The following is a 72,089-nucleotide window of genomic DNA, read 5'->3' as shown; positions in this document are numbered from 1 at the left end:
TTAAACCACTTCACAACACCACTCTGTCATCTTCACTGTAGTTTGAGCGTGTGAAAAGTTGAGGATTGCAGCTTAAAGTTCATTGGCAGAATATAATTTAAAATAATTGCCCCAGAAATGTACCTAAATACCAGTTTAGTCCACCCAAATGGGATCCTTTTACCACCAACACCTGCCCCACAATATGGACAGGTATTTCCTAAAGGTATGACTTTAATAGATCCACACATACTGTAATAAGACGTAGGCCTTTATCACATCAGTTCCCATATCTCAACAATTTAGGGATTAAAGGTTATCCCTGTCATACTGTATTTAACCACCCCCCCATGGCTGACACACAGTGGCACAATCATTGTGTAATTAACTGTGAATGAAAGCCAGAATAACATGATAACTTTGGATAAACCCCAGAGATCTGATCCAGCTCCTGTTAAAGTTACAGACAGCTGCATCATTTCTGGAATCAAGTGGGACAAGCCCATTCTAAATATAACCTGACAGGCAGATGAGACAACAGATATTTTCAGTTAGCCCTGGGGTTATCTGCAGATAGATTTGATTTTTTTTTTATGCTTTGAGCACCACAAACAAAATTCCATTTACCTCCGTATTAGGATGGTGACAGAAATCTCAGATATCTCAAGGCCACTGCAAATAAAGACAAAATGATCTGCACGGCTAGATACCACGAGGGGGAAAATAGGTTTTTGTGAACTGACCATTTAAAGCAGCATTCATTTTTTGGCCATCTTGGGTAAGTGGAACAAGCTGTAAACACAACACTGACCTGTGACATGTTAGTAAATAGTAGACACAGAGCAACATTAGCATTCAATTGGAGTCATGTTTATGACAACCTGGGGAATATAAGCCCAATATTCACTCTCCTTTTAGCTCCTTTGGTCTTCACCAACTCCTGAGGGAAATATGTGGCTCTTTAGCTGCTCAATGCCCCTTTATGTTCACCAGCTAGTCATTAATTTTGTCTGTCTGCTGTTTGGTGCTGAGCTTGTAGTGTACAGTGGGTTTATGAAAGCTTTTCTGCTGAAAACAGCTGCCTGCTGATACTGGAAATGCACCTCTTACAATGTCTCTTGACATTACACATTGTCATTTGGTCCTTTGTTAATTGTAACAATTCTACAGCCAAGCTATGTGCCGTGTGAGGTTGTACTTAGGCGGTGCTTAAGCTAAATGCTAACATCAGCATGCCAACAATGCCAACATGCTGATGTTAAGCAGGTACAATGTTAGTTTAGTAATCTTAGTTTATTGTGTTGGCATGCTAATATTTGCTAATTAACACTAAACACAAAGTACAGCCGAGGCTGATGGAAATGTCATTACTTTTGCAGGTATTTGGTCAGGTATTGGACAAACTCAGTTTTTGACCTGGTGGTTACACTAAGTCGAGGATGAGGTCGGGCTGGATGTACGGGTCAACAAAATCTTGGAATTTAACACGGGAGACAGCTGTTCGTTTCCTGTTTCCAACCGACAGGACAGTCAATATTGTTTTTTTTTAAAGCATGACCACAGTCGTTCCCTAACTGTTTATTATTTTAACCATAACAATGAAGGCCCCTGAAAATTAACGTAGTAGTTATTTTAACCCAAACCATAATCTTTCCCTTTTGTGCCTAAACCTTACCAAGCCTTGACCACACAGACAAATCGTTTGTCCTGCCCATAAGGGTGTCAAATCAGTTGTTGTTACAAGACAAGTAAGTGGTAAATAGTGTCTAAATGCATAGAAAGTAAAACATAGAGAGGAACAGAAGAACTGTTCAAAGTGCCTGCATTGCTACCATTTCTGTGCACCATATATTTGTATAGTATGCCTGTATTCAAATAATCTTCAGAGCTGGTTGATGCTTTTCTCTTTCTATCAAATGGATGACACCTACAACCTCATAAACATGTACATCTGTCAGGCCTGCTTTGAATGGTTACCATGGAGGTGTAGTGAGTCACTCTGATGTCTCACCTCCGTGTGGTGGAGGGAGAGTGACAAGTGAATTTCCTCCATAAAGTATTTTACTATGGAGGAGGTTTCCACAAGATAAAACAACAAATAAGGTTCACCCTAGTTAAATAACATTCCAGTTCTGCTTTGACAACACAAACTGTGCCCCCTGCAAATGAAGAAAATAACATCATTTCAATTCTAAATGAGTTTGCTGGTACCAGTGTAAAAATAAATTATGATAATATACAGGTGTTGGGATGACATGATACTAAAAATTTCAGATTCTGCATTTATTCTGTACTGTGGCTGCACAATGCTTTTAAATATTTAGGCTGGGTCTAAAGCAGATGACACATTTCCTTCCAGAGATTAAAAAAGTATACAATAACTTAATATTAGAAAACTTAAATAACTTTAACTAGATATACCAAAAAAGTCTGTAAAATATTAAGATACACAATAATAATAATAATAATACAATAATTAAGGTAATAACTTTCCCTTTTTTTGTTGAAACAAACTGTTTTAGAGAGGTGTTGATTCATATTTAGAGTTAATATTGAAATATTGCGGTATTACTTTCATATTTTATTTTTTACTTTATCAGTATTTATTTTAAAGCTACACTAATAAATATGTTTATATTAACAATGAATCAAATGACTGCGATTAATGTGAAAGGAGTCGCTCAAAATGACGAACCTGCAGAGAATTATCACTCACTGTGTTTTAGTGTCTTTCAGCTCATTGTTTTGGTTTATGGGCTTGCGGGACTTTACTGTTTTAGTTCACTCTCACCGCTCTCATAAACTTTGTTTCCAGCCCAGCAGGGACCTGTTTTCAGTAAAAAAAGCTCTGATAAACCCACTGTACACTGCCTGCTCAGCACCAAATGCAGTATCTCATAGCGTCCAATGTAAACCCAACACACTTCAGAACTTGTTAGATAAATCCTTTTGACACACAGTGGCACAATCATTGTGTAATTAACTGTGAATGAAAGCCAGAATAACATGATAACTTTGGATAAACCCCAGAGATCTGATCCAGCTCCTGTTAAAGTTACAGACAGCTGCATCATTTCTGGAATCAAGTGGGACAAGCCCATTCTAAATATAACCTGACAGGCAGATGAGACAACAGATATTTTCAGTTAGCCCTGGGGTTATCTGCAGATAGATTTGATTTTTTTTTTTTTATGCTTTGAGCACCACAAACAAAATTCCATTTACCTCCATTGTATTAGGATGGTGACAGAAATCTCAGATATCTCAAGGCCACTGCAAATAAAGACAAAATGATCTGCACGGCTAGATACCACGAGGGGGAAAATAGGTTTTTGTGAACTGACCATTTAAAGCAGCATTCATTTTTTGGCCATCTTGGGTAAGTGGAACAAGCTGTAAACACAACACTGACCTGTGACATGTTAGTAAATAGTAGACACATTAGAGCAACATTAGCATTCAATTGGAGTCATGTTTATGACAACCTGGGGAATATAAGCCCAATATTCACTCTCCTTTTAGCTCCTTTGGTCTTCACCAACTCCTGAGGGAAATATGTGGCTCTTTAGCTGCTCAATGCCCCTTTATGTTCACCAGCTAGTCATTAATTTTGTCTGTCTGCTGTTTGGTGCTGAGCTTGTAGTGTACAGTGGGTTTATGAAAGCTTTTCTGCTGAAAACAGCTGCCTGCTGATACTGGAAATGCACCTCTTACAATGTCTCTTGACATTACACATTGTCATTTGGTCCTTTGTTAATTGTAACAATTCTACAGCCAAGCTATGTGCCGTGTGAGGTTGTACTTAGGCGGTGCTTAAGCTAAATGCTAACATCAGCATGCTAACATGCTCACAATGACAATGCCAACATGCTGATGTTAAGCAGGTACAATGTTAGTTTAGTAATCTTAGTTTATTGTGTTGGCATGCTAATATTTGCTAATTAACACTAAACACAAAAAGTACAGCCGAGGCTGATGGAAATGTCATTACTTTTGCAGGTATTTGGTCAGGTATTGGACAAACTCAGTTTTGACCTGGTGGTTACACTAAGTCGAGGATGAGGTCGGGCTGGATGTACGGGTCAACAAAATCTTGGAATTTAACACGGGAGACAGCTGTTCGTTTCCTGTTTCCAACCGACAGGACAGTCAATATTGTTTTTTTTTAAAGCATGACCACAGTCGTTCCCTAACTGTTTATTATTTTAACCATAACAATGAAGGCCCCTGAAAATTAACGTAGTAGTTATTTTAACCCAAACCATAATCTTTCCCTTTTGTGCCTAAACCTTACCAAGCCTTGACCACACAGACAAATCGTTTGTCCTGCCCATAAGGGTGTCAAATCAGTTGTTGTTACAAGACAAGTAAGTGGTAAATAGTGTCTAAATGCATAGAAAGTAAAACATAGAGAGGAACAGAAGAACTGTTCAAAGTGCCTGCATTGCTACCATTTCTGTGCACCATATATTTGTATAGCATGCCTGTATTCAAATAATCTTCAGAGCTGGTTGATGCTTTTCTCTTTCTATCAAATGGATGACACCTACAACCTCATAAACATGTAAATCTGTCAGGCCTGCTTTGAATGGTTACCATGGAGGTGTAGTGAGTCACTCTGATGTCTCACCTCCGTGTGGTGGAGGGAGAGTGACAAGTGAATTTCCTCCATAAAGTATTTTACTATGGAGGAGGTTTCCACAAGATAAAACAACAAATAAGGTTCACCCTAGTTAAATAACATTCCAGTTCTGCTTTGACAACACAAACTGTGCCCCCTGCAAATGGAGAAAATAACATCATTTCAATTCTAAATGAGTTTGCTGGTACCAGTGTAAAAATAAATTATGATAATATACAGGTGTTGGGATGACATGATACTAAAAATTTCAGATTCTGCATTTATTCTGTACTGTGGCTGCACAATGCTTTTAAATATTTAGGCTGGGTCTAAAGCAGATGACACATTTCCTTCCAGAGATTAAAAAAGTATACAATAACTTAATATTAGAAAACTTAAATAACTTTAACTAGATATACCAAAAATGTCTGTAAAATATTAAGATACACAATAATAATGCTAATAATAATAATAATAATAATAATAATAATAATAATAATACAATAATTAAGGTAATAACTTTCCCTTTTTTTGTTGAAACAAACTGTTTTAGAGAGGTGTTGATTCATATTTAGAGTTAATATTGAAATATTGCGGTATTACTTTCATATTTTATTTTTTACTTTATCAGTATTTATTTTAAAGCTACACTAATAAATATGTTTATATTAACAATGAATCAAATGACTGCGATTCATGTGAAAGGAGTCGCTCAAAATGACAAACCTGCAGAGAATTATCACTCACTGTGTTTTAGTGTCTTTCAGCTCATTGTTTTGGTTTATGGGCTTGCGGGACTTTACTGTTTTAGTTCACTCTCACCGCTCTCATAAACTTTGTTTCCAGCCCAGCAGGGACCTGTTTTCAGTAAAAAAAAAAAGCTCTGATAAACCCACTGTACACTGCCTGCTCAGCACCAAATGCAGTATCTGATAGCGTCCAATGTAAACCCAACACATTTCAGAACTTGTTAGATAAATCCTTTTGTTGCAAATATTATCTTTGTACGTCCAGTGTACAGTTGGTGGGGTGACCTCATAGTCTTAAGCAATGAAAGTATACTTTTGTTCCTTTTTCAGAAAAAAGTATTGATATATGGTCACAGTGCATTCTGGTCTCTAAAGGCAATATGGTTCAGGCATATTTAGTTAGTTTGAACAAACGTAAATGACTGATGATGTTCTTACGTATGTATATTTCCAACAGGTTACTGCTCTAAAAACTCTTTTCTTTCTTATTACTCACTCCACAACATTGTTAAAAAACCACAAATTATAAGCCTGTCGGACCCAGGTCAGCAGGTGTCACTGATTGTTACCATGGAAACATGGGTCTGAGTTAGCCTGTAAAACTGTCTAACTTCCATGAGAGCAAAATAAAGAGTGGCGTAACACTACAGACTAGTCTAAAATGTATGTGTGAAACCGGCCTCAAAAATGCTCTGTTGTACTCTTGATGTCACCTTGACCGTGATATCAGTGTCTGCCAATCACACCCTGTAGCATCGACTACACCATAAGTACATTTCATTCTGCGTCTCTGCAGCAACATGTAAACTTTTTTTTTGCATGCATGTACGCTAGTCAAAAAAAACAACAATTTTCCAGCAGCTGTTAAGTACCTCCTTGAGGTTTGGAAGAGGTTCAAGTTTGCATGGTTCTATGATGTTGGTCCAAGTATTTGCTCTGCCTATTACTGTTCACTCACTCCCTCAGTCCTTGAATCTTGCAAAAGGGCACTTGAGTTTTTCAAGAGTAAAAGCACGTCACAGTGATTTCCTGAGGGGAAGTGCTGATGAGAAGTCATGTAGGCCATTCCCAGCCCTTTTATTTAGGTGTTACTGTTTAAATGCAATTTTTCTAAATGATAAAAGTCTAGAATCAATCAGTGATTAAGGGCAACACAGCAAACATTTACTTATATGATAAAGTTGCAGATTAACACCCTACACCAGGGCTATTCAATTATAAATTGGGCCAGATTTTAAAACCAGGAAACATACATGTGCCAGATATTTCAGCAGCCTATTTAAAACTTTTTTAAAAGTTTTTGGTAATGACAAATTTTAAACAAATGCAAATTAATGTAATAAAAAACAGAAGGCATTTGGAGATGGCGGTAAAATAAACAAATACTTGCAGGTCCAGGCAGGGTTAAACTGATGGTTTTCATTGTCACATTTACTTTTCAGGATTGAGAGACATATTTTCAGTAGGGCACTTCCCTACTTGTGACTGTCAGTAGCCAGATGTTTTGAAAAGCTACTAAGCGTGGTCAGAACATGAGAAAACATTGATCTGGGGAGTAGTGACACACACTGGAGACCGGAGAATCACAGGACAGGAATCGGGAACTCAGGAGAAGGGAAGATACTTGCAGATGCGAGGTAGGCGCCTAAGACGTGATGATGGCTAGAAGCAAAGCTCTGTCCTACTACAAACGAGACCAGACCCTGACTAAGGTGAGGGATGGTGTTTTATAGGGGAGTGGAGTGCTGATTCACTGCAGGTGTGTGATTAATGACAGGTGTGAGTGATTATCGGCTGGTGAGGACATGACAGGCTGTGACACAATTATCTGTATGACAACCCACATTTCCCATCATGCCTAGTGCTGGACTGAGTTTGTTAAATTAGCTGTTTTATGTTCCAAAATGCAAATGTTACTTTTTGTTAGTGTTTGTAATTATGACCATAATTGTGATTTTTGTAATTGTGACTAGATGGCTGCTCTACCAGGTACCCAGGATTTGTTCAGAACTTGGTAGACCACTTCCTGGTCATGGAATAACCTTCAGAACACACTACAGCTTAATACATTTTGTCTCCCTGGGAGAGGTCAAAGCTCTGATAAAAAAAACTGTGTAACCGAAGAGTGCAATTGCTATTCCTAAACTGGATTTTGTATTATTTGTCTGTTGTCCCTTGTCTGTTTTTGACATGTTCTTTTTTATAATTTTTGTAACTTTGTATTGTTGTGCTATCTTGGCAGGTCTCCCTCGAAAAAAGAGATTTTAATCTCAAGGGACTTCCTGGTTAAATAAAAGTTAAATAAAAATATAAGTAATGTGTCTGTTCAGAACATGGTGGTTTATGTTGATACTGGCATTTTTGTGCTGGTTTATAGTTTTAACCATCAGTGAGGTGGCTGTTACATTTCTTGACTCTAGCTATATTTTACCAATGTGTTTTAAAGTTTCTGTTTCCTGATTAGAATGTTATTAAATGGTTGATGTTGCAGAGAGCTGTTTTCTGTTACTTGAAAATAAATGCCCCACCTCCAATACAAGCCTTTTTCAAAAAAAGGACAGTTACCTTCTGCAGCTGAAGTAAAAAAAAGTCCTGGTCACTTTTTGAGGAAATACAGTATGAATTTCATCTAGATGAAACCCTTGGAATATGAAAGGGTTCTTGTTAGCACCCTTAGAAGGTGGAAAGGTTCTGGATAGAACCCCCCAGAGAGGGTTCTGGGTGGAACCATTACACCATAGAAGTCTTCTCTGTAGAACCTCTGATAGGGTGTTCTGGGTGGAACTTTTCACAGATGGTTCTCGGTAGAACCCTCTGAAAGGGATCCAGGTGGAACCTTTATAAATGGGTTCTACCAGGAACCAAAATGGGTTATCCTATGGGAACAAGCTGAAGAATCCTATATGGTTCTAGTTAGCACATTTATTGTTTTTTCGAGAGTGTAGTTTACGGTGCACCTGGGGAAAAAATCTAGTGTTGATTCCTGTAAGAAACATAAACTTGTGGGACCCAACCCTTCAGTAGAACTGATGAGGCCTTACGCAGTACTACATCCTATGTAGTGGAAAGTCAAGTTGCTCTTGTTCTGCTGCCATGTGATATCTTCTTGGTAAACACTTCTGTGTATCTCTGTGTAACAAAACTTCTGAAAAAAGAGAAGCTGATGAATGGCATAATCTGTGAGAAGGTGGAGCAAACCTTAGTTTGTGGTTTTTTAGCTAAACTGTATATTTGGTGTGGAGCATTATTATTACCCATATCATGAAAGCAGAATAATAAGACACATTTAAGTTACCATATACAAAATGTTAACAGTTAAACATATTTTTAAACCACTAGCATGCAGTATCAGTGGAAGAATCAGTATCTGGCTTCAAAGCAACTGTGGTGCATCTTGTGCAATAGACATTTAAACTGAAGAACACAACACTATTGGCATTTCTGTCACTTTTGCGATTTTCCTCCGAAAGAGCTCAACAACAGCCTCTGACACTATAAAAATCTATAACAGCTGATGGTGTTATAGAGGCCCCTGAATCATTCAGAGTCCTCACCCTCAGCTTCCCCCACTACAGGTGAGATGCAAGCTGCCGGTTAGCACCGCAGTCACTTGATCTCTGCTGCTGACGTGTGGCTTTGATGTGGTATTGCCACTCTGGCTAATGTTTGATGGACATCACATGTGAGTTAATGCTGCAGGGAAACTAGCAACCCTGCCAGTAATTTCAGGAGGTGCAAATCAAAAAAGGAGGTTACCTACTGGAGTTTTGCAATTAATTACCAATTATTTCAGAGTATATACTTTAAAATAGGAACACAATGTGAAGGAGATGCTGAAAAATTAGGCAGAATTTGTTCGAAATGAAAATGAGTGGCCTCTAATATGTCAGCTTTCAACTCTTTTCTTTTTGCGTTTTTTGATAGTAGATGCCAGTATCGTTTTCCTTTTCCTTTTTAAAAGAGAATTTTGCATAGGAAGGACAATCTATCTATCCACAAATAAACACCAAAGAAAACTCCCCCCCAAAAATAATAGGAACATATATTTTTATACTTAAAATCATATCATCAAAACAACTATAGCTGTCGGGGGGCCTAAGGAGTAAAGTCTGCCCCTGATCACCTTTGCAGCTTTAAGTTATGAACTTTAATGCCAATTAAACACACAAATGAAGAAACAAAGAAAAAAAAGAAATGGAAAATAGAAATAGAGACGACCTTGGTTTGGCAAAATGACTTGTTTTCAGCTGTCATGCCAGAAAAGCACAAAGGATTGAATTGACATTGAGAGTGAGAAAGAGATGGAGGAAGAAATGTTCAGATACAGAGAGAAGAAGACAAGAGATACAGACAAAGAAAGAGGTGACAAAGATACTGAGGAGAAAGTGTGTGGTTTTTGTGACTGTGTGTGTGGGTGAGTGTTCATCTCTCAGCAATTCAGTTCTGTGGAATTGACCTGATAATTTCCTCCATTCATGCATGGGATTAGGATGACGATGTGTCATGCACGTAGAAATTGTAGTTTGCGTAAGCGCTCAGCAGAGATCATTCCTCACACATGGCAACACAGGCTAATGTAGTTATGCAGTTATGTGTAGCTTATTAAGATTATAATGAGACGGAGGATATTGCACAGCAGTAATAGAGGTATGAGTAATATCAATATCAATAAATAGGGAATTTTAAACTAAAAACTAAAATATTGCACAGGAATATTACACAGAATATTGCACAATTATGTCAAGTATTGCAGAGATGTAATGATCAATGTCCAGTTTAATGACTTAGGGTCATATAGACTAACACTTAGAGGGAGGAGTTAAAGAGTTTGATGGCCACAGGCAGGAATGACATCCTGTGGCGCTCTGTGGTGCATTTTGGGGGGATGAGTCTTCCGCTGAAGGTACTCCTTTGTTTGACCAGCACGTTATGGAGTGGGTGGGAGACACTGTCCAAGATGGCATGTAGTTTGGCCAGCATCCTCCTCTCTGACACCACTGACAGAGAGTTCAGCTCCACCCCCACAATAGTTGGAAAAAGTAAGACGACGAGACGGAGCTACGGCAACAGGCAGCATGAACGTTGGCACATGCGCACATTTGCAGATTTTATCAGGCAGGCTAAGCAGAAAGTCACTATTCTCACTCCCTCATATGCTTTACACTTTCTACATAAACATGTGGCAGTGCTTCCCATTTCATTGAATCACTAAGTGCATCCCAGAAAGGTTTATTTAGCTCTTTTCTTTATAAACACTACTCATGTATTCCATCATTTTGTGCTGAATCTTCCTAAATTTGGTTTTCTAACATGACATTCTGATGAATAGAGATTCTGCTGATTTGTCCATATTAGTTAAGCACCAGATCATAGATGCATCTTGGGTGTGTTTGACTGAATGTGTGAATGATCACAATAGATTAATGCCATGTTCGTGTCATATGAGATGGATGAGATGGGAAAGATTCTCATGTTTACGACTTGTGAGAGTTTACGTTACCGCCTATGTGTGTATATATTCTTCCTTTTTTCATGCTAAAGGTTTTTTCCTTATCCGAATCCACGGTCTAAGCATAGAGACTGTCATATGCTATACAGAATGTAAAACCTTTGAGGCAAATTTGTGATTTTGGGCTGTATAAATAAAATTGACTTGACTTGAAATGTCAGTGCTATTAATCTTCTCATCTAACTCTCGGCAAGACAGCGAATAAGCGTCTTTCCCAAAATGTCAAACTAATCCTTTAAACAAGGCATTTCACAGCTGACATTTTTAACCATTCCAGCTGGCGCTTTCAAGTTTGCGCTCATTGTCAAAATGACGTTTCCTACCTCTGATTGGTTTGGAAGAGCTGGTCCTTTTGTATTGTCTTACTGCGACAGGATGCAACAGTCCCCATTTGAAATGTTTTATTTCTGAGAGATATGAAGTGCTACATGTGAGATGTCACACCTTAAGTTGAATGAACCTTCCCTCTTATACAGTTCAGTGAATGCTGGGTTATGAAACTATCAGCAAAGGATGTAACAAGTTCCAAATCAGCATTTGTGTTGGTTGTGTTTCATATCGCTCCCTTACTTAGCAATGAATTGCTGTACAGTGAAACCGATTTCAATCCCTGAAATGAATCTAATCATTTGTTGTCTTATGAGTCCAAGCAACTTCACAATACATCTCCCAGAATTTGGTAGTCTATAGCGTAAAATGTCTGGAATAATCAAGAATAAACTGTAGTGTGCAAATGTGCTCACATTTGTTAATTAAGTATTGTCTCTGTTGTCCTCCACATTTGTGCTGTGCTTGTGTTTCTCAATGGACCCTTTCCATAGATGGTTAACAAGGCTGCTGCTAATAGATTAATAATGAGTAACTTTGATTTAGGTAGACCAATGCTGAGTTCAATTCATATGGGATGGATGGTAGAGATGGAAAACATTCCCATGTTTATAACTCAAGAGCGCTCACATCATTGGTTGTATGATTGCAGAGTTGGTCATGTCAGGGTTAAAACTACTGTGAACTGATGTGGGACGTCCATATTTGTTTGCTTTTTCAGGTAGGTTACTTCCATATTATTTAGCGCCGGGTCTCACATATCAGAGATTTCAGAAAAATCTGACTTCTGACTCGTAATTACAAGTTGCAATTTATTGTAACTTATATGACATGAACACAGAAACCTGTGCTTTTTCTACTAAGATCACTCAAATGTCTGCTGTGCTGTCAGTAATGTTGCCTTCAAGATGGCTTGTTTTTACTGTTTATGAGAAAAGTCCATTTGAATAACACACAAGTTTGAATGCTGTGTGTGTGTGTGTGTGTGTGTGTGTGTGTGTGTGTTTGTTCCACATTTACAAATTGTGACGTAAGCTGATGTTTTTAAAAATCGAATTCCCATATGGGAAATATGAACTCACAACAATCTGGAGGGAGAACCAGCTAAAGCGTGTTTTACTGGGCAGAAGTGAAGTGTAGTGAGCACTGCTTCCTGAACTATCAAAACATGACGTCATTTACTGCAAAGTGTGACGATCAATGTTTTTTTGTAGTGGGAAACATTAGGAAACAGACTTTTGGATGCATGTAAGAATGGGTTCAGCAAAACAATCACAAACTGCAAACAATGAGCCTTAACATATTTCCTTTGCATTTAGGGGAGTGTGTGGGGTTGTGGGAGGCAGGACGTTGGGCACCAGGTGTATTCATCACCCCACCACTTCACAGAAATCCAATCGTATCTCTGGAGCAGGCCATCAGGACACCAGGGCCGTGTGAAATAATCCTCTCTCTCACTGGCACCCAGCTCAACATGGTATTACGTGCCTTTGAGCTGTCCTCTCTCTCATCCACATACATTAGTCAGTGATCAGCCAGCGCTCAGAGAGGTCACGGCGGTTGTGTGTAATACATGGGGGAGGGGGCGGTGCTCGTTTGTGTGAATGAAAACGTTTGTGCTTGCATGTGCACAAAAGGGGAAATGGACAGCGTTTGTATAGGTGATCACAAGGCTAAGTGGAGTGCGCAACAGAGCATTTAGCATCATGCTTACGGGGTTGTTCATTAGTTTCTTTTCTTCTGTTGTTGCAATGTTAAAGCTTCGACAAAGGCCTTATTGACAGCACAGCTGCACTTACATGGCAAAAAGCATTTTTTCATTCTACATAAGATTGTGAAACTGTCGAGACTTATGAGGCATCAGCTCACTAGTCAGTTTCCACGCAGCTCTGCCGTCATGTTGGCCATGATCCTTCCTGAGAGGGTCACTTTGCCTACGCAGGTTTCATGACAAATACTGATGTTTTGAAACTAATTCAGATATTGCAGCAGAGGCCTTGCTTTGCATGTTAACGCAAGGTCACCTCATGATGACTTCTTCTTTTCCTTTCGGCTGTTCCCTTTCAGGGGTCGCCACAGCGAATCATGTGACTCCATCTAACCCTGTCCTCTGCATCCTCTTCACTAACACCAATTAACTTCATGTCCTCTCTCACTACATCCATAAATCTCCTCTTTGGTCTTCCTCTAGACCTCCTGCCTGGCAGCTCCAATCCTCAGCATCCTTCTACCAATATATTCAGAGTCTCTCCTCTGAACATGTCCAAACCACCTCAATCTGGCCTCTCTGACTTTATCTCTGAAACATCTAACATGAGCTGTCCCTCTGATGTCCTCATTCCTGATCCTGTCCGTCCTCGTCACTCCCAAAGAGAACCTCAACATCTTAAGCTCTGCTACCTCCAGCTCTGCCTCTTGTCTTTTCTTCAGTGCCACTGTCTCTAAACTGTACAACATCGCTGGTCTCACCACCGTCTTGAACACCTTTCCTTTCATTCTTGCTGATACTCTTTTATCACACAACACACCTGACACTTTTCTCCACCCGTTCCAACCTGCTTGCACTCGCCTCTTCACCTCTTTTCCACAGTCTCCATCGCTCTGAACCATTGACCCTAAGTACTTAAAGTCCTGCACCTTCTTCACCTCTGCTCCCTGTAACCTCACCGTTCCACCTGGGTCCCTCTCATTGACACACATGTATTCTGTCTTACTGCGGCTAAGCTTCATTCCTCTGTTTTCCAGAGCAGACCTCCATCTCTCTAGATTTTCCTCCACCTGCTCCCTGCTCTCACTACAAATCACAATGTCATTCGCAAACATCATAGTCCATGGAGATGCCTGTCTAACCTCATCTGTCAGCCTGTCCATCACCAGAGCAAAAAAGAAGGGGCTCAGAGCCGATCCTTGATGCAGACCCACCTCCACCTTGAACTCCTCTGTCACACCTACAGCACACCTCACTACGGTCTTACAGCTCTCATACATGTCCTGCACCACTCTAACATACTTCTCTGCCACTCCAGACTTCCTCATACAATACCACAGCTCCTCTCTCTGCACCCTGTCATACGCTTTCTCTAAATCTACGAAGACATTTTCCTCATTCATCAACTCTTCAAAGTACTCCTTCCATCTTCCCATCAGACTCTTTCTGGCACCTGTCAATACCTTTCCATCCACATATCTTTTCTTAAATCACCACTTCTCCTCCATTCCTGCTGCATCCTCCTTCCCATCTCTATCTCTTTGTCCACCTGGCCAACCTGTACAAATCCACCACTCTCTCCCTCTTTAATGTCCAACCTAGCATACAAGTCCACATATGCTCTTTACTCTTTGTTCCCTTTTTTCCACCTTCAAAGTACCTTCACCTTCCCATCAGACGCTGCATCTCCATCCTGTCTTTAATCTAACCTGTCTACTCTCTCTTTGTCAGTCCCTCTCAGTGTCCTCACTTCTTCTTAGCTAACCTCTTTCTCTGTATACACTCCTGCACTCCCTGTCCTCCTGTCTACGTCTCTTCACCACTCAAGTCCCACTTCTTTTAGTCCACTTTCTCTTTCCAGATGACACATTCCACCACCAAGTACCCCACCTCTTTCTGACTGTCTCCTACCTGACTGAGGTGTTATTCAAACTTATGTATTATTCTAAAGCAAGTTGCTCTGACAAGCAGCGCACTTCCAGAAGCCGCAAAATTGCTCTAAGTGTCTATAAAAGCTCCATTAAATGCTATATTTGATGATATCACTAAATGACACATATTAGCCAATTCCTCACCTCACAATTTACGTCTAGTGCCAAGGTTTGGCATCAGTGCAGGAAGGACAGTAAGCGTCAGGTTATGCTCATTCAGAACTAGTTCGAAAGATGTGTTTATAGTTGTTCTGAACAGCCACACTTGAAGGTGGAGTGAAAAACTGGCCATCATAGAGAGAGGGGAGATGTGATGTCATTAAATATGGAGATAACAGCGCACATTTTCGGACAGTCTCTCCTGGAAGACATGCAGCGTTGATTTATATCCATCAGGTGGCCAGAAACACAACTCCAATGGGAGAGATTGGCAGATGTGGCCCAAGTTTTAATAACATGTTAGCAGTGGCTTAAAAATCAAAACAACTTGAAAAACCAACAGGTTTTGAAAACTGTGTTGCTGTGAGTTTGTTCTGGCCCCTAGTGGCCAAATAGTTTAAATTCTTTAAGGGAACAGAATTTAAAAAGCATCTACAATTTAATTCACATTAAACTTAATTTTTACTCAACTCCACTGCTCTAAATATGTAAAACATATATGTCGATCAGTTTATAAAATATGCAGCATTATTATAGATTAAACTACCCAACAGTGTATGAAGTGGTTAAAATTAGCTCCACCTCAACAACATTAAAATGCTGCTTATATGTTAGTGAATCAGTAATGATATTCCAATAATATACAGTATATATGATGAATATAGCACTGAGAATGGGGCCATTTAGCATTATGAGTACTTTTACTTTTGCTACTTCAAGTACATTTTGCAGATAATGCTTATGCACTTGTACTTTAGTAAAGTTTTGAATACAGGACTTTACTTGTAATGGGGTATTTTAACATTGTGGTATTACTTCAGTAAAATATCTCAACTAATTCTACTACTACTGTATTTTTCACTGATTGCCATTTTCATACCTCACAGTAGGTAATATTTATAAACTAAAAGTATCCCTCAGTACCTGAAATATAAACCAACATGTATTTGTCTCTGCTGAGTACTAAGAAACTGTATCAGGGCCAAAATGAATGTTGCAGATAATACTGGAGCAACTCTACATTTGACCTTATCAGTAAGGTGTCTTTCTCACCACAAAATTGTCTTACATGAAGTCTTGAACAGGTGACAATGTGCAACAGAGGGCCAAAAAAAAAAGATTACAGCAAGTCTTTTGACTGACACACCTTCCACCAGAGAGGAGACTCTGATCTGTATAATCACAAGCTGGAATGAGACCAATGTTAGGTTTACATGCTGACTAAACCTCTTTGCTCTCAGTGATGTGATGTGTTGTTGATACACACTCTGATGGAGATACACTTTGTCATTCTTTCCCTTTCAAACTCAATGGCATGAAAAGCACTGAAAAAACTGCCCTTGTGTAAACTGTCTTTGCAAAAAATGATGTCCAAGTCTGAGAAAAAAAATATGATCTACTTTTAACTATTAACAATCAACTATTGTCCTTGGAAACAGTAGTTTGACAAAAAAAAACTTAACTTGTATGGTTGAAAGCTCTGGAAAAAGCAAGTACTGTAAGTGGACCCTGTTTTTTTTTTTTGTTTTTTTTTATCAAACAACTTTGACAATGTTTACTTGCCAGTGGTGGAAAATAACTAAGTACATTTACTCCAGCGCTGTACTTAGCTAGGAGGTGCAGGTACTTTACTTTAGTATTTCCATTTTATGTTACTTTCTACTTCTACTCCACTACATTTCAGAGGGAAATATTGTACTTTAAGATTAAGATTTTACATTTACATAAACACAAGATTATAAAATAGGAGATAATAATACATTACACTTCATAAAATGATCATATGTAAAATGATCATCTTCAAAGTAGTAACTATATCAGTGTAGTGTAGTTGTTAAAGATTAAACCAGTGATTCAGTTGAAGCCCCTTGTTACATTTCAGATGTCTATAAGTTGTTAGAAGTTTCACCAAAGAGACATTTCCCCTCTAAACTTCTAAGATGGTATCATTTAAATAATAGTTTGCGACCAAATAAGGTAAAAGTATGCAATATTTCACAAAAATTTGAGAAAAGTCAAAAACATGAAAACAGATTTGTGTATCAGAACTTTGTTTTTTCTTTCCTCTCCTCATCTCACAACCCCTCATTTTTATCTTGTGACCCTTTGGAGGGGTCATCACCCCTAGATTGGGAACCTCTAAACTATATAAAAAAAAATAGATAAGATATACTTTTAACGTATATACTTTTTTCTTTGTTCTGGACCCCGTCCTGCAGTTCCACAGTAGATGAAATCATACATACTGCATAGTAAAAAAACATCAACATCTCAACAACACAAGGCTTCCATGTAACAGTTTGCACATACACACCTTCTGACTATGGCGATATATTGCACAACCCCCATGGCCTACATTACCTGTTTTGGTTGAGAATCTTAATGGACATGGGCAGGAATTAATGTTTAGAATGGCTCAGCCTGCTCTGGGGAACCCTGAATCTTCTACCAGAGGGTGAGACCTCGAACTCTGGGTGGGTGGAGAATGTGAGTTGGATCAGACACTATTTTGTTTGCCTGTCTGATAATAGACTGCTCATAGATTGTTTGGGGGGACAAGTATTTTTTAACCCCCATCATTTTCATAGCAGTCTGTACCAGACGAGCAATTCGTGATTTCAACTGACAAGTTACCAGACCAGGCTGTTATCCCATATCTCATAATACTCTCTAAGACTGCATGGTAAAAGAGTAACATGAACTTCTGCTCAACTCCACAGATCCTAAGTCTACGTAAAAAAATACATCCGCTGTTGCAGTCTAGAGAAGAGACTATCAACATGGGCCCTCCAGCTAAGTGTATTATCAACATGAACCCCGAGGTACTTATATGAGCAGACCCGAGTGATGGATTCATTGTGGATAACCACCGGCCTAAGATCGCCCACTACCCTAGGGTCAAACACCATCTCCTCAGTCTTCTTCACATTCAACACAAGATGGTTGGTGTCACACCATTTTACAAATCTCTTTATTTCAGAGTGGTAAACTGAACTGCTGTCTCTGTGCATTAGGCCAGGATGGCTGTATCATCTGAGAACTCAATGATATAGGTCTCAGAGTGGTTTCTCGTGCACTCATTTGTGTACAGTGTGAGGAGAGCTGAAACAACCCAGTGCTGGTTGGTCTGGGCTCTGAGAGGGCATTGTTGACCCTAACATGCTGGGTATGATTGGTTAGAAGACAAAAATACCATCTTAAAAAAAAGCACTAACACCCATCTGTTTCAATTTTCTGAATCAACACGTGAGGCTGCAGCGTATTAAAAGCTGAGCTAAAAAACTACCTGTGTAATTTAAGATGTAATAATATGTAGTAATACGTTACTTACAGGGGGCATTTTCATGCATGAAGCTTTTTTTATTTTTATGATATTGAAGTACATTTTGCTGATAATACTTCTGTGCTTTGACTGCAGGACTTTTACTTCTAATGGAGTATTTTTACCTTTTTGTACTTTTATTTAAGTCAAAGATAACGATACTTCTTCCACCAGTTTTAGTTGCAGGGAATCAAGAGTTAGTATATAATACAATTGAAGTCAGCTGCTTACGAAATAATGTGGAAATACAAATTATCTTGAAGCTAACCTTTTTGCTTACTGTATTTTAATAACTTTAAACAAATGTGAAGAATTGCAGAAATGGGAAAGGTCTGGTCAATAAATTGTCTCCTGTTGTTCTGAAGAGGCACCTGTTGCGACATAAAGCTACTAAAGCACAGTTATTTCACATCAGACAGATAATTAACTGATACAGAGCTGAAATCATTAGTCGAATATCTTACTAGTCAATCGACAGTAACATATTTGATGATCGGTTTGCCACAGTGCTTCCAGCTACTTAAAGGTGAATATTTGCTGGTTTTCTTACTGTTCTATGATTGTAAATTGAATATATTTGGGTTTTGGGTGTTGCTCAGACATATCAAGCAACTGAAAGATGTCTACTTGAACTCTGGAAAATTGTGATGAGCATTCTTCACTATTTTTTGACATTTTATGGACTAAATTGTTTATCAATCAATTGAGAAAATGACCTGCTGGTTAATCAGTGATGAAAATAATCAGTTACCTAAAAAATAACAAGAAAAATCACTACACCTTTGTGGGGCTGATCCTGTAAAGATAAGACAGACATCCACCCTGAAGTGGGTGGATAAAAAGATCACACCTCTCCTGAGCAAAAACCTTTTTTATTTCTCGTTGAAAGGAACTTGGTAGAATATTACAGCAGAACACACGACTGAAACAGCTGCCATTTCACGTAACACAGTACAGGAAGAAGGATGTAGTTCAATCTCATGTGTAATATTATATATAGTATATTTATAACAATAGAAAAGAAAAAAACTATTGCTCCCAGGTGATTTTTTTTCATATGGCATTTCTGCATTTGTTGTGTTGAAGTGGGTAAAGTAAAATTCAACGAGAGGTTTACACACCAAAGGAAGTGGGACAATGAAAGTGACATTCCCCAAAGCACGGGAACTTTGTGGCTTTTTTATTAGGCTGAGAAGTAAACTTTAACCTTTTTTTTCCCATTGCAACACAAATAAAACTTGAAACCGTTCTCAAAAATGGATAAATACCATCATACAGCAATCAGAGTATGCAAAATAAACGAACACAAGGCAGCTCCGCATTAGAGCAGGCATGCAAAAATTATCATATTTTTAAAAGGAGCACTAAAGTCAAAATGTTGATGATTGCAGGTGTTTGCGTCCTATGGCAACTGATGGAACGCCAATTTATGACAAAACATGGTTAAACGGGTGGACTGAAATGAGGGGACAACTCGATGCTATGTAAAGTGAACTGGAGTGCTGAGTGTTTGCTGACAAACTACTTCAATGAAGTTGTTTCTAGAAACTGCTATAACATACTGTGTTATCAATTTGTTGTACTCGTCTTAATTTCCTCTAAGGAATAAAAGAAATGTTAGGAAAAAAGCAGGTATGAAATATCACCCTGGACAATTGCATCCAAGTTTAGTGTTTTAAATAAGCCACTTTAGGCAGCCTTATCTAATAAATGTCTCATATTTCTAAAGACATATTTCAATATATCTCTTTTGAAAAATAATTCTATCTATACTTGATCTTTTTAGTAAGTAAATCTCTTCCAGTATATATTTTTTCTTTCTTTAGGTACAGCACCCCACTGTGGGTTTTGTTTTCCAAAAGCACCTAATTTTTCTTACAATCAGACTGAACATTGCTTCAGTCATCAATGGTCTGAGTTCAAGATTAAAGGATCCCAATGGCGCATCCTACATAAGTCAACAAGGTCAATTCCCTTGAGACCATAGCTCAAGCCCGGCAATATTAAGCTTAAACTCGAAAAATCGTGACCAGTGCTAGAGGCCTGAGCTTAATGTGTCCCCTTTGACAAAAAGGTCACAGGGGTCAAACGTGGGCCTGCAGCATGTGAGACATCATCAGTTGCCACAGACGTCTCAACTGCAGAAACTGGCTGACCAGATCTGCACCCAGAAACTCTTGAGGGTGATGCACAGGCAGAGGTAATGCTGATATACCCCCAAAATACGGATTGGACTTGCCAGCCCTGAGACAAAACAAGCCACGCGTGAGCAGGCCTCACCACTTTTCAGCTATCGGAGCAGGAGGTTAGCACCTGAGGGATGCCCAGGAGGCAGAGAGGGAGGGAAGGAAGGAAGAGCAGGGGGAGGGTATTTGGACTCATTTGGATTGTCAAGAGAATCCAAATGAGTCATGTGCTTGTAACAGATCACCTTATGGGACCTCGCTGGGCTGAGTGGATGTCCTGCGATGCCAAGGATGCCCCCTATAGCTGAGACTGTGGAGTTGTGTGGGTGTTGTGGGACTGTCTGGGCAAGCCATCCGTTCCAGGTCATTGTAGACAAAAACACACACACACAGCCATGGTGAGTGATGCAGGCGCTCTGTCTCACCCCCACTCTGCTGGTATGTTTCACACTTACTTATTAAGATCACACAGACTATAGGTCAGCGCCAGGTGATCTCTTACCATTGGATGTCAACCAGGAAGTGAGACTGGTAACCTACTGCTGTGTCTTGATCACTGTCAAACTTAATTTGCTGGGCTACATGTGTGAGTTTATCAAATAGACATATATATCTATACATCGATATAGATATATATGTATAGATTGTTTTTATCAATGGGGAATCTCATACAGGAGTTGACTTCTGCAGTCCGCACTCATTTAGCTATAACATCCACCTAAACTTTAGAACATGATTCTCTTATATAGATAGTAATTTCTCAGTCAAATATACTTTTTTATTTTACTCCGTTGTTTTAGCTTTTTAAAAGTTCGATTCGTCATGCACAGAATAGTCGTTCCTCTCTCTCCGTTTCTCTGCTTATCGCCAGGCTTTGCATCATGTTGTCAGCTTCAAGTAGCCACCTCTCCATCAATCGTCGTCCACGTCGTCGCCCTCCGACTCCTCTCCGGCTCTCCTCTCGTACATCTTATCCCGGTGCCGCTCCTGGATCTCTTTCATTTCCTCTGCGTAGCGGCTGAACGCTCCCCCGAACTTGCCCCACGCCTTGAATGGGATTGTTATAGAGTTTCTGTAACTGGGCTTCACTTCGCTCACCCGCAAGAAAACTCCGTACTTGTTGGATCCCACGTCAAAGAAGAACCGCTTGGAGTCCACCATGATCGAGGTGCCCTCCGGAAGCTCGCTGTAGCCCCCGGCCCCTCCGCCACCGGCCAGCTCATCCTCATCTCCCCCGTAGTCGTCTATCAACTTGGCCAAGGCGTCACGGAACTCTATTAAGCCCTGGGCCGGGAGTGCGATGGTTTGTCCGGCCTGCATGCCAGCCCCGGGCATGCCACCCCCCCCGACTCCAAAACCGGGGCCTCGGTTAACGGTCTGCCGGATCCGGAGAAACCGACCCCGTTGGTTCTCCTTCAGGTCGAGGTAGTATTTTCGGTTCTCACGCACCAGAAACTCGCTCTTCAAGGCCCGTCTAGGCCCGGTGTCATCCCCACCGGAAGATTGAGCGATCTGCTCCGGGGTGCTAGGCCCAAGCTGGGCGTAGTGCTCTATGAAATCCCCCAGGTAGTCGCGGAACTCTGCCGCAACTGACATGGAGAGGGTCAGACGACTTTTCGAGCCCCCAGCGCCGACCTCGGCGATTTTGATGAACCGGCCTTTAGCGTTCTGCTTCACATCAAGGTAGAAGCGTTTATTCTGTATATCCAGCCGCTTCGAGGCCAGCTCCTGGGTCTCCGAATCCCGCTGGTAGTGCTGAAATCCGCCGCCTCCTCCTCCCCCTCCGCCGCCGCTGCTGCCACCGCGCTCACTGCCACTGTCCCCATCCGCCATCTTCGCCACCAGCAGCCCGTTTCTCTGCGTATCTTTGACCCCCACCCCCCCACTTGCTTCCCGAGCTCGCAGAGGAAACCGGACGCTCGCTGCTGGGCTCTGATTGGCCACTGCGGCTGCCAATTACAACATCAGGTAGCGGGCTTGCGTTTTCATTCGCCAATTATCCTGCCTGTCATCAAAACATGACCGCCTTGTGGATGACATTCGATTACATATTATATTTACAATCCATAACAGCCCTCCATGTCAGTATTAAACTCATGTTTAACGTATATCTACAACAGCGAATTTGTCCTTTGGTCAATGCACTGTTGCCATAAGCAGTTTCCTAATGCAGTCAGTACAAAACAATTTGCATTTGAAGAAGTTATGAGTGCCCTTGTACTGCAATACAGAAATGAATTACAACTACGGCCTCCCGATTATGTATTTTGTACATTTTTGGGATGAATGCCCCTGGAAGGACACTCCACACATACAGTCCCGCCTACTTGTTGGTTTCGTGCGCAAAGGCAGGCACGATGATCTTACGGTGGGGGATGGGTGATTATTCTGCAAGCCGATTGGCGATTGGTCGAAACAGAGATTCGAAGTAACAACACACACTCTGATTGGCTTTCTAGACTCCCACGAGGGGTCGCATGCAAAAGATTTGCGAAAGGGTTTATTGTTTCTTTGCTTTCAGCAGTCGAACTTGTTTGCTATCTGCTCAGTTCTACAATCAAATAACGAGACGGAAAAATGGTATGTACGCATCGGCTAATGCTAAATGCATAACCGGGGAGCTCGGTACATTTGTTCTGTAATTAATGTGCAACTGTGGAAAGTGCTGTTTTGAATTTGAACAGGAGAAATTCGACCAGAATGTGTGTGGTTAGAAAGCTTGCTAAAGAGCTAACGGTCAGCTAACACGTTAGCATTAACATTGGCGTGAGAAGTCCGAGTTTTGTTTCTTTTCCGTTAAAGGTAAAATATATTAGCTCATCGTTTGCAGAAGTGGAGTAGTTTGAAGTACAAACTTGGATTTATAGCTATGTGTTTTTTTTTTTACTCTGTGTACCCTCTCTGAAAGATGGATTAGCAACCATTAGCAAGCTAAGTGTAGCTTTTTCATTAGCTCAACGGTTGGCTAACTGTTAATAGTTGACCATAAGTCTTTCATAATAAGTCTGTAAACAAGGAGAATTGAGTAAACTCGACTGTGTGATTTCTATGCCCCTGGACTACAACGCGAGGCAAACTTTTCTGTTGAAATCCGTGAATGAAAACTAACATTAATACTCTGACCGTCTTAAAGCGGCGCGTCTGTTTAGTGTTTGTCGCGGGGTGACTGGCTGCAGCCCGCTGACAGCTTCTCATGTTTTTGTCAGAATGGCTCTGTGTTAGTTGTCTCAACTTAATCGGCTTATTTTTTTAGGTGTTATACATTTAATTTCCTGTAACTTTTAATCGTTAACGTTACCGCCTTTGATTTATGTTTTATTTTTGAATGGCGGGAAAGCGATAACAATTTGACCGGGCATCAGTAACGTTAACTTGCCCATTGAAATGTTAATACGGTGTGTTTAGTGCTCACTTTCTCATTTGAGTCTTCTATTTGTAATTTAACCACTTCGTGCTCTAATATTTGGCTTACAAAGCTCCCTTTTCCGCTAATTTGAAAATATGATGTGCAGTTGTAAATTGTTAGGCAGGGCTTATTGCACAAAATAGAAACACCACAGCCTCACACACTTCTGCCTCATTTTGTGTCTCTGATTTCATGCTCTCTATTGTTTCCTGTTAAACATCTCCTGAAATCACCCCATGCAGGCTGGTGGCAAGGCAGGAAAAGACAGTGGCAAAGCCAAGGCAAAAGCAGTGTCACGCTCCCAGAGGGCTGGGTTGCAGGTAAATCTCTTTCAATCTTCATATGGCAGTTTGTGGCTTAACTGCATATGTCATGCGGCACCCTTCTTGATCGCAGAGACGTTGCCCCTTTTTGTTTTACCCAAACCACTGTCTCGTCTGTTTCCTGCCAGTTCCCAGTGGGTCGTATCCACAGACATTTGAAGACTCGCACAACCAGCCACGGGCGTGTAGGAGCCACAGCAGCTGTGTACAGTGCTGCGATCCTTGAGTACCTCACTGCTGAAGTAAGCTTCCCCATTTTGTGTGTGTTTGTGACTAACAGTGTTACTGGATGTCATATCATGCAGTGTTTCTGTGAGATGGTGCCATCTGCATTAATGCCTGTCTGTGATAATTTTTGTTCTCAGGTACTAGAGTTGGCGGGCAACGCCTCCAAAGACTTGAAGGTGAAGCGTATCACTCCCCGTCACTTGCAGCTGGCCATCCGTGGTGACGAGGAGTTGGACTCCCTTATCAAGGCAACAATTGCTGGAGGAGGTGAGCCGACAGTTTCGCAAACAGATTCATAACTTTTATTAAATTATTTTTTAGGTTTTATCAAGTTTTTGTCTTTGCATGTGCATCCTACATGCTTCCTAGTGTCATGGTGGCAGTGCGCTCTGTTAATTCTTTACACATTCTGTTGGAATATTTTTCTGCAGATCACTGCTACCTTTGCATGCTACATTTAATCTCACCAATGTTTTTTTGTTTTGGTTTTCAGGTGTCATTCCCCACATCCACAAATCCCTCATTGGGAAGAAGGGCCAGCAGAAGACTGCATAGATGCCATGTTGACCAGAAATTTTGGGGCTTGGGCTTTGATTGGACCAGGAGTTCACATTTGTTCTTTTTATTATTAATATTATAGCAAAAGAAGAGTGATTGTTAGGCTTTGTGTTGTAATATTTTCCCATAACTAGAAAAAATACAGAAAACCCTTAATGACAAAAAAACTCTTTGTATGTTATTGTAGAACGTTTGACTGGGGGAGTTCATGATTATTTCAAATGGTGACAGTGAATTTGTTTGATTGGCCTAGAACTCTGTAATGTTTTGTACTGAAAAAAGAAATTGTTAAAACCATTTTTTATATAAAAAGAAACTTGTTTTGTGGTTATTTTTCTTGAAGTTACAATATTTACTATAATACAAGTTTTTAAGGAGATATTTTTTTGGACAGAAAACTGGGTAACGACAGCTAAATGTGAGATTGTGCTTTTTTTCCTTTTAACTTACTGTAACATTTTGAACTGCACAAGGATAGTGATGTATTAAAAGTTGAAATTTTTGCATCAAAATGAAAAATCGTTGAAAACAACTTATTACAGACTTCTGCTACAGTGTTTTGTGTTTAATAGCAGTTAAAAAAATGTATTAAATATAAGTGTGATTCTCTGCTGCTGTGATCAGGTGACACTGATCCTGCAGTTTTTGCCTCACTGTGGAGCCATCTGTCAACTACATATCACTACTATATAGTTGGTACCCTGATATTTGGAGAAAGATGAGTTGAAGATTGAACATCTGGTACATGTGAACCATATCAGTGCTTTAAAAATGTACCTACAATTTCTAAATGTATGAACAAACTGAAATGTCCCGACCATAAGTCATTACATTTTTCAAGTGAAGTAGTCAGAGCCTTTTTTCAAAAGGTATGTGTTCAGGGAAATGGCTTTGCATATTTTATCTTTGAATAAATATCCATTGCATGTTATCCTTTACTTGGTTTGAAACCACTACCTGAAATTATTTTTGGAGTTACCAAGTTTATAAGTTTTATATGTAAGATGCTATGACTGTCTAACAATTACATGAACAAAACTGCAATATGTTTTCAAGTTTGGTTTTTTGATAAATACTTAGGTTTTAGATATTAGGGGAAAAAATAAGCAAGAGAAGTTTGTGATTTAATAATTTAGAACAGTTGCGCAAAGCGAGTTTCTTCATTTTACAGTATTGTTGAAAAGTGAATTCATGCTAACTTAAATTTAACTGGTTTAGTGTAAGAGTATCATATTTATTTTTACTAAGGTTTAATCAGCCTAATTTGGTCACCTGACCATAAATCATGAATTTGGCATTTCCAACAGTCACCACAGGATTTGTCCTGCAGGTTTACAGCCTGCCAGCAGGGGGAGCCACTGACATTTCCAATATATTTCTTCCTAAATGATCACTAAGTACTTTGAGCAATGAGTTTAACAGCATATAATATTCTTCTCTCAGCCAACCAGATCTTCACCATAAATGCATCAAACTATGCAATCAGGATAAAAGTAGTTTTTTTTTTTAATATTCAGGGAATATTGGAGATTTGAAGAGGAAGGCAAACCTTCCACAGAGTGTAATACTAAGGGATGTATGTAGACAATATTGTAGTAACTGCAATTTTCTAAAACATTCTAGTGAGTAGTAAATAAAAAATACATTACAGGAATAAGATGGATATAAAATATAAATATATACTTGTGGGAAAAAAAAGTACCAAATGAAGCCAGGGCCAACCTTTATTTCTATATAATCACTTGTTTACAATATTCCACTGAGACGGCCTAAGATATATAAAAACATCACATCTCATACACATTTGTATTCTGTATGTGCTACTTACAACACTCCAGTGAAGCTAGAGGACACTTATATTTAGTTAATGACTTATATTAACTTACATTAAGTTACAATCCAAGATTCCAACATTTAATGGCTGCACTATTTGCAAATTATACACATTTATGCATCACATAAATGCATTTTTCTCTGCTATTCAGCATGACTGTATAATTTAAAAACTTATGGGTCATGATTAGGATTTAAAATGAAGTTCTGTAGGTTTGTACCACGCTTGTGTTTGTGATGGGAAGTTGGTTGTGAAAATAATAATAAAAAAAAAGAAATATTATTAAAATAAATAATGTGAAAATAATATGGAAACAGCAGTACTCATTGAAAACTGGATTTGGTGTTTCTTCAATAGTCGACAGCCTGTCTGTCCTACCACTATTTCAATACACAAAATTGAGTATTATATTAATATTTCAAGATGTGTGAGAAAAACATCATTTGTCCGTGTCAAATGAATGTACGATCTCATACCTCTCTACAGTGGTGTGCAAAAGTGTTTGCCCCCTTCCTGATTTCTTATTTTTTTGCATGTTTGTCACACTTAAATGTTTCAGATCATCAAACTAATTTAAATATTTGTCAAAGATAATACAAGTAAACACAAAATGCAAAATGCAGTTTTTAAATGAAGGTTGTTATTATTAAGGGAAAACAAAATCCAAACCTACATGGCCCTGTGTGAAAAAGTGATTGCCCCCTAAACGTAATAACTGGTTGGGCCACCCTTAGCAGCAACAACTGCAATCAAGCGTTTGCAATAACTTTCATGAGTCTTTTACAGCGCTGTGGAGGAATTTTTGCCCACTCATCTCTGCAGAATTGTTGTAATTCAGCCCCATTGGAGGGTTTTTGAGCATGAACTGCCTTTTTAAGGTCATGCCACAGCATCTCAATAAGATTCAGGTCAGGACTTTGACTGGGCCACTCCAAAGTCTTCATTTTGTTCTTCTTCAGCCATTCAGAGGTGGACTTGCTGGTGTGTTTTGGATCATTGTCCTACTGCAGAACCCAAGTTCGCTTCAGCTTGAGGTCACAAACAGATGGCCGGACATTCTCCTTCAGGAGTTTTTGGTAAACAGCAGAATTCATGGTTCCATTTATCACAGCAAGTCTTTCAGGTCCTGAAGCAGCAAAACAGCCCCAGACCATCACACTCCCACCACTATATTTTACTGTTGGTATGATGTTCTTTTTCTGAAATGCGGTGTTACTTTTACGCCAGATGTAATGGTTAACACGCCTTCCAAAAAGTTCAACTTTTGTCTCATCTCATCTCAGAGTATTTTCCCAAAAGTCTTGGGGATCATCAAGATGTTTTCTGGCAAAAATGAGACGAGCCTTAATGTTCTTGCTCAGCAGTGGTTTTCATCTTTGAACTCGCCATTTTTGCCCTTATGGTGGAGTCATGAACACTGACCTTAACTGAGGCAAATGAGGCCTGCAGTTCTTTGGATGTTGTTGTGGGGTCTCTGAATGGCTGAAGAAGAACAAAATGAAGACTTTGGAGTGGCCTAGTGGAGATAAGTTGAGCAAACTGTTTGCGAATGTTTATTCAACATCTGTTGAATAATAGCCGAACCTTATATGGATTCAGATGTGAATTTGATACAGCATTCTAGTGAGGCTGACAGACTTCAATCACGGCAATCAAGGCAATCACTTTTTCACACAGGGCCATGTAGGTTTGGATTTTGTTTTCCCTTAATAATAACAACCTTCATTTAAAAACTGCATTTTGTGTTTACTTGTGTTATCTTTGAAAAATATTTCAATTTGTTTGATGATCTGAAACATTTAAGTGTGACAAACATAAGAAAAATAAAGAAATCAGGAAGGAGGCAAACACTTTTGCATACCACTGTATATAAATCCCACTATCAAGATGCAAGGCTCTTTAATGGATCGCACACACCAGACTGCTGTAAACTCAAAAGCCAATACAAAAAGCAAAAACCTTGAGGTAATCAAACGGGAAGATGGAGATCTATGTCAATATATTCATTAAAATGTATCACTTCATATGAGTTGCACACACATACACACACTCACACAAGTTAATTGTGATTGTCTGAATTTGACACAGGCTGTGACGAACTGTGCTGTGGAGACTGTAAGTGGGCGCTGTTGTGTGGGCAGCTGTTGATTTTCAAGTGTACAAAGCATCTCATCTTTCCTTTCTTAAGATGATGAATAGAGTTTACATAGAGTGATCTACAGCTCCATTGGGGTTTAACACTAAACCGTACAGAAAATGCCTCACAAAATATGGATTGTACAACAATCTGAACAACTTGCACATTCCCATGATGTCCTGTAGCAGTTTTACCAACGTGAACAAGGACAGTTCAGCCGCTTGTTGTGAGCATCTTGTTATATACTTTATATATTTTCCCAATGTCTGCTATTTAAGGTAGAACATGATGACATATGGCATGATTTTTCTGAAGGGCATTGGTGCTCTTGATGATGCTTTCTGCTGTTTGTGGAAACACTTCAACCTTGAAAGACTTCACTTTGGCTACCATTACAGCCTTTTCAAATGGCAGGAGTACAGCTTCAGAACAAGGACAACATTCATGCTTCAGTCAATATTTGTGGAGGGAACAGTGGTGGAAGAATAATTTACTTTGTAATTGAAAATTACTCCATTACAAGTTTTTTGAAAGACGATCTCTTTTCACCAGACATTCTATACTCAGAGTGTAGTTAAGAGTGAAGTATTTTTGCAAAATAAAAGTACCGACAGTAGAAGCCATGGTAGTTTCAAAACGTGTCCTGTTGTGGAGTTCAATTACAATCGTGACTCATGCAGTCACAGTGAGGGGCAAACATTTACTGTTTCTCAAATTTTGCGTATTTTCCTGCTTTCCGATCTGTTGAGAACTCATATACCCCTCTGCTGGCTGAAAAATTCTCTAAAACTAGATAGAGAATATCTAAAATATATTGTGACATGAGGAAAACCAAAGCCTAATTAAATTTTGTTCCCTGACAGAAAGTTGGTTTTCTCCTTTGAATCCCAACAACACCTCAGCGTCATGCTCATCTCATTATTTCCTTTGCAGTTCCCGCTGGCTGAAGTGTCAGAGAATCTCTTTATTATATGAGCTGCAACTGATGTGGAAGAGATGAGTGATGAGACTGCAGAAGAACAAGCAGATCTGAGGGTGACAGGAACAGAAAACTGCAGTTTTTTAAATTATTTTAAAAAAGACAAAGAAATTCACAACCACTACTGAAGTTCAGTTTACTCATGTCTGACTCAGAGGTGTAATGATTCTGAAATGATAAAACATGCTATTACGGCTGCATGGTGGCTCACAGCCCAACACTGACAGCGAGGATTTTATTACGACACACAGGCGTGACCTTTGCAGGAGCAGCACTAACCCCATTAATATCCTGTGGCACACAGCTGAACTTTTCTTTACATGAGAAAACCTCAGATCTAAGTCACTCTGATTTAATATTAAAGTTCTGTCTAATTACCAGCCACAAATGGACATATTTTATAGATTTAACTGGAGGAACACACTGCTGCTTTGCTATATTTGTGGATCTGCATTTGCTGAAAGGTAGATCTTTTCTCAGAAAAAGTGATGGGTTTTACATTTGCGTTAGCAACTGTTTGTTCTACAGCGATGCTAGTGGCTCTGTGAGGCACAGTGGTGCTTTGAGCTGAATGCCAACATGCTAATGCATGCTAACAAGCTCACACAGACAGTGCTAATATGCTGATGTTCAGCAGAATGTTTACCATCTTAGTTAAATGTGTTAACATGCTACAGTAACATTGGCTAATTAGCACTAAACATAAAGTACAGCTGAGGCTGATGGGAATGTCATTAGTTTTGCAGGTATTTGGTTATAAACCACAATTGGACAAATTAAAATTTTGACCTGATGACTGTGCTAGATTCAAAGTTAGGGATCACCAAAGTTATTACAGTTCATACCGAGGTGGATGTGAATGCTGTCTATGGTCTGCACCAAATTTCTTGACAATCCATCCAAAAGTTGATGTTACATTTCACTCAAAACCACAAATGTTAGTCTCTTGGTGGCACAAGAGGAAATGTCAGGGGATCACCAAAGTCAGTAGGATTCACCGTCTGGGAATCATGAATGTCTGTACAAAATTTCATGGCAATCCATCCAGTAGTTGCTGAGATATTTCAGTCACAACCAAATGGTGGACCTACCAGCTGACCGACATTACCATCCCTAGAGACGCTCATACTGCTAAAAACACAAGAACAGCTATTATTGTCACGACATGAGCAGTGATAGCCATCTTGGCTGATCAGAGAAAGAAAACAACACCAAAAACTCAGATTTCATCACAAGAAAATTCAAAATAAAAATATTTCCTGCCCACCCTGTTTGGTGATTTGTGCGAAGCGCAGCAGAAACACCAGGACGAGTGCTGGATTCAAATATGTCACCAAGCTAGACCATTTAATCCAGAAGATAACTACAGATCATCACATCTTTCAAAATAAAGCTGATGGTGAGAATAACTCCAAGAAAAAGTTGGTTATGAGACTGCTGCAAACTCAGGAACCCCAACGCATGGAGCAAAGATTTATCTGATCAAATGTGACATCAGATGTATTGTCCACAAGAGTGCGAGGCTCTATGGGAACACATGAAAGACGAAGCTGCCTCACATCTTCAAAGAGCGAGAATCATTTGTTTATTCTTACATCTCTCTATCCCTCTGTCTTTACAGTTTTCCCTTAAGGATGGTGGGAGGGTGACAGCCAGAGGTCAGCCTTCAGCTCCCATTCTCTTCTGTAGCGAACAGGAGATGCCTGAAATGCACCAACAAAACAGTGACAACGTTTAAGGTAATAATCCAGAAATATTTGTTTAACTAGTTTCTCTTGCTAGCTGGTGTTACAAGAGTTATGATTCAACCTGCAATCAATTCCTGAAAGCATTTGCTTTGCTTTATGTCTGCTACTGTAGATATATTTTTTTCTTGTGTTGCACAAAGAATGATGTTTTCTACATTACTGATTTTTTTTTTTTTTAAACATATGGAATAAGAAATGGGTAGTTAGCATCTGCAGCTACAGACATTTTGGGTGAAAACAGATAAATGCTCATTGTTTTGGTTTAACAGCCCGTAAGCTAAATGTTTTGGTTCAACCCCGTCATCAACCCCACTTCCAGCTACAGGAGGCAGCCATTTATAGTGAAAAAGCTCAGCTAAACCCACTGCCCGCTACCTGCCCAACACCTAGTTAGTTAACTAGCTGGTAAACATAGTGGAGCATTTAGCAGCCAGAGATCCAGGTATTTATCTCAGGAGTTGGTGGAGACCAAAACAGAGCTAAAAGTAACGACTGGACTTCAGGTGGCCAGAATAATGATCATAAATAATAATGCCTAACGGTGCTCCATGTCTGATGTGTAAATAGGCAACTGTTTGCTAAGTGCTGTGTTTATTGCTTATTGCATGTTCATGTCTTTATAATTTATAATTACAAAGGACAATCTTACCGGACAAACTAAACACACAGCTGCTGGTACTTAAACACAATATAATGGGGGCAATTAAGTCTCCATAAAACCTGTTAAATCTTGTTTTTGAAAACAGAAAAATGTTGTAGTCTTACTGTTTAATGAAAAGATCAGGTTTTATCAAAACATACAAACATCATCAGTAAAGCCTGAAAGAAATCATCATTTTGGGCGCTTGTTTAGGTAACTCATGTAAAAACTAGTTTGACCATGCTGTGCAATTTCAAAAACTAGGTTTATCCTTGCAATCAATAACAGAGTCAGAAGTCCCTCACACAGCAGTATAATACAGTTGGGTTGCAGCCCTTGCTACATTTATACATGTTTTTGAAGGCTTAAACAACTGCCCCATTCAGCTGTGTTTAACCTTACACCTTGTCTGGTGGATTGTGGGACAGTGAGTCTCACATAAATCTAAAGCAATATCTGCGTTAAAAACAGCCCACCTTTCCCTTTTTTCCTGTGGTTCAGACTATCTACACTAATGTCATGACATGACATTCTCATCTAGTACTTCCAGATGAACTGAATTAAGTTAAGAAATGCATTCTGGCTTTGAATGAAGTCAGTTATCAAACACATACAGCGCTTTAGGTGACCTACAGGTGGGATTTGTCACCGTGGGGGCGGTAGAGCGGATCTTCCACTAATCGGAAGGTCGGTTGTTCGATCCCGGCTTGCACCAGCCTACACGCCCGAGTGTGCCTTTGGTGTGTGAGTGTGTGTGAATTAGTTAGTTTGTTTGGACTGATGACCAGTATGAATGTGTGTGAATGGCGTGAAGCACTTTGAGTGGTCGGAAGACTATAAGCCTATACGAGTACTGTCCATTTACCAGTGTGGTGGTGAAACTGGAGGTAATTTCTGGACTTCATGAAAAGAGAGAGAGAGGAGCTTTCCGAGAAACCTGTCAGTGATGTTTGATGTTTTTAAACACTTAAACCTTATAGCTGGGTTCAATGCAGTCTGGCACCAGGCAGGAGACTGTAGGACTGAACACATTTATTAGAAGGACGTCTTAAAAAAAAACACAAACTAGCAATAATACTACATTGGCCTTCAAAGTAAAGAGAACCAAACAACAAGTTTTCAATGTGGCTACTTTCAAAAGAGCTTTAAAAAAAAGATATTTTCACTGAACATTAAAATAACAAAGAATGAAGAACAGGACGACTCAACTAAAACATTTTTACTAACACACAAACATGTTACAACTGTTGAGAAAAATTGGTTTCTGTTTGAAATTATCTACATTGAACCTCGATTGACTTTTTATATAATTACAGTTCATAGTGCAGCAATGAATTAATTCAACCATCTTTTCACCACTTGTCTATTTCTACATCACTTCAAAGTCTGCACATGTTCTTTTAACATCCAAAAAATAAGCACTAACGAGCAGTTAGTTGTGTTTTCAGTTTCAAACTTGTGTATGGCACGGTTGTCATAACATCATCAAGTGAGTTTATCCAAGGAGGCACCAGTATGGTCATGGTAAAGGTTTGTGTTGGCCACATGTTCAACACAAGCAGTTTGAATTCTCCACATATCCTCACACACATATGTGCTGCTCTTGTTGGCCACATCTATACCTGAGTAGGTATCAACAACAAGAGATGTTTATGACTTTAACTGAACTTACATCTTTCGCACTCATCTACCTACAAAAACACACAAACAACAGTTTTCTTTCTCCCTCTGTGTCCCTGAATGTGTTAACATTGTTCAGGAGGTGTTTTACCTCCACAGTTGCTATTCATCACTGGATCAGCACCAGGAAAATGACCTCCCCACCATTTCAAAGAACAACTTGTTGGGCTTCCTGAAGTAGCGACAAAGCTTCTTAAAGGCCTGGGTGCCCAGCGGTGCATGCGGCCTGCCTTTAGACTCATCCAGGCACTTGTCATGTCCGGCAGACAGGAGGCAGTAGAAGCCCTTGGTGGTGTTGTAGTAGAAGTTGTTAGGGCTTATCCTGGGTGGCAGGTCCAGAAACCTCTCAGTCTTTCTCAGCTCAGGGAAGGGATCCCGAATTAGTGCGTCGCCGTCCACCACGTGGATTTGCTCCCTGGGGAAGACCTGCAGCCAGCGGGCCAGATGCTGGTGGTACAGGCTCCTCTGCAGCGCCTTGTACCCAGGGTCAATGTGGCCCTTGTGGAGCAGGAGCTCCTCCAGCGGCTGGTAGGGCTTGTGGCGGGTCAGGCGGTTGTGGAGGACCTGAGTGTAATCTGAGACCAGCCTCTCAGCCGGGTCCCGAACGATGAGTAACAGGCGGACGGCAGGGTTCATGTCCCAGACACGTGCAGGAACCTGAGGGGCCGCAAAGTAGCCGGGGGTCTTCTCCACTGTCAGCTGACCAGGGAGGGTGAAGGGCATCTGGGCTCGGTACCAGGCCAGGCCTCGGCGGTAGTGCTCCTCCACGTTGAAGTAGTGCACCTGACAGAGGGACAGATGGTGGTGTAAATGAAGACAAGAAAAGCAGCACATGTCCATAAAATTTCACTTCTTGATGCAGTGTTGTTGTACTGAAAGAATGTGTAGGGATGAGAAATGTATAAAATGACAGTGAGTTCTTTTCATTTTGTCCCCATCTTGTCCAAACCAATCTATTCCTTCGTGCCAGCTTTCCAACTTTGCAGTCCTCACCTCAAACTACCCCTGTTAGGATTTCTCTCTGTGCAGCTTCGTCAGGACAGGCCTGTCATCATTCATAATCACATACCTGTAAGTACATTGCAAACCATATATAGGCTGAGCTTACTTTGTTCTCATTTTATCCACAGTATGCCTCTCTACATTGATAATGAAAATAGGGAAAAGTCTACCTAGAGTGAGACACAAATTCACCTTAACATTTTTATAGGTAAAACTTGATATATAAATTGAAAACAGATTTAGCGATACAGCTTTGAAAACCACTGTCCAAGCTTAATGTATACTATTATAGGCAAACTGCTGTTATTTATACCAGGTAGGAAACAGCAGGGTTCATTGGGGAAATCGCAGGATAACTAGTACATCAGCACCCCTATTAAATACTTCAGTGAAGCAGATTTACCGCTATCGGAACATTACATCAGTTCAATCGCACTTGCATAAGCTAATCAGCTATTTGCGCCCCAGTCATACTGATTGGCTACCAGCTGACTTGTAACATCCAATTACTGGTATATTCATATGGGCGTATGGGTTGGCCTTTATAACCTGACAATTCTTACTATCATGCTCCTGATGCCTTCAAGTCAGCTCCCTCTACCACCCCAACCTTACATGTTGAAACTTGTTGACTTTTCTAAGAACTAATGTTCATGTATGTTTGCAGCTGTCTCTGACTTCTATATAATATGATTTGTGGGTTTAATATGCAGTTTGAATTACTTCTTCAAGAAGAATTCTTGTTGGAAGTCAGATTCTTTGAGCCAAATCTATTGGAAATAAAAGTTCAGTGCCTTGACTTAACTTTCTCTGAATTAAATGTAATGGTTTATGGTATTTGGTAATGTGTGATAATGTCAGTAGTGGAAGAAGTAGTAAAAAGCTTTACTTCCTAATCATAGCAATACCACCTTAGCACAATAGTCACATAGAAGTCCCACATAAAATAAAAGCACACAAGTATCGGAAGAAAAATATATCCAAGTATAACAACTAAAACCACTAATTTTGAAGAATGGTCTCTTTTACACTGTAAATTATTAATCTGGTAACCTTTAAGCAGCATTTTAATATTGTAGATGGTCTGACTTCTTTATATATGGTTGGGAAGTTTAAAATTCAGTAATGCTTTATATTTTATGAGTCGCAAGGTTAATGTAAAATTACAATCTGCAATGTAACTAATAACTACAGCCAACACATACATTTAGTCGAGTAACAAGTTTAGTCGTACTGCAACTAATGATTATTTCCATTATGAATTACTCTTCTGATTTTCCAGATTATTTGATTAATTCCTCTTTCTATAAATTGTCAGAATAGTGAGATATGTCCACTAATAACATTAAAACTTCTTGTATTGTCTTACCAACAGCTCAAATAGTTTACTCTCATATAAGACAAATAAAAGCAGCAAATTCGCCCATTTGAGAAGCTGGAGCTAAAAATGTTAGGCATCTTTGCTTGATTAATGACTGAAATGAGTAAACAATTAGCTAACAATTATTTATTTAGCGACTAATTGATTAATCAACTAATTGTTTGAGCTCTAAAGTTCAGTATTTCTCTGTAAAATCTAATAGAGTAAAGGGCTCCCAAAATGGAAGTTAAGTAAAGTATTAGTACCTTAAAATTGTACTTAAAGGCTTTACTCATGTACTGCAACTTCAAGATTTTGAGCTATAGATGGAGAATTGGCATGTTGTGTGTTTCCCAATAAATCGTAATTTAAAATATGTGATGTTTGGAGCGTTGTAGTTTACAAACAGCCTACATATAAACTGGTTGTAAACATAACTTTTGCAGCTGTGTTACATTTAGATTACAGATTATATATTTAAGTACATTACTTGTATATATGTATGTATATTCTTAGTTTCTTCCCTTCTCTGGATCAGTGAGTCTAATCTGTGTGATAGTCAGTGGTAGAAGAAGTACTGTAAAAATACTCCACTATAAGTAAAAGTCCTGCATTAAAAAGTACAAAAGTATCATCATGTAGTTAAAGTATCAGCAGTAAAAAGTCTCCAGTAAAGTGTCTCCTGTGACTGATAAATTGTCATATGACGTTATTAGATTATTGTATTTTACTATTGTAGCTGGTCAAGTTGGAGCTGGTTGTAACTACATTATATACAGTTTGGCAGTTAAGTCCAGTGGTTCACAACCTAGGGGTCGGGCCCCCTCAAAAGGTTCACAAGATAAATCTGAGGGGTTGTAAGATGATTCATGGGAGAGGAAAGGAGAAAAAAATGAGTTGCGATACACAAATCTGTTTCAATTTTTGGACTTTTCTCTAATGTTTTTTTCTAGCAGCTATTGAAATGAAACCTTGTGAGAAGTTTAGAGAGGAAACATCACTTTGGTGGAACTGCTAATTTTTTTAACAATGTGTTATATTTTATAAATTGATAATTTGTAATTTAAATGTAAAATCTTAATCTGAACAGTGACTTGTAGCTACTACTAATCATAAATGTAATGGGGCAACAAGTACAATATTTCACTCTGAAATGATGTGAAGTAGAAGAATAAAGTATAAACAACAGAAGATGGAAATACTAAAGGAATGTACAATACCTCAAAATTGTACTTAAGTATAGTTCTTGAGTAAATGTACTCAGTTACTTTCCACCACTGGTGATAGTACAATTATTAGGTGACACTGATGGTCTTTTACCTCGGCCTTTGCCACTTCCACATCTGGGTGCAGGTTGAGCATCTCTAGCAGAGCTCTGGTGCCACCTTTCCGCACGCCAATAATAATAGCTCCGGGCAGCCGCTGCTGGGTGGCATTGTAAGAGGAGGAGGAAGAGGATGATGAAGAGGAGGAGGCAGGGGAGCTGGAACCCCCGCTGCGTAATTCCCTTAAGCACACAGACAGCTGAGTCTGCAGCAGCAGAAGCACCAGAAGCGCTAGTAGCACTGTCCACAGCATGGTGCCGCACACACACACACAGAGGTGCAGTGGAGGTTATGTGCACACACTCATGAAGCTCCAGGACTTGTACAGAGTTGTGCTTGTTATCAGTCAGCAGGGGGCCTCAGGAGGGAGCTATTCAATTGGACAACCTATGAGCCAAGAAAGAAAAAATGGTTATTGTCCACTTTTGCTTTCTCACTCTACCACTTTCTTCTTTAATACTGGCCCTGTGGTAAATACAATCTAGAAAAGTGATACATGATGCTGCTGATAAACAATGTCCTCTTTAATGTAAATCAAATGTAACTTAGAATAGACATTGTTAAAATTCAGAGGGATAAAAACCAAGGGCTGAACTGAGATCTTTTTTGACAGTTTTAATCAAGTTTATTGCAACAACAAGTTTATTTTACAACTGTGAAAGAATATCTTATCTTCTGTCTGCAACCACCATCAGTTATTTGTTTATTGTATTGGATCCTCATTACCTTCTGCCATAGCAGTTGCTAATCTTCCTGGGGTCCACACATTAAAAAAATGTCCAATTTAAACATTGACATAGTAACCAAACGTAAGGTCCAAAAGAAACAAATTCAAAAATAGATCAAAAAGAGCAGAAATCAATTACAATTATCAATAAATGGTTCAAATTACCACATATAATATAAACAAAATAAAGGAAAGAGTGTGCCAAACAAGACAACTAATAATTTCAACAATACAGCTACATTTAAGCAATCAAACATCCATCAAATTCATGAAAGCTAAGATGACATAAAATGGAACAACATATATATTCTGTAATGTAATCTGCTTTAAATACATCTGCATTTGTATCTTAAAGTGTAAGCACATTTTTGATTCCCTAATACTGTTTGGTAACTAACCATCCCACAAAAACCCTGTACATACATGTATGTTTTAAGAGGTAAGTCTTTGCTCTAGGAATACTTAATTGTTGTTTATCCACACACCGAGTGGGATATAAAGACATTTGGCCAGATTACTCAAATAGAGATGCCAAAAATTCAGGCATACCTAAAAATATAGCTTTCCACATGAAAACAAGCAGACTGGAATGCAATCTGGCTTCAAGTGAGAGCCATGACAGTCTGCTACGCATATCAATAACACTAGTACAGTATAAACAAAGGATTAGAATAATGATTTGTAGATGACTGACATATATAACAATACAAACTATCTAAAATGCAACTTTAAGTGATCAAATAAAAACAGTAGGTCCAAACTATATTTTACATACACTAGTTATGTGACCACATGACAACGTGGTCATATGCTGAAATTTTCAGGCCAGTGTGCAACATAAATAATGCACTTTTCGGCATTTCTGCAAGTGAAAGTTTCAAATACAGTAACAGATCTACTGAAGATGCACAGATTTGAAACACAGGTGAATCTGTGTGTGTCTTGACCAAATAAAAAAATAGTAAAAATGTGAAATGTTTCCTCTGAGCGGGGGAGGATGCAGTGTCGGCATCACTCAGATTAAAAGAGTGTAGTCACAGAGCGTTTCTTTTCATCTCACAAAGATATAGCAGTCACTCCATGCACGCATGCTTGCTTGACTGTTTCATGATCCCATATGTCTGAGACAGCTTTGTACTCTAATGTGCCATTTTACACAGTCCCTGTCCAAGCAATGGTGGTTTCAGCCCAGTATATAGGGCTGTGATGTGATTATGGCAAGAAGATACTAAAATATTAATCTACATCTAAAGAAAACAGAGAGAAGATGCATTGAAAATTAATGCTGTTACGAGGTTTAGGGTCTCTCCAAGGAGCACTAATACCCCTCTGAGTTCAGCTGAACCATTTTTACAGTATTGAAGACAAGTTGCAGTGAATGCTGAAGGTGTACAAATACTACAATATGGAGCATTCATATCTTATGGAGTTGGGTTTCATTTGTATTTGGTGAGGTTTCCAGTGGTGGAAGAAGTATTCAGATCCTTTACTTTGGTAAAAGTACCAGTAAAACAATGCAAAAATACTAAATTACAAGTAAAAGTCCATCATCAGTAAAATGTACTTAAAGTATCAAAAATAAAAGTACTCCTTCTGCAGTAAAAGTGCCTTTGACTGGCAAATTATTATATATTATATTATAGATTGTGAATACTGATGCATGAATGTGTAAGCAACATTTTACTGTTGTAGCTGCTCGAGGTGGAGCTAGTTTTAACTACTTTATATACAGTTAGCTAGATACACAAATCCATCCATCCATCCATCCATTTTCTACCGCTTGGTCCCGTTAGGGGTCGCGGGTGACTGGAGCCTATCCCAGTGACTTTGGGCCTTAGGCAGGGTACACCCCGGACAGTGGCCAACTCGTCGCAGGGCTAACACAGACACAGACAAGGACAGACAACCATTCACTCTCACATTCATTCAATACGGGCAATTTAGAGTTATCAATTAACCTACACATGCATGTCTTTGGACGGTGGGAGGAAGCCGGAGAACCCGGAGAGAACCCACGGTAACACGGGGAGGACATGCAGACTCCACCCAGAGAGATTGTGTGATGTTGGTCTGGTCCGGGAATCGATCCCACGAACCCACGATCTCCTTATTGGGAGGCAGGAAGATACACAAATCTGTATTTGTATTTTGGACTTTTCTACAATCTTTGCTTTGTTGTGAAATATTAATTTTAATAATTTTACCTTTTTGGGCCTCAAACTGTTATTTTAATGAAACCATGTGAGAAGTTTAGAGAGGTAATGTCTCTTTGATGGAACTGATAACAACTCATAGACATTTGAAACATGACGAGGAGCCACAACTACACACTGTTGTTGTTATATTTCCCTCTGAAATGTGGTGGAGTAGAAGTATAAAAGTATAAAGTAAATAAGGATAAAATAGCATAAAATGGAAATACTGAAGTGCAATTCCCTTAAAATTGAATAAATGTACTTAGTTACTTTACATCATTGAAGGTACCAAAATATTAAGTGTAAGAAAACACAGATTTTCACAGATGCATCAAAAGAATCAACTGATCTTTCATCCAAGAAGTTTTATTTTAAGAAAAACCAAATGTGAGATCAACCACACATGAGACATAAGCCAACAACTACTCTGGGAATGTTTGTGCCACAAAATGTTCACATATATTATATTTATTTCGAGACAGTGAATAGTGAATCTCTCTTCTTGTTAAACAACACATTGCCCTTGAGCGAGTCACATAGACCCCCATGTGCTGAACAGAACAGATCAGCTGCTTAACCACAGTGAAGAGGGTGAGGTTGTTCTTCACAGCTCCTGGGGTGAATGTGACCAAAATGATCTACACAAGCTAGCGATGAAGAGTAGTGACACCTAAAGACATGTACAAATATGTCATAGTGTCATCCACAGTTTAATAGGCTTGACGGGTCAACAGAACATAAAGAGCAACTGCAATGAGGAAAAATATGCCTTCAGTCAGTGCTCAGTTAAAGGAATGGTTCAACATTTTGGGAAGGATGATTAGCTTAGCACAAAGACTGGAAACAGCTAGCCTGGCTCTGTCCAAAGGTAAAAAAAAATCTGCCTCACAGGACCTCTAAAGTTTATTAATTAACATGTTATATCTCGTTTGTTATATTGCAAGTTGTGATTTCATGGGAGGATTATGTGCCGGACTAGTTCTTGGTCAAGCGCAGTGACTTCCAGGAGTCTTGGCATCTCTGTGAGGTTGCCGGGTAACCAGCAGAGGCTCCTGGAAGCTTCATATTGAACGGACAGATATGAGAGTGGTATCAATCTACTCATCTAAAAAGCAAATGAGTGTATTTCCCAAAATGTCAAAGTAATGTCTTTAAGAGCTGCTGAAACTGATCCCATCCAGGAGGACAGAAAGCGTCACCTGTGTGATGTGGATGAGGCTGAGAATGAAATGCATTTAATATTCTACTGTCCATTTTTTCATGATCTTGTAGTTACTATAAGATTTTCCTGCATATGTCCGCCGAACATCCGAGTCTGTTCGACATGACAGATGAATGCAGATTACAGTGTGTTGTTTACATACGGGGCCTTTCGACCGAGCTCAGTTTTCATTAAAGACTTATCATCAACATATGAGAGCATTATATGTTTCATTTTTGTCAGATTTATTATGTTTTGCCACATATGGATACAGTGCCATGTGTTTGCTTGCTTTCTTTTTGTTTTCTCTTGTCTCTGTATGTAGTGGGGGCATTTTGATTGAATGCACTTTGCATTTGCTTTTACTTATTGATTTCCATTTGTCAAAATTACTTTCCTCAACTCTGAGAGGAACAGTTACTGTATGAGCATGCTGTATTCAGCTGAGGGTCTGGAGGTTTTTTCATTTTGACTCATCAAACACACAACTGATATTACAGGTGTGAGTAATGACATTAACAATGGCTACAGTCGTAATGTGATGCAGAGCCATCATTAATGTCATTACTTACAACTGTCAGAAAGGTGTATAGGTGGTGAAACTATAGTAAGAGCTATGGTTTCACATTTTGCTGTGATGTTTGTGAGAGTTGAAATATTTTCTGTTATTAAACTACATTGTAGCTGCACAGAAAGTATTTTATTTTGTCAGCGTTGGGGCTGGTAAATAAGAAAATACACCACCAACATAAAAATGGCCCTTGAATTGCAGCTGTAACTTGCCAACAACAGTGTTTAAACTTTTACTGAGGATTTCTTTTAATTTACACAGTTGTCAGCAAAACACTAAACCCTTCCTCTTGTTCTTTTCCTGTTGTTATTGTTGCTGAAGCCACCCTGATGTGACTGAGTTATTAATTAGTGTAACAATGTTCTGGTTCAGAGGAGGAACCCTGTCTAGCGATGTTCCTGTAGTGGAGCGCTAATTGCGCCTTTAGGGAGCATCGCTGCACCTCCGGCCTTCTGTGCTATCCCCTGGCTTGGTGACATTGTCGTCATTGATGTTGCAACCTTTGCCATCCCTCGCTAACTGTGGATGGGAGTTTCAATGTAAAGCAGTGTGTGGTTTTTGTTTGTTGGTGTAGGTGTTATGGGTGTGGTGACTGTTCACGACAGTGTTGTAGTTAGCAGTGAGGATAAATAGATTATATTATTAAATAGATATAAGACGTACAAAATAATTTGCGCTTCTTCTTTTTTCTTTGTTAAATGTTTTTTTCAAGTAACGGATAAAAAAAGCATAATCAACTCATATTCATAATGAACAGCTTCAGAACAGCTGATGGTAAAAATGTGTGTGTGTGTGTGTGTGTGTGTGTGTGTGTGTGTGTGTGTGTGTGAAATCAGTTACAGTAAGTTAAAGTACATATCCATGGACATTTTCATGACAAGAGCAGTTCCTACGTTTTGTCTGTTTTGAAGGTCACAATATTTTTCAATTTATATAAAATACAATCAAGGCCAGTCTCCAGTATTTTATTATGAAAAAAATTCACCAAATTTCATGGCAATTCAAAATAGTTACCAAAAGCATGACATTTCCATTCGTCAAAAAATGCATGAAAATGTTGTCACACAGTTTGACAAAAAAGTTGAAATTATATAGTCATTTAACTTTTGACAAAGTACGGCTAACAGTCTTTTAAGCCAATGAAATTTGCTTCATCACCACAATGCCGCTCGCCTCACACAGTCATCACTCACTGTGGCAAGGAGCAAGGCTCCAAGTGAAGACCAAAATCACCAGGTAACCCTTGAACCCATCAGTGTGGCAAACCAAATGCAGTGCTCAATTAAAATTCCATAGGCAACTCTGTGGCTCGTTGTCATCATTGAAACTGCTTTTCATAGTTCACTGTTTGGTCTGCCTTGCAGCTGCCGAGCTCAACTGATTATCAGTGGATTTTTTCTTCAGACTAACATTGCTCCGTCTCTCATTCACTTCAATTGAAGCCTCTATGACTGTGTTTCACCTTTATGTTGATAAAAACGTAATCCTGGACGTAATCCAGGCGGCATTATGTTTCTCACAAAAAGTATTACTGCTGCAAATATTTGGGAGTATAAAAAAATCAGAAAACGATATATCGGTCGATAGTAATTTTTTAAAACATAAACAAACAACGGACACTGTTTTCAGAATCAAGACGTTTCGGCTCCCATCCGGAAGTCATTCTCAATTGTGAAAAAATGGGACGGGAACTAGAAATTTAAGCTATTCTGGTTTTCTAGTTCCCGTCCCATTTTTTCACAATTGAGAATGACTTCTTGATTCTGAAAACAGTGTCCCGATGACTACGACTGAAACCCTTTCTACGATAGAACACTCCTGGACGAATGAGGGACTACACCGTCTTATAAACAAACAATCTTGATACGGATCCCTTAGAATTTTTTGTTACATTTTTTATTGTGACCAAGATACATATTGAAAGGGACATTTTCCAGTTTTACAGTTGCTGAACAAACTATGTAAAGGAGACACTGTTTCTCCTCAACCTCAAACCTAGTTTGGCATTTCTGTAATGTAATTTGTCGCTACTTATTGGACAAAACATACACTGATACTGATATATCCACAATAAGCTAATATCGGCCCGTCACACTTTTGACCGTAACAATTCTGACTGTGCGAGAGAGCTGAGCTTTCGTCAGTCGACAACTATATGAATACCATACGAACCCCGCCTCATGTACATGCTGCTGGCAGCGAACAGAGAGAATCATCATTTTGTTAAGTGGCAAACTTTGGGCTGATGCCAATCACAGTGTGGAGTGTGGACAGTTCATGTGTGTATGAGAGCAACTGAGACAAAGAGAGATCTTTTGGGAGGTCTGTGTGTGTGTGTGTGTGTGTGTGTGTATGTGTGCGTACGTGTGTGTGTCTGTGTAGATTTGTGTGTTGCACAGTGAGACACATGTCTTGTGTTAAGTGGTTGCGTGAGTCCCTTGTGACTCCTCTGTAAGATGGAATATTCCCCTGCTGTCAAGTCACTTTGCTTCCACCTCACCTCATGACCTTCTTTTCTCTCCTCCAGCTCCTCCTACCCTCCCTCTCACCTTTCTTTGTCCTCCTCAACCCTCATCTTTGTTCTATGCTTCTTCACCCTGTTCCTGACAGTCCCTGTTTTTTGGGATCTGCTAACAAACCCCGGCACCATGCTAATGGGGATGCCCTACAGCAGCCTCTTAGCTGCTCATAAATAAAACACAAGCGCACCTTTCTGCCCTGAAATATTTTTGTGTCAATGAACTTTTAATCTTGACGAAGTGGAAATGAGACAGGATTGGATTTAGGAATGAGACACAGCTCTCTGTACATGTCAAAAGTGAATTCACTTCCTACATATTTGCTGCAATTGAAACTTTTTCCAGGAGATAAATATTTTTTTCGCTTTCTAAAATATTTGGGTCTTTGATTTAATCTTCTTTTTTTAAACTGCACATGTCTTTAAACTGCACGTCATTAATACTCTAAAATTCCCAGTTTTCACTCAGTACTCTGTTGATATTAGTTTAAAAACCAAGACTATATCCTTATTTTACAATATTTATCCCATTCATTCAATGCTCCTTGAAATAAACATTTTTTATGACAAAACAATTCAATTTGGAAAAAATATGTTTTCTAAAGCAAAAACTTAACATTTCTGTTTTGTTTAACTTTTTTGTCATTGCTGTTATGTGTGTATATTGTTTTCTGTTTGTATTTTCTACGGTTTTATCACTTTGATGGTGTTCTACAAATAATTTGATTGTCTGCACACAGGTTTAAAACTAGCCGTACTTCAGGATTTTAGGACACTTCATGCTTGGCCTTTTTGGTGTGAATTACACAAAATCAAAACAAAATGGCAGACTTCATTAGCACCACTTAATGGCTGGATGGCTCTTTTGATTAGCACCATATGAGCTCTAAGTTAGCCTCTTAGCCCTGCTCAATGAGGCTCACATGAGTCATTGCAAGTCCTTGTCTTTCCCACTCATCGCTCCTTGTGATTCACATTAGCCAGCATGGATAGGGAGAACAAACAACAACAACAATGCCAGGATTGTCAATGATGCGTGAATTCTCCATATTGACAAACACAAGTATCTATCCAGGCTGGAAAAGATAGACATAGAGAGAAAAAAGAAAAGGGGGGGTGGTGGAGTGTAATTATCTGTGAAAGGCAGATGCTGTCATCTGCGTATTGGGAGAGTCTCCGTGTCCTATGAGTTCTGGTGTGTGTGTGTGTGTGTGTGTGTGTGTGTGTGTGTGTGTGTGTGTGTGTGTGTGTTTGTGTGTGTATCTCGTCTCATCTGCATGTGTGCAGAGCCTTTGCCTTTTGTGCGAGCACGCAGCATGCGACTGCCCGTGATCCAGGCCCTTGGAAATATCTTTTTACTAAGCGATGGTATTTGGGGGGCGGGGGAAGGATTATCCTGTAAGAGAGGGTGGCAGGGAGGGAGGAGGTGGGTGGTAGGGAGGCAGGATGGGGCTGAGGTACAGTTGGTGTGTATGTGTGTGTGCTCTGCAGGAGGGTGTGTGTGTAAGGCAGCAAGGAAGATTGTCCCTGGTAGGGGGTGGCATGGTGAAACGCTTTGGATTGCCAAGTCTGTCATATCACCAAGGCTGTGAGAGTCAGATAAAACTCTCTCTGTCCTCCTTCCTTTCTTTCTTCTTCCATTCATTACCCCCTCATGCATCTCTCTTTCACACTCTGGTCTCCTTTCTTTCCTTTATTTGCTGGGTCTCACCTTCATTTCCTCAGCCATTTGTCTTTCTTTACATCCAAACTTCCACCTCAGTCTCACTGTCTCAGTTTTCTGTTTATCTCCATATACCTTATCGTGTCCCGCTCCCGCTTGACCCATGGCGCTTGCTGATTATGGCACACATACATCACAGCCACAGAGATGATTGCCTTTCAGAATAAAAAACTAAATGTAACAAGGTTGGTCCTATTTCCTATGCCATTCCCATTACCCACCTGGAGAGGAGATGGCCAACACTCAGAGGGGGGTCTGTAATCAAAATAGATGATGCCATCTGAGAAAGACGGGAATCGGTCATGCTTCCAGATTGGGCCGACCACGGGCGCTCGTCTTGTGTTCCACAGTTATTGCACAGAAAAGATGGAGGACAATGAATTTGGATGGTGGTTTAAGATGTTTGACGATGTATGAATACAGATACTCAAGAGATTCTCAAGAGAGTCAACTTTTCTCCTTTTCCCATCACAATATCTTACAAAAATCCTTTTAAGCCTGACAAAGCTTCCCATCTGCTGCCAGGTCTTTCAAAGTTCATAGATAAGATGAAAGAAACATGAGATGTGGATGAGAGAGTGAAAACAACTCTTCCAGGCACTTTGTTTATCTGTGAGAGGAGTTCGAGGCACCCTGCACCTGGTTCTGGGCCTGGTGAGAGATATGCTTAGAGAGAGAGAGATGAGAGATTCAGAGTATAGAACAATACAGACAGAGGAGGAAGCAGACAGAGGGAGAACAGAATTGCCCAAATAGGTCCTGACAAGAGTCTCTTCTTCTCTTTTTATCTCTCTCTCAAAAGTTTGTCTGTGCTGCCAATGTACAGGCATTAATGACAATATCATGCACACAAGCAAACTACTTAGTACTAGTATACATGCATACAGAGATATTCTTGAACCAACAAGCCCTCCAAATTAAGCCACAGCGGTTATGATCTGTTATGGTTAAGGTTTGGTTAGGTTTTTGGTTAGGCACAAAAACGACTTGGTTAGGTTCAGGGAAAGATCATGGTTTAAGTTAGAATAAGTACTTAGTTAAGGCTAGGGGACCTTCATTATCATTGTTACAATAATAACTAAGTGGTAAAGGTTACAGAACAACCATGGTCATGGTGAAATTACACCAAAATTGACTGGAGGAAACAGGAAACAAACAGTGGTCTGTGTTATAGTCCAATGTTTTGTTGTCCCAACCAGCTTTCCAAGGTGTAAATGGACGCTAATGTCTCACAAAATATTGAAAAATTTCAAATGGTGGTGAGGTAGTGCCAATGACAGACTGGATAACAAACCAACAATCATCAAATTAATCAATGGCAATTTCTATTTACTGCATGTTTTTTTAAAATTAAATATTCAATCTACAGCTTTCTTCTGAGGCTGCAGTTCAGGTAATCCCAGAACATGGCATAAATCATCTCTTGTCAGTGCAAAGCAGTAACGTGCATTCATTTCTTGTCTATCAGCTGTCAAAATAGTGCACTTGAACATTAGCATTGTAAACTAATTGTTTATCTGGTAAGGAATTAACACACAGAATCTTAGCTTGCAGCCAAGTTTATGTGTAAAGTAGTAGTGATTAGCTTAGTATCAAATTAAAATCAGCACAAAAAATGAACCATGTCATGTCATCATGTCATTTCAATCCCACTTCGATGTAGTGAGTTTACAAACACAATAGCTTCCCACCAGGCACCTCCAACATGGCTGGCAGACAGAAGGGGGGGTCGCCTAGCGCCTGCTGAAAGCCTCTCTTCCATGTAATTTTATCATTTCTTTATTTGTTGGCTTCTATCTATCACTCTCTGTTTGTCTTTCTGTTTTCTCTCTCACTCGCTCTGACCTTTGCTGAGGTCTGTCCATCTTTTACCCATCAGCCCCCCGCTGGTTTTCAAATTAGACTCTTCAGAAAAAAACTCTCTGAGTAGCTCAGCGGCCCACACCCACCACCCTTTCACTCCCTCATCATCTTATTCACTCACACATGCATAACACCCAGATCCTCCCCCCACGCTTAAATCCCTCCCCCCTCCTTGCACTCCTTGCATCTTCAACCGTGCACGCTCCAAGATCTAGGTCATCCGTATCAAACACCAAAATGCGCCTGCTCCTTCTCCTCTCTGGTATGTGTTTAGTGTGTGTATGGAGCACGAATATTGAATGTGTGTGTGTGTGTGTGTGTGTGTGTGTGTGTGTGTGTGTGTGTGTGCAGGAGAAGGAGTGGGTGCTCTACTGTTGTTTTTTATCAGGAAGTGCGCAGGGGGGAGTCTGATTAGGAAATCCAGTTTTATCAAAGGAATCTTTGTGTGTACATGCTTAAAAAAGCAAGCTGTTTCTCTTATAATGTGTATGTATATATGTGTGTGTGGGAGAGAGAGTTGATTTGTGCACCTCTCTTCTAAATTTAGTAGCATTTGCACAACATTTTCAAGAGTTATGGAAGTTCATGTAAAATAGGCCACACATTCTAGAATTTGGCAACTAACAATGTCATATAAAAGATTTAAATTTTTTTTTAGGGTCATAAATACGATGTTTCAGATTTCGTGAGGATTGGATAAAATTTGAAGGATCAGTGGCGAAAAAGTGAAAAAATCCAGGAAAATATTTGCTGCTTCTATGCTTCACATTGTAGGAGTTATAAAGTAGTGGGTTATCTACACACAAAACAAATCATTTATTCCTTGGTCCATGGCCTAACCCTCCACCAAAAGTCACCGAAAGTTGTTAAAGTAGTAGTAGTAGTTTTGAGATATTATGGTAACAAACATAAAGAAAGAAAATGAACAAATACAAAACAGACATACAAGACCAAAAATGTATCTATATGTAATGTGGTGGAGGTACACACATGATCGCCTTCTGATGGTCACACCTTGGTAACACATCCTTTTAATTACTGCAACTTCACAGACCATAGACACCGTGCTTCATTCACACCCCTGTCTCCACCCCGCTGCCAACATCCTTGTTTATACGCTGACACACGCTCTCTCTCACACACACACACACACACACACACACACACACACACACACACTTACAGACATAACATATGTGGGCTCTCTCACAGTGACATTGGCTTGGCCTGACAGTGAGAAGAGACTGACCCGTCAGAGTGGATTTAACCTGTCACTGTCACTGAGTGACGGGACACTCGAGGGTTGCAGGATGGTTTTGTGTGTGTGTGGTATTTGGGGGGGATGAGGGATGGGAGGATTTGGGTGCGTCCCACTTGGCACATTGGCGAGGTCTGCAGCTCCGGGGCAACAGACAGCATTGACTTGTTTTTTTCGGGTGAATTCAGTGTCGTTAGCTGTATGTTTGAGTGTCACGCTTGTGTACATATGAGCGTCTGGAACGAGGGTGAGCTGACAGATGGGGGCAGGCAAGTTGTGTCTGGTCAATATCATCACGGGCCAGCGAGCCCAAATATTATCTGGGTCTTGAACTGTGGTTTTTCTGGGTTACATGCTGTACATGCAGAAGGAAAACAAAACAAAACAGAGAGTATGAGTATCGAGAGAGAGAGAAAAACAGATGGTGTTTATGTAAAAGAGGAGGATTTGAAGGTTGGAGGAAGAAGAGTGGAAAGTGAGCGACAGATGAAGAGAAAGGCATAGAGAGAAAGAAATTATGTTCCAGCATCATCAGGTGTGTTTGAGCTCCTGCTGCCAGCTTACCATGGCAACGATTGTTTAGATCCCCCTCACCTGGGCAGCAGACCCCAGGGATTGAAGATTATTAAAGCCAGGAGGTTGGGATGGATGGAAAAAGAGAGAAAGAGAGTGAGAGAAGCTGCAGAGAGAGAATCAGGGGATGAGGGAGGGTGGTGGTGGATACAGATGATGCCACAGTTGGTGTGGTGTTATGGCCAAACGGCACCCTACGGCGACAGTAATAAACCAAACAGACTGCTGGTGGCTTTTTTGTCCAAAATGGACGATTAGTCTGATTGGTGTCTCAACTGTTCAGTCCCAAAGTCAACACAGACACACACAGAGACAGATACCCTGGCTAGCAGCTATGTTTGGGCTTTTTAAAGCTGCACTAGTCTCTTTTTCTTTTTATGAAAACACACCAGTCTTATTGGTTGAAATCACAAAGTGATTGTATTTCTGATGTGTAATACTGGTTGTTCACAGAAGTTGATGAACTGAAGGCAGGTTTTATCAGGGGAGATTTTGCTTGAATTCAGCAGAAGGAATCCCCATGTGAGACAAATAAAAAAAGTAACATAACATGAATCATCAGAGAAGGCTGGAATTAACCTTTGATTTTGGAGTACGAATACAAATACTGTGTTGAGATGGTCACAAGAAATGTGCAGTTTATTGATAATATGTCAATTAACAATGTAAAAGAGCATCCAATATTGTTGAAATCACAGTGAATTATCACCCTAGTCTACAGCTCTCTTGTGCTTTTTTTTGCCTCTTTTAGCTATTTGTTATGGTATTAAGGAATATTTACTGTATGGTTCTGTCATGATCCTGCTAGTCTCCTCCTTGTTTTCCTGTGTATTCCACCTCCTTGTGTTCCTGTGAGTCCCCTGTTGGGTTTTTCCCTGTTTCTGTTTGTGTGTGTATGTGTGTGTGTGTGTGTGTGTTGTCTGGGCGTGGCACTCCATACCTGATTCCACTGTCAATCACCACCCACCTGACTCTCCCGCGCTACCTGCTGCACACCTGAGGCTCATCCACAATCAAGACTCTGCAGTATATATACCCGGCTCTTGACTCTCATCCTCTCATTGCCTGATTGTCAGTTAACCTGAACTTGTGGCCAGAGACACAATGCTGCGTGAATACTAATGTTGCTGCGCTGTGTCTGCTGGATTTCTAAGTAAATTAATGTTTGCTAATGTATTATTGTAAGTGTATCTGTCAACTAGTTTGATGTCTTTCTGTCCCTTTGTGGTCAAAAATTAATGCTTTTTTTCTGTGTGTAAAATGTTAAAATGCATACATACAGATTGTACAGTGTATTTATATAAATATAGTATGAACAATATACTTGATACTGTAGGACACATAATGCTAACAATGTGTTTTCTTTAATGATTTGATCACATGCTCATTCTCACTTTTTATACTTAGCAGTTTTCTCATTCGTTTCTCTCTCTATAGGTATTATTTCTGCATCTTTATGCTTTGCCCAACAGTTATGTATTTTTCAAATGACATCATTAAAGTGTGTTAAAAGGAAGAATCAAAAAGTTCCCTTATGCTTCTGTGGGTCATTACAACTTTACTTTACAGCTTTTGTGCACAACTGTGTAAAGATGCGCTGTTTGCAGTGTAATTCGCAGGCTGCTTTAGATTCTTTAATTAGGCAGCTTAAAGTGTTGCAAAAAGTGTATCTGCAAGCTGAACAGGAAGCACATAATGGACAGAGTCCTGCAGTGGCAACAAATTAAGCAGAAATTCTATATCACAGGCATAGACGTAGGTGCAAATGCATGCACATGTATTTACACACACAAACAGATTGTAATGTAGCTGGACAAATTACACTCTAATCACTGCATCATTTTCACAGAGCTCCACTGGTGGTGCATCCTTTCTTTCTCGCTCCCTTTCTTTCTCTCTTTGAGCCCAGTATCCCACTGACTCTCCAGACTGGCTCGCTCATCCCCCTCAGCACACATACACACACAAATGACACACCGACTCTCACATAGGCACAAACTCCCCCCGCATACACAGAAACACGTACATGCACTCTGTCGCTCTTTTTCTCGCACTCATGCAAGTACACACCACCATTTTTTTACACACACACACACACACAGCGGAGGACATGAGGTGCCTAGCAGGGGGGCGGTTTTGATTGACCATGCACTTTATGACTCTTAAATGGCTTTATTGCCTTCCTACTTAACACACCACCTCCTTCCTCCCTCTCACACCACCCCACACACACATTGTCACCCAGCTTGCGATTTGAGCTCCCTCCTACTGTCTGTCTGGAATCCATCAAGGTCGCCCCTGCAAATCTAAAGCATTGCTCCTCCCTCTGGAGTCTTTTTGTTTGTCCTCCATGACCTTGCTTTGATACTTTTTTTTTTTTTTTTAATTTTGGGAGTGAGCCAGCATTCGGGTGTAATGCTCCTGTTACTGTACAGAGCAGATCAATATGGGAGATTGGGTTGATTGATTTTTAATTGGCAGGACACCAGGAGGGGGGAGGGCAGTGGAGCTGCAGACTATCAGCAGGATGGGACAAGGGCTTGACAGATGAGTTTGAAGGCTGCTAAATATCATTGTTGTTCAAATTTGACCTCTGTCATGGCCAAAATAGCAAAAAGAGAGAATTTGTGTTTCAATTAAGATTTTTGGCAGTTTAGAAAAGCATCTGAAACATGGAAACGCACCACAAAAATCACCAAAAGTCAGGGAATCAGATTAAAAATGCTGTTTGAATATTAAAATCAAGCATCACATCATAAAATCTGATAAATTAAAACTCTTCTACTGCTGGAACTATGGTCTGGACTACTGTTCTCTACAAAATAACATTTTCCAATATTGTGAGATTTTATAGTACACTATATTCACTCATTCCCTCTTTATTCCACTCAGGTGGAGTGATGATGTTCCTATTCATATTGAGAGAACTTTGGCTCAAGCTCAGCATGTTGACAGAAATCTAATTCTGCTGTTGTGCCCTTGAGCTAGACATGGAAACCCAGCCATCCGCCAGGACAGCTGCTCTGTAGCTGCCCTCTGCCCTCTGTGTGCAGGAGGGCAAGCGAAAGGAAAATTCCCTCCAGGGATCAATGCAGTACCACGAAATTAATAGAGCTGAAATGCATTGTGTAAGCAAACAGTGCAGAGTCCAATTCTAACATTTAACCCTACAATCTGCAATAAACTGTTTTCATTGCAGTTGCTGTGTTTTTCAGCCTTCAGTGTTTGTTTTGGCTTGTTGACACTTTCTCAAGGTGCTAGTTCGGGGGTTAAATGAAATGCTTCATCTAAATTGTCTTTTTGAGAATCGAACACTCAACTGCTGGCTTGAAAGGTGATGAGTGAAAACATTTATCAAAACATCCATAGTATCTTCTTAAACCACTGTTTTCTTCACAACAAATTACTTCTGTTGCGTTTTCCCCAAAACATGGATTTTGATTTTGAGTACTCGACTTGGGATTAGGGTTCAGACAAAATTTAAGATTCTGTCATTCTCACTGGAGTTAAACTGTGAATGAAATCAGTTCGGCTGGGGCTGTCAGGTCCATGCCTGCAGGTCTTGGCCAGAAAACAGGTGAGACCATTATAACACAAATTACAATTTTGTGTGTCTTGCTGGCTCCCTCCATCTGCCTTCCACAGGAGTTCTTGTCACCTCCAGAGCTGCTGAGGTGTGATGGCCTTGACAGTGTGTGTGTGTTTGTTTCCCTGCTAAGCTGGAGTCACTGTAAACCTTCACCCTGACAGAGCGAGCGGCTGCCAGGCTGATGAACTCCTACCCCAAGGTTTTACAAACACAGTTAACACTGACCTCCTGAGTGCATGGCCCCCCTTCAGCTCCAGATCTTTAAACACCACCACATCCTTTAATAAGATTGCCATTAAAGACCTTAAAGGAACATACCGGGAGTTTTTTAAGTTTCAGGCTCATTAACTAAAACTCGTTTCTGACCTATCAGGGAGCCTTTGTTTCAGTTCAGGTGGAAGTACATGTTGCGGTTTGTCAAGCAGGGTAGCAGGGGAAACAAGGGATTGAGACCCAAACGCAGACACTGGCAGAGCAGGTGCAGTTCAATGATTTATAGAATATACAAAGGCAGGGATGCTTGACACCAGGTACAACGACTATCTGACACAGAACAACAGAAGAACACAGACGAAATACACTCAGGTAGGGGAGACAACGAGTCACAGGTAAAACCAATACGGGCAAGTAATCAAAGACAGGAAGCAAAACTACAATACACATGAGGGATAATTCAAAATTAAAGAGGAAACATCGATAGAAAACTGAGGAAAACCAAAACTAAGAGGCAGAGCAGGACATGACAGTACACTATGAAAATCAACTTGAAGATCATTGAAACTTACTTCACATACAAAATAAAGTGATTGCTCCATTGTGGTCCTCCAACATACAACCATAATATAAACATAACACCAGTCAAGACTAAACATACATACAATGGCAGAGTGGCAAAGCCTACATGTTTCAAGCTTTCATCACAATATAAATCAGGCTGCACATTACTGAGAAACCATCTTTTTGAGGCCACATTGAAAATGCATTCTGTTGTGATCAATTTTAGGCTTGAAGGAAGATTATTCAAATAACGCTCAACATTCAGTCGACTTTTATCTTTAATAACACATTCAGTTGTGATATTCACATTGTAAATATGATCATTTTCAGCAGTCGATTTACAAATCTCAGATGTCGCAGTCTCCCTCACAAACACCTAAATGAACCAACAAAGACGCATTTTTAAAATAGTCCCTGTCTTTAAAAGTGTGATATAAACTTGAAAACTGAGAGATATTGTTCACAGTGATAGATTACAGATTTCAAGCAAATTTCAAGTCTCTGCAAGCTGATTGTAATGTAAAACCACACTGTTGTGAATTGAAATCAGTGACTGTAAAAGGTAGAATATCTGTTAACTGAAAAAATAGTAAGCAGTAATGTAGAATATAGATTATTTGCAGTTAATCAACTTAAACATGCAAAACAAATTTGGACATTATACCTATAGAACCTCTATAGCAGCAAAGGTAAGTTATAGTTTAAATATTTCAGAAGTTTAAGTTCAAAAAAGTTTTTATTTGAAAATTAGATCTAAAGGGACCTCATATTAATCTGTCAATAATTTAAAAGTAGGACATCCTCCAATCCGCCTTAAATCACCTTTTACATTGTTAAAAATAAACTCCTGCTGATGATGTATCTGATGTGACTTTCCCTTTCATGCCTGCGGTAATTTCTGTGCGAGTGGATGTCAAATTATATCTCACTTTGGAACAAAACTGTTAAGTAACGGAAGAGGCTGCAATATTCAGCACACCGTGATAAAAAAAGAGGCAATCGTAAAAATGACACTTAAAACTTTTGATTGTCGAAAGTCATCCGAATATGACTCTCTTGTAAGTGCATTGCATTAGTGTGTGTGTCTAAGAGTGTGTATGAGACATTAATGGGTTCATTGGCTGCCCTGTTAGACCTGAGGATTGTTCAGCAGACCGTCTGCTGTCGTCTTTTTATGTCAGCATGTAGGAATTTGCAGGTGTCTCAGAGATATTGTTAGTCATGCACTCAAGCTGTTCACACACACACACACACACACACACACACACACACGGTCATGCTTTCTCACACACAAGGACTTTCTGTGTGTGTAGGTGTGTCTGTGCCCCGGTTCAGTACGCTTCAGAGGACGTATGCACTCTGCTTATAAATAAAGGCCATGCATTATTCAGGGCTGCTCCTCCAGCTAATGCCCCTTAATGTGCCCAAACAGCCATAATGTACTCTACTACCAAGGTGGCAGAACCCCCCACACACACACACACACACACACACACAGACGTCAAACCTCCGCCCCTAGATTTCACACAATGTCTTTGTCAGTGTCGTTCTCAGGCTCTTATCTCCCTCTCAAATCGTCCCATGTTCCCAATTTTCCCCAAAAAATTAATTTGACTTTTGATCCAAATTGCTGTTCCTCTCGCTGTCTCACCATATTTCCATTGAACTTTGCTCGATTTGTCACTAATTCTCCAGCTCCCACTCCTCCCCCATACTTGTCCTCACTTTCTCTTTCTTTGTGTTTTAACAGAAAATATGAGTACAGTTTTGAAAAACCTACTGTTCTTTACCTCTGCATGGCCCCGGGGTGCCAGCTTTCTGCAGAATTAGGATTTTGTCTAAACACGGATTTGTAGCTGTGAAGCGCCGGCAGTGAAGCTTACTAAGTACATAATCTTAATCAGTATTTGGGGAAATTAAATTGATTCCATTCAGAGGTAAACAGGAAACAGTTTGGGGCAAAAAAAAGGCCTGAAAAACCATAAAATTGGTTTAACGTGAAATGTTTATCGCTGCTTCTTTGCTTGTCTGTATTTTATCAACAGTGTTTTATTTTCGAATCACTTTGTAATTGATTCACCTGTTCACCATCTGTGGTTTTAATTGCTTTGGCGGTTTGTGATCCTCTTTTGTTTTGGTCTTTGTGGAGCATTTTAACTCTTCTGAAGTGTAATATAACTCAAATTTACAATTTTAATTTGTTATAAGACATTGTGCATGTATTAGGCATTGTTCTATTTTCTCTCAGGAGACACTTAAAGGGCTGCTTTCTAGAATTTGGTGTCTTTCATTTTAATCATTTGAAACATTCAGAGCAGTAAACAACTGTACTGACCCCTATTTGTTCAAAGTTTATAGCGCTTGTATTGCCACACCTAACAGTGATGTCATATTGCACTATTGTGCACCGCTACATCACTTTTTGGGAAAATGGAAATTTCTATAAGGAAGCAAAGGAGGGATTTTCAGGTTTTGTTTGATGTAAGAGTCTTGGGGCAATGATTTTAAAACCTGTTGTGGAATTCCACCACAAAAAGTTATTTTCCTTTTACCTTGTTTTTGTTTGTACTGCTTTAATGCCTGCAGCTTATCATGTGCAAGTTGCAAGTTAAAGCTGCTCTAATCAGTATTTTTATATTGAAAATGGATTAGATATTAACTATTTGTATGTTGAAGCGGTTGCTTGTAGTGATGAATTATTATAATTATCACCTGACTCTGCAGTTCCCTCTCACTGCTAGCTCTACAGGAGCTGTTAACCCAACTTTATCTCATTGTTTTTAAGGTTTTTGTGTAAATAAGGCCCACAGATTTCACTCTTTTGGTTCACTCTTCACTGCTCTCAAAGCATTGCCTTCCTGCAGCTCCCCTTCTGGCACAAAAGTAATTACATGAACACTGTTGAGGCAGCTGTTTTAGCAAAAATACTCCAAAATACCAAACAGCAGACAAAGTTTTAGCAGCTACATAGCCTACTCCAAATACTTTACCAACCTGTCCAAGGGCAGTAACTTGACATCTGTGCTGTCCTCCTCCTGGCAAAATACTTTACCTACCCATTACCTACCTTATACATACCTTATTAAATAATTCCAACAAATCAATTGACTGCCTGTGAACCAGATGATTTTTATGAGGACGTCATGTATTTCTGTATTACAGTATCATAGATTGAACATTATAAAACAACATTTATTCCCATTCATGAATGGTTCACAGATGATTACTGAGTAACACAGTCATTTAACGTGATGTCTTTGTTTACAAGACTCGCCAGATCTTGGTGTAACATTAACCTCTCACATGACACTGATTGCTCACAGTTTGTTTTGAGACACACACAACACGCCCCCCGCATTCAGCACACAGACCACACAATGACTCCATTCATCCCTTCTCTCTCTCTCTCTCTCTCTCCGCTCACATCAGCTCTTTAAAAACACAGTGAAGGTCAAAAACACAAAACACACCATGTCTGTCCCTTCACAGCCTCTCTGACCTGAATCTTCTCCAATTGTTTGGTCTTTTAACAAACAGATTAAATTCTTCAGATACTACAGAGTAGGTATTGTTTTTCATGGTACAGACTCACTTAACCAATTAGTCATGTGGGAGTGAAATGATAAGTGGTGCTGGCGGGATTTACTGCCTTGTTCTAGCTGTCATGTGTTCACAGTTGGCTAAATGATGCTGTAGACATGTAGATACAATGTTCTGCAGGATTTTGGTTAGCTTAGTATGGCATTATTAGAAGGGAGACATTAAATCAAACACAACAAAACGTCAAGTATAACACAATAAAATCTAAGACTTAGTTCCATTTTGGTCTTTGCAACAAATCCTCCAAATTAAACGACAAAATACGTAGTTTGTCCATGCTCTCTACACAAAACATGGAAGTGTTTTCTGATCAGAGGCTTCTACGGGACGATATCATCTTTCGGTGCCATCCGAAACCGTAACAAATCACTGTTGGAAAAATAAATCTGTTTTATGATGTGAAAAATACTGTGGTTAACGTTTGGTTAGATTTAGGAACAAAAATAACTCGGTTAAGTTAGTGAAACATCCATGGTCCATGGGTTTGCTACCGACGGACAGAGTTTCAATCACTACAACCACTAGAGGGCTTTGTTACTTGAATTTAAAATAATGTTTGGGGGCATTAAACTGAAACAAGTGATGCTGTCATTTTTGTCTTGGGAGGAAAGTTTCGGTTTTGGGTGCACAGAGTAAGAATGCATGAGTCCAGGTGGCTAGGCAACATCAAACTACCAACAAACCAATAAAATAAACAACTAAATTATTATCAATAAAGGCACTTCAAGTCAAACAGCAAAAAAAAAAAAATCGTGAAAATTACAAGATTATATACAAATTATAATAAGCTTTCACTTCCATATAAGCCAAACTTTAACTTTCTTTTCAAAACAATGGTGTTTTTTTAATGCGCAAAAGTAACTTACTGTGATTCCGAAAGTAAAGGAACAAGTGCCCATGTTAGCGTTTCCTTCTGCTTTCACTTCCCTCGTAATTCACTCTGTCACATGCTTGAATACACACACACACACACACACACACACACACACACACACACACACAAAGACATCCTCAACATCATCTACACGGACGAATGAACCTTTACATTTCCCCATACTGAGGGAGGACAGGTGAAACTTCCAGAGTGAGGGTAGATGAGGTGAACTCTGCCCACTGACACTGTACATGTACAGCCATCCTGCACAGCATGAAGTGGGACTTCACACGCTTTCTGACTGATGTACACGTTGCATTATGAAGATGATAAACAGTGAGTGAATGGAAGAGATAAAAAAATAGGTCTTACCTGACTGATGTTTTCCCAAAATTGATCTTTATTTTCTTTTAGAGTCTGTACCAGTCTTCTCTTCTTCTTTTACCTTCTCCTTGCCGGTCTCTCACTCCTCCTTCGTTCCTTCCTCTTGTCAGTTTTGCTTCAGCTCCACGGGCGTCGCAGAGGAGGTGTGTGCAGCGTGTCTGTGAGCGTGTGTGTGGTGTGGCATGCGTGTGTGCGCAAGCTGTTGAGAGAGAGAGAGAGAGAGAGAGAGAGAGAGAGAGAGAGAGAGAGAGAGAGATTCCTTTTTTCCCCTCTTGTCTTTTTATTTCTCTCACATCAGGTCTTTTCTTTTCATCTGATCACCTTGAAGGACTCATGGAGCAAAACATTTCCACTCCTCCTCCTCGTTCTCTGCTCCCATTCGACTCGAGCCGAGCCCCCTGCTTGATCCTCGGTTTTTAACCCTCTCTTTTGTTGTCTTTCCTGCTCATATTCAGTTTGCTGTTGCGAGTCCCCTGAATCATAAATAAGTTACAGAGAGCTGGCACAAAACAGCACAAAGGCAACAAAACAACCCAAATATCTCAAATGGGCTTCTCTCTCTGAGCTGTTGGTTTGACTTCATATCAGTAAAAAAATATTTAATCATTCTGCACTGTCCATGTTTTTCCTGCCTTTTGAATCTACAAAGACATTTCATGAATAGCGAGGCAGTAGGTGGAGAAAGAAAGGAATCTTTTCACTTTTCAAATCATTTCAGGGACAAGCTTATTAATGGTTGAGTGTGATTTAACAGCACTTGGCTAAAGTTTTTGGTCTTGATGTTGAGTGTCAGAGAACTATGACACGAATAGTGTGAATGAACTAAATAAGTACCTTTCTAGATTTAAAAGGTTTAATCACAGTTCTGTCCATCAGTTTTTTCCCAACAACTCTTTTGCAACCACTTCAGTTAAACACTGCAAACATCTTCATCTTATGAAGTTATTTCTGTCCACAATTGAGTCCTTAACCTTATTTTCTTAAAACAAGTGAAATCAACTTCTCTACATCTCTGTTTTGAAACAAGACAAATCAGCTTGCTGCACCAGAATCAAGTAAAATTGAATGAATTAATTGTATTTAATACTCAAGACAAGTTGTTTGTTCCCTTATATAAAAAATAAGACTTTAAGGACTCAGTTACAGACAAATTACTAAATAAAGGAGATCTTTACACATAGTTTTCCAAGTTTGCCATCTAAATACCTGAACATGTTGCAATAAAATGGAGGCAGAGAAAAAAGCTGACCGCCTGAATGAACACTGACAGGTAATAGAAAAAGATAGCAATCACTTTAACCTTGAGGAGACCCCTACTTAGTTTTGTTTAAGCCCATCACAGCGATTACAGAATTTAGCTTTAGCCTGCTAATCTGCTCTAGATCCACATTAAACTGGTCCTCAGGAGGCTGAGCAGAGGGGGTGTTTTGTGGGTGTGCATTAATATACAGCGCAGTCTCCCGAAGTATTTGGACTCTTGTTTTGGCTCTGTACTGCAGCACATTAGGTCTGAAATTGAAAAAAAAATTACTACGAGGCTAAAATACTGGCTTGCAGCTTTAATTCGAGGGTGTTTACATCCACATCTGGGGATTGTAACCCTTTTTATACATAACACCCCCAAGGGTAAGAAGGGCTACGAGTCCTACTGTTCACCAAATATGGATGTAAACAACCTCAAACACCCTTAAAGCTGAAAATTAGTCACTTAACTTTATATCCAACTCTGTCTCCTAATAATTAATTTCATATACAACTAATATAGCCTTAGCAAATACCATGCAGCGTATGTTTTTTTAATCAACATAACAGGGAAACTTTTATACTGAACGTATCTGAAATTTTAACCCGAAATTCCAGAAAATTGGCGAAAGAAAATGTGAACTAATGCACGTTCCATCCACTATTGTTATGCAAATATTAGGAGTTCGACACATCGAGAAACAGTTTCTGGCGCTAATTCTACAGTTGGGTGCCATTAAACCTTTGCAGAAGAACAGGACACAACGAGATGATGTAATTAAAAGCACGCCAGTCAAACCTCAAACGATGGAAACCGAAAAGGAAAACATGATGGAAATATGAGAAATATAAAATTCGAGGAACGTTACAGTCTCCTCATTGTTTCAGACAGATCTGATGTTCACTCTGCTGCTATTTTACGAGTGACGTTTTTAAAACACATGCTTGATTTACTCACTAAGTCGATTTATTCACTAAGTCTGTTTCCACTAAGTCTTAATTGCATTTTGTTTTTATTGATACACCAACCTCAGCCAAGCGTAAAAACTTTTTTCTGATTTCTGGCATTTCCACTCAGGTTTTTTTATGTGCAAATTGCATTTTTAAAGTGTATTAAAGCTGGTGGATTGAAACGCACTCATTGTTTCATTTAAAATCCGATGTGTTGGAGTAGAGACAAAAAAACAATGGGAAACATGTCACTGTCCTAATACTCAGTGTATATTTATATTTTCGTGTGTGTGAATTCGTGTTAAATTTTATGTTGGTAGGTGGGCAGGGTGTGTGTGTGTGTGTGTGACTGTGGGGATGGCAGATGAGTGAGCAAATTAGAAGAAGCCCCCCATCTCTCTGAACAAAGCTCCTCCACCGGCTGAAATATGGAGTGTATGAGCTTCTGTTACCACCATGTTACTGTCGAGGGTGGTGAGGAGGTTTTCTTCTTTTTTCTCTCCAAAACAAAAAGATGACCCCCCGTTGAGTTTCTCTGCAGGAGGTGCACTTGTCGAGCCATCTTCCTCTCCCTCTGAGACCCCTGGGAGACGCTCAACCAGCCCTCCACCCCTCCTCGCCTCCTCCCTTGTTAGTTTCCATTACCCCCACCTTTCTCCAGTCTCTCTCTTCTCATTTCCCTCCCTCCGAGGCTCAAGTTAACTCTCACTCTGATCTGCTGCTATGATTGCTTTCCCCCCAAAAAACTCTTTTCCTCTCCTTTTTGTCATCTTCCCTTTGTGTTCGGGTCTCCTTCCTGTCTCTCTATCCCCCCTCATCCCTTGCTGTCTCTCGACCTCCCCCCTAACCCCAACCTGTAATCTCCCTCCTCTTATCTGTCACCTCAACCCTCTTCTTTTTACAACTTTTTGGAAAACACTACCTTTTCTTTCCCTTCTCTCCTTTTTATTTTGTTGTTTTTCTCTCCTTCCAAGCAGCAAAGCGATTTGGCGCCCACTCGGCCTGTGAGAAGACCCATGGGGTTGGTTGCTCTATGAGGCGACATCCCTGAATAAATAAGCATGGGTAATTTGCTCTGAAACCTGCAGCCTCTTATTATTTTTTTTTCCTTCTTTTCACCCTCCCAGTTTAGAGAGAGGAGATAAAGACACAATAAAATGGTGGGAGATCCTCACAGAGGCTCATTATATGGTTGTCAGTGAAGTTTTCTCACAGGGCTTTGTGACAGATCGCTCAGCCCCAGTCCGCTCTGTCTATTCCTTTTAAGGGCAAATTATCTATATTACATTCCTGTTTCTCCAATGGCTGAGTATTTTGATAAAACAGGTCTCATTTATGGAGGTAATGAACCATCAATTCTAGCTGAACTAAGGCAGATTATCAAGAACAAATTGCAAGGCTTGTCATATAGAACTAACAGCTATTAGCAGCATACCACGCCCGGCCCATGAGACTCTGATAAGGATCAAGCAATTTATAAGCAATTTGCCTCCAAAAGGAGACATTTTATGTAATGAACTGGATGTGGTGTGTCCATCCACTAGTTTAATTCTCTTTCTTTCTGCTACACAGATAAACACACACACTCCTCCATTCATGGTCTGGTGAGGGAAGCGTGTGAGCACCAAGTCAACTGTGAACATCAGGTATCAATGATGCAGGACCAGAAGCAGCCCCTCCTACTACAAAGCTGTGCACTCTTTGTCTCTGCTCTCCATCACACCGCTGTGAGCTACTTTAACCCAACACACACTGGAAGGAGACCTGGAGAGGTGTGTGCAGGGGAGGAAACCTGCCAAAACGGTTTCCAAAACTGGTGAAAAAGCCTCAAACTATGAGAAAATTTTATGGATATAAATTGGGAAAGAGTACTGTGAGGAGATGTAAAATGATCACGTAAAATCGGATTTTCACCTATTAATTGTGAAACGGTTCGGCTTAAGTAAACACTGTTTTTAATCAGCTTTTTGACAGAACAGCACTGAAATTTGTGACAATTTGTGTTATTTGGTAATGAATTGCAAGTCAGCTGTAAAATACTGTTTTAAAGAACACATTGATAATCAAAATGTGTCAGTGTGGGAGTAAACATGAGTTTAGGAAACTCTTAGGATCTCAGGAACAGGGGCGTAGGACTGGGGGGGAAGGGGTATACAGGTGAGGAGGGCCCACAAAGATACTACAATGAATAGTCGTAGATGCAGGGAGGAGCCCATAGAGAATACCTATATACAGGGTCCAGAATTTTGTGCTACGCTTCTGCTCAGGAATACGTTGTTTGTGGGCTTTTTTTTTTTTTTTGCAGCTAGCTTGTGAAATACTGTAACTTTTTTCCTTAAAGTGGCTAGTAGGTTGGATGTGGAGATGAGGCTTGAATTTCATTTGACTTTGGCTCAAAAAAGTGTTTCTGAAAAATCATTTTATGTGCAATTTTGTATGCAGTTTTTGACTATTTTGGTGAAAAAATAAGTTTAAAAAATTGCATTAGTTCTTACAATCTATTATTTGTATGTAAATTTGTTGTAATGATGATACCATTCAGATGTGTTTCTTCTGCTGCGTGGGCCTTTATGTAACCAGCAGCACAAAGACTTCCTTTATTGGGTTTGTTAATGATTGTTTGCTCATTTTACTTAACAGCATATTGTACTGTAGATAAGAGAACTACATTTTTATTATTATTGCTTCACTAACTGTTTTGTTCCTGTGGATAAAGTGATTCACAAAAGGAACTGAAACTGTTTTGTTTTTTTTGTTTTTTTTACACAAATGTTGACTCATGCAAGCACAACAGAAATTACTGTTACAATAACCAGTAAGTTTCTACTATCAATCTTTCTAACTTTAACATGAGAGACAGCTGTTTGTTTCCGGTTTCAAACCAAAAACAGTCAACGTTTTTTTTTAGCATGACCACGATCGTTCCCTTATTATTTTAACCATGATGATAAAGTTCCCCTTACCTTAACAAAGTACTTATTTTGTTACACTACAGTAAAAGAAATGTGATTACAGTGAAGGTTTTTAACGAATTGCCTGAGCACTGTTTAGCCACATAATGTTTATTTAATTTATACCAACAAAATCTGCATTTCAGACATCTTTTGTGAACTGAGATAAACAGCTGTTGACTCTCTGCACAGAAAACCCACTCCGTGAACATTTGGTCAGTGCTGGAGCCACTACACTCTCCATGTGTTGTCCAACATGACTCTCAGCTCTCTTCAGAAGCTGCAGAAGGACAAACGGGGGTTCATTAGCTGCTGATGAGTCGTGCAGCTGCAACAGGCTAAACTAGAACAGAGGCTAATTAGCCAACAGTTGCCAGCTGGGACGTCAAACCTTTGTGCTCTTGATGTGTGCAGTCTTTGTGTCTGGGCTGAGAAACTAAGAAAGCAGCGACTGTAGAGAAGAGATCCAACAAGAGGCTGTGATCGTATTCAGGCCTCTGCTTTGAGAAGACTCCAGTAATTTTAACAGAACGAGAACCAACTGCTGCACAAGAGACAGACTTTAAGAAGGTGGTTTGGTTTTATTTATGTGTGGAGTGATTTCTGATTATTAAAGATGGTGAAGAGTGCATTCTTACATGTTTAAGAGATAATTTAAGATATGGTGCCAAGTGCTTATTGCTGTGGTGTTTCTGCACTTCTCTTTGCTCTTTGCTTTTCTTTAGATTTTTTTTTTTTTTTGTTTGAGGTTTGCGTTTGTCCTTTTTCCAAATGGTCCCTCCCTACTTGCACTTAACTGCAGTGTCACTCCACATGGAAAGTATGGAGCTCCACAGCTGTGATGTGAAGGAGGATGTATTATGTGAAGTACATGCAGTGTTCCAATATGGCTCCCCATTCATTCCAATCAAAGTTGCTCATTGGGTGTATATGCTGAAAAATGTCTTGAGGCCTTTTTGGACCCATAGCACATGAATGGCACAAAAATGTGATACAATACTTTGTGATTTTTGCATTTGTATTAGACTTTAAACAAATTTCATTAATAATGGCTCAAATGAAGTGCAAATGACAAGTGCGTTCCATTTTAAATGCTCTTGCCACCTCATGACATCACACTCACACAATTGATTTTCATTACTTTGGTTGCAGGTATATGCAGACTGCACTTTATTGACACCTCCCTCACTCTCCAGTTAGCTTGTTGCACCTGTTCAGGCTGGACAACCTCTAGGAGGAGGTCCAATCTGCCAAGTGACCACACCTGTGTGGGAGTGGAGGGCTTTTATGCAGGTCACATACTGATAGATGTGTTGCCCTTCCAGCTGTTGAGTTATTTTATGTGCCATTTCACAGCAAATGCATACCATCCCCAAACCAATGAGCACATAATAAACCTTTTGCACTCTTTAATGGATACAAGTTAATGGTGTTGTGCACACTGGTGGCACAGCCAAATTCTTTTTGTGTTCACATAAATTAGGTGGTGCTGGAAGATTGGTGACATAGTTGGTTGTAACTAGTTTTGTTTGTGGCAAAACACATACAAAGAGTAAAGTTTTATTAGTGTAGCAACATAGCTAAAAAGATGGCTTCTTACATTCTGGATTATCTGGCTTTGTCTTTCAAAAGTCATCACTGTCAAGGGCTTGAATTCACATGTTAAAGTTCACCAAAGTTTAAACACCCATTGTCACAATTCAATTAAAATGAATTGATTTTATGTTTTGAGTCTGAAAATGTCTCTGTCATCAATGCTGGTGTGACCAGGCCTTCAAGAAATTCTACCTTTAAATCCAGCACTGTTTTCCCTCAGCTCCTGTGGCTTCAAGTGGCAAAAGACAGAAATTTGCAACTGCCTGTGATTTTTAACCGACTGCTGACTTGATGCATTTTAAATAAAAACCTCAGCAGCAGGGTTAATGCAGGTGTGTCTGTGCACATGTACAGAAGTCTCAGAGTCTCAGACTAATTACCTGCCATGTGAGCAGGATGTAAATGGATTCTCAGCAGAGTAAAAGAGACATTTTTGGCAGAAACTACATTTTCACATATTCTGAATGTGTTGAAATGGCCTGGGACGTCAGAGCAGTGGACACTTTACAAACCTCCAACTCCCACCATCAGTAAAACAGAGCCAGAGGCTAAATTATTAAATGTTGAAGGCAGCCTTAACGCTTTTCAACTTAAAGTCCCAAGAAAAGAAATAAATCTGCATGTATATGTGGATACAGATTGTTGTGTGACTGGTACGGGAGGTATAGTTTGTTCCTTAACTAAAAATATGTATGAAAACAAGCAGAAAAAGTGTAGCTACAAAATAAGCGGTGACACCTTTTGTTACACCGACTGCGCGCACACACACACGTCTTCTTGACATCGCTGTCAGTGCATGTTGGTAGGGGATATGTGCTACATCCTAGAATAGATATGAACTGTCATCCAAAACAAATCAGATTCAAGCAGCGATTCAGAACTGAGCATGAAGGCCTGCGGTGGGACTGTAGCCTCTCAGACCCACAGACACACACACACACACACACACACATCACAGGCGAGGTTTTGGCGGCCTGTCGGTGAGCGTAAGTTAGCGAGACCAAAATAAGGAAAGACACAAGTGGAGAAGGGTGGAATGAAAGGTAAGAAACAAAAAGGATGCCAGAGCAAAGTCAACATTTTAGTGAACAAAGCTGCACAGCAAGAACACATTTCCCCTGCTCTTGTAAATTGTTGTCCATCTTTTTCACGATTTAATCTAATTAATCTCTGACCCCATTCCTCCTGCTCATTTCATGTTTCACTAACCTCACCTGTCCTTCCTCACCTGCCCACTTGCTGTCCTCACCTGACCACTCACGTGCCTACACACCTGCTTCCCATCATTCCCATTGTCTTTAGGTATTTTGTCTTTAGGAGTTTCCATCCACCTATTTTTATGAACATTTTGAGTTTATGTGTTTAAAAATTTGAGTGAGAGCACCAGAACCTTGAGATGTTTTTTTGTGCTTGGCTGAGGTGGAGAAGTTGGCATACAGAAAAAGAGATGTGATAAAAACTGATGGATTTTTCGAATACACCTTGTTGTTTTGGTGTTGTTGTTTCTGCTGCTGTAGTCAAAGCATTCACGCATGCTGCCACTCACTCCACTCATGACTCCGCTTCACCAGAAAGCCCAAAAAATACAAATAAAGTCTGGTGGTTTCAGGGGTGTCTGTTTCAGCAGCATCACCGCTCGAGTCCAGACTGGAGCCTTGGTTGCATGTCACCAAAGCAGCTGATAAAAAATAAAATGGGGTCCAGATGTGATAAATTAATTAATTTAAAAAAATCACAAATGCCATCTTAGGTGTAATGCAGCAATGAAATGCCATTATGTCTCAGAGTTACTGGTTTGCATAAAGGAAGTGTTATTTAATTTATTTTTTATGTCTTTATTGGAAAACTTTGGGGAGTTTTTCTTTATCTGAATTGAGGGTCTAAGGATGTCGGATGCTGTTCAGAAGCCCCTTGAGGCAAATTTGTGATGGCTTTGGTTTCAAGACTAACCAAAACAAACGTGTAAATATCATAAATATGCTGGGCATGAAAGTTACAGCAAACTTCATGGTAAAGGTCAGATGTGGTCCCATTTGCCCTTTTCAGATCTTTTAAATGATGAGAAGTTTAATCTTATAATCTGGTTAAAATGGTATAAATTACAAACTCGTAATTCACAGTGAAAATCAGGAAATGGCAACATCTGGGTGGCAATAGAAAAGGAACAAGTGAAAGAGATTTGTAGCAAAGTTTTTCATATATATTCGAAGAGACTGATTGAAAACATGGCCCATTAGGGAAACTGCAATTGCCTGGTTTTTGCTGAACACATGTGTCCAACCTCACATGTTTTGGAAGCAAAGTCTGAAATGATTTTAAATGTTTTGTCAAGCTTTGCTCTCAGTCAGTGTAGCTACAGATATGAGGGCTTGTTTTTTACAGTGTGGAAATTAAGTTTCAGAAAATATGAAAATTCCCTAGGATTTAGAAACTCCAGCACAGTAAATTCGGCGCCTTTCCTTTCTTTTAATTATTGTATGTTTTTAGATTCTTTGTTTTTTGGATTATGATAGAAGATGGGAACCTTTGCTTTTTCCTCTGTGGGATTAAATATTAAGACTAAATTATTAAGACTAAACTTTCTGTCTGTATCAGTGTGCCAGTTGTGTGTTTTCACACCAGAGCTAACATGCAAAAACTTTATGTGACATCCCACAGTTAATCCTCTAAAACATGTTGCTTCACAGAGTTTATTGTCATCCATGTCGGCTTTTTAAGGTGTCTGTTAATTTCAAGTTTGGTTTAAATCGGAGAAGTTTACAATATAGCAAGTATAAAACAATTTAAAGTTAGCTCTTAGCCCCACTGGTATGTGGCCATGAAGACAGAAGGTTTTTTTAACTTGAAGAAAACTTGATAACTTAAAATCTTGACTTGAGGTCTTGAAATATCTGAGATGTCGTTTCTTGTGGTGCTCAAAGCATTGAAACACAATGTCTGTTTCTCTGGATAATCCACAGACAATCACAATCAAGAGTTTTCATTCAGTTTTCAAGACAATGTCTTCGTAAACAACTTTGTAGTCTGCTTGACTTTGTAACAGTAATTACACTGGTGCTGAATTACATGAGGACGGTTTAAAGACACGCCCTCTGGCCTCTGAAACAAGTGTGCACTGAGACCATGGTGTAATAAACATTGAAAGGATAAGACTAGTGATACAGTATTCTATATTTTTATTATTGTCAACAAATCCCATGAAAAGATCAAAACCAACAATTTGTTAGTTGTCCAAATTCCCGACCCTTGCCTGTGAAACTTTTTTAAATGGCTAAATAATTTCCTAAAACAGCTAGCCACTGTAGTTTTTAGCAAATGTTACCCAAACAGGAGGAAATAGTGAATTTGTTGGGGACTATTTTCAGCCGCGGATTAATGGACATTTGGTGATGTAGTGAGTATATAGGACGGTGTATGTGGGATTGAGGTCAAATAAACTGTTTGTGTGTGTTCATGGTAATGAAGGAACATGTCACCCAGTGCAACAGTGCCGATCATTGATGTGTTAATCAATTTTGGAAAACAAGAAATTCATTGTTGATTTTGGTTTTTTAATAGAAATTTTTGACAATAGGAAAAAAATAGAATAACACCAGAGTTATCCTTTAATCACTTGCTTTGAAATAAGGTAACATAACATTTCCTTAGCGTCACCACTAAGTCTGAAGTGCTGAACATGCTGAAGAAGACTGTGGGATTTGGTTAGACTTCTGCAACATGCAGAAGCTTCCCAGGTTCACACCAACCCCAAACACAAAGTTTCACAGCAGGATATTATGAGAGTGAGAATTTTACGACACCCCCGGAAACCGTTTTAAACTAGTATCAAAAAGATGTTTAGATTTTAAAAACTCTCCAGGTAGCAGGTCATTTTGGCTGAGAACATCATCTTTTATTTTGGTGCTACATTCATATAGATTGTTCTGTCAGTATCTGTTCAGCACCAAAATGACTTCTCGTCTGAGTCTTAAATGTCCCAAACCAATTCCAAGTCAATTAATGTTGGTATTTGTACAAAGAATTCAGAAACATAGGCAGCCGGTACAAATTATTTTTATTTCTCCCTTAGATTTCGAAGCCAACATCATTTTTGCATTTCTGAAATATTTTCTTTGAACCAAGCACACAGAAGAATCAAGGACTCCTTTGCTGATTTTTCTTTTAGCTGCTCCACTGATAAGGAGCTGTGGCCTCCCCATTCTCTAAATTTGACTGAATGATGAGCAGATTTGTGTCCACGGTGGAAATTCAACAGTTTGGGCTAAAACTGTTTGGTTCAATCAATATTTGGAAAGAAGGATCACTCACTCCCGAAGCTGGAAACGAGATGAGACGGAGAGGATGCTCTGTGACTTCCTCAAGGGATGAAACCTGGAGCTGATCCACTGGCAGCAGACCAGAGACTGACTGAGTTTAAAGGCTGAACAGCTGCTTGCAGCTTCTTTTTCACAGAGGGGCTTCTCTTTTTCCAGTGTTTAATCAAACACTGTCGGCCTGCCTCACTGCACTACTGAGGTTAATGAGCTTTAAGTGAGTGTTTCCCTTTTTACAGCACAATTTTTGGATATTTTTTCTTCCACTGCATATTTTTCAAAGTTATTTTTTATTTTCTCCAAATCATTTTTGGGGAATTTTACGCCATTATTCGATGGCAATAGTAGAGGGATGACAGGAGAGAGATGCATCAAAGGTCCCCAGCAGGACTCGGACTGGGGACATTGCCGTTAATATTTGGCGTCCTATTTCAAAGTTATTTTTACTCACTTGTTTACCATTAGTTCTACTTATAAGCTCTGAACTTTGTAGTATTAATATGTCTTATAACAGTTTTATGTGAACACTAAAGATAATGTTCATCTGGAAGGGGAACTTACTGTCCAGATAACAAAATATTGCTGTAGCGGGCTAAATCTCTTTCTTAAAGACGCCTGTGCTCTGGTGTAGTCCGCTGCAAAGAGATGACGCAGTGTCCTCAGTTTGACATTCGAATAAAATGTGTGGTTCTGTACTTAAAGAAGAAATAGAACATTTCTGACTTTGGGGCCCCCCATTGACACCCCAACCCACCACCGATCTGATCCAGGGACACATTCTTAAAAGTGCCCATACAAAAGTTTGTCACCAAAATGCATTGTGTGTATTCTCGAGATCTAACAAATACATTGAATGTATTTCCTCACTCATTTACACTTGCAAAACCAAGTTTTTGAACGTTTTAAATTATGCAATGTTTACATGAATATTTGCTAGCTTGCAGTCTTCTTCATTACCTTTGCAGACTCATTGCTCATTGACCGCCACAAAATGTCAATCAGAGGAATTGCATGAAAGGGTGGCAGGAATGTATATTATGTTGTCCACGTGTTTAGGCACATACACATGCATCTTGTGTGCGTGTCCAACACAAACAAAACGAGGACCCACTCGTAAAAGAAAAAGCATTTCTAGTGGTCAAAAACTTCACAGCGTACCTTTTAGGTGCTGCAAATTACACAGAAGAAAATGTTAGAATTTGATCAGAATAAAAGTATTTATTTTGTGTCATTTTTCAATAAACAAAAACATACCATCAGAATAATTTGACAGATGCTATGATCCCAGGATTTAATCAATTCTACATGTAATGGCTTTAAGGGGAGCTGCTTCTTTGGTTTACTTTCATTCACATTGGACTACTTAAAAAATAAAACAGCAGCTCATAAAGAGAAGACCTTAATGAGTTTGTCTGCTTCAGCAAGAACACTCATATTATTGTTGTTAATGTTGTTCATTGTTAATTCTCTCT

At 39.6% G+C, this 72,089-nt stretch overlaps 3 protein-coding genes across 6 annotated transcripts; 1 reads left to right on the top strand and 2 right to left on the bottom strand.

Moving 5' to 3' along the window:
• Positions 1–19,158: 19,158 nt before the first annotated feature.
• LOC122875878 (transcriptional activator protein Pur-beta) lies at positions 19,159–22,545 on the bottom strand. The gene has a single exon (XM_044195499.1). It carries the CDS (start codon positions 22,322–22,324, stop codon positions 21,404–21,406), a length of 921 nt encoding a protein of 306 aa, XP_044051434.1. The 5' UTR covers positions 22,325–22,545; the 3' UTR covers positions 19,159–21,403.
• Positions 22,546–22,925: 380 nt separating this feature from the next.
• Positions 22,926–25,944, top strand: LOC122875879 (histone H2A.V). Of its 2 annotated transcripts, XM_044195501.1 has the most exons (5): positions 22,926–23,071; positions 24,140–24,217; positions 24,349–24,462; positions 24,586–24,715; positions 24,942–25,944. In XM_044195501.1, the coding sequence occupies exons 1-5, from the start codon at positions 23,069–23,071 to the stop codon at positions 25,001–25,003; spliced, it is 387 nt and encodes a 128-aa protein (XP_044051436.1). In that variant the 5' UTR covers positions 22,926–23,068; the 3' UTR covers positions 25,004–25,944. The 2 variants fall into 2 exon arrangements, with proteins under 2 accessions (XP_044051436.1, XP_044051435.1); XM_044195500.1 differs by lacking the exon at positions 22,926–23,071 and having other exon boundaries at positions 24,134–24,217.
• Positions 25,945–33,356: 7,412 nt separating this feature from the next.
• On the bottom strand, positions 33,357–59,988 carry hs3st1l2 (heparan sulfate (glucosamine) 3-O-sulfotransferase 1-like 2). Of its 3 annotated transcripts, none has more exons than XM_044195498.1 (4): positions 59,886–59,988; positions 59,553–59,763; positions 37,707–38,098; positions 33,357–34,807 (listed from the first exon to the last, which is right to left on the bottom strand). In XM_044195498.1, the coding sequence occupies exons 3-4, from the start codon at positions 37,962–37,964 to the stop codon at positions 34,142–34,144; spliced, it is 924 nt and encodes a 307-aa protein (XP_044051433.1). In that variant the 5' UTR covers positions 37,965–38,098; positions 59,553–59,763; positions 59,886–59,988; the 3' UTR covers positions 33,357–34,141. The 3 variants fall into 3 exon arrangements, with proteins under 3 accessions (XP_044051433.1, XP_044051432.1, XP_044051430.1); XM_044195497.1 differs by adding an exon at positions 59,173–59,256 and having other exon boundaries at positions 59,553–59,932; XM_044195495.1 differs by having other exon boundaries at positions 59,553–59,931.
• Between the last annotated feature and the right edge of the window lie 12,101 nt (positions 59,989–72,089).

This window comes from Siniperca chuatsi, linkage group LG5, assembly GCF_020085105.1.
Source record: "Siniperca chuatsi isolate FFG_IHB_CAS linkage group LG5, ASM2008510v1, whole genome shotgun sequence".
In the NCBI taxonomy this organism is placed as follows: Eukaryota; Metazoa; Chordata; class Actinopteri; order Centrarchiformes; family Sinipercidae; genus Siniperca; species Siniperca chuatsi.
The sequence above is the reverse complement of the archived record's forward strand: the minus strand, read 5'-3'. Positions and strand labels throughout refer to the sequence as shown.

Coding starts and splice junctions, on each gene's coding strand:
- LOC122875879 (XM_044195500.1), top strand. CDS start 24,134: ATGCAGGCTGGTGGCAAGGCAGGAAAAGACAGTGGCAAAGCCAAGGCA. Junction 24,218..24,348: donor CCCAGAGGGCTGGGTTGCAG/GTAAATCTCTTT, acceptor GTTTCCTGCCAG/TTCCCAGTGGGTCGTATCCA. Junction 24,463..24,585: donor TTGAGTACCTCACTGCTGAA/GTAAGCTTCCCC, acceptor TTTTGTTCTCAG/GTACTAGAGTTGGCGGGCAA.
- LOC122875878 (XM_044195499.1), bottom strand. CDS start 22,324: ATGGCGGATGGGGACAGTGGCAGTGAGCGCGGTGGCAGCAGCGGCGGC.
- hs3st1l2 (XM_044195498.1), bottom strand. CDS start 37,964: ATGCTGTGGACAGTGCTACTAGCGCTTCTGGTGCTTCTGCTGCTGCAG. Junction 34,808..37,706: donor TGGAAGTGGCAAAGGCCGAG/GTAAAAGACCAT, acceptor TCCCTCTGTCAG/GTGCACTACTTCAACGTGGA.